This window comes from Terrapene carolina, unplaced genomic scaffold, assembly GCF_002925995.2.
Source record: "Terrapene carolina triunguis isolate 2854851 unplaced genomic scaffold, T_m_triunguis-2.0 Scaffold238, whole genome shotgun sequence".
In the NCBI taxonomy this organism is placed as follows: Eukaryota; Metazoa; Chordata; order Testudines; family Emydidae; genus Terrapene; species Terrapene triunguis.
In genome coordinates, this window is record NW_020664589.1 from 13,453,797 (window position 1) to 13,525,885 (window position 72,089).

The 72,089-nt window shown below is 43.0% G+C and overlaps 1 protein-coding gene across 1 annotated transcript; it reads left to right on the forward strand.

Annotated features, from left to right (window-relative positions):
- The first annotated feature begins 10,024 nt into the window (after positions 1-10,024).
- NACC2 (NACC family member 2) lies at positions 10,025-34,432 on the forward strand. The gene is made up of 6 exons (XM_024206653.3): positions 10,025-10,089; positions 11,551-12,477; positions 24,046-24,213; positions 28,542-28,647; positions 29,547-29,644; positions 33,048-34,432. Exons 2-6 carry the CDS (start codon positions 11,613-11,615, stop codon positions 33,545-33,547), a joined length of 1,737 nt encoding a protein of 578 aa, XP_024062421.1. The 5' UTR covers positions 10,025-10,089; positions 11,551-11,612; the 3' UTR covers positions 33,548-34,432.
- Positions 34,433-72,089: the final 37,657 nt, after the last annotated feature.

Below are 72,089 nucleotides of genomic sequence, written 5' to 3' on the forward strand. Positions count from 1 at the left end.
GTATCAGCTGCAGTAGGTAGGTACTATTTTCAAATGTGCCCGTGACAAACACTGCTGCAGCTACAAAAGAGTTTAGATAGATTATTTCATAGAGGCTGTTTCAGTTCTTGTATAGGTCAATCCGTTTCATCTACTGCAGGGTTGTAGATGGATCTCTGAGAATATAAAAGTGCTTGCTGACCTTTCAAGGTGCTTTGCAGTACTGGAAGGGAATCTTAAACATGTTTCAGCAAAAATGGAACTGCTTCGTACAAAAATCACACTTACCAGAAAAAAATAATTAGCTGTTTTTCGCCAATCTGACTCATCTACATAAAATTCTTATGGTCTCATACATACACTATAGTCATTTGAGAGAAAGTCTTGTCTAGTGGTTAGTGCGGGACTGGGAGCCAGGACTGATGGGGTTTAACTCTTGGTTTAACCATTTGCTCGCTAAATGGCCTTGGACAACTCAGTTAACATCTTTTTGTCTTGAAAATGGGTATCATAGTTACAGCAAAGGAGTTCTGTGAGGCTTCATTAATATCTACGGGCTTTGAGATCCTCAGATGAAACATGTTATGTAGATGAAAATTATTAACTGCAAACACAGGAAGTGCCCTTTGGAGAACAAATTTAGGAACATTTAAAGTGTAAACATTTTGGCCCTGATTCTGCAAGCTCTTTTACTTGGACAGTCTGCTCTGTGATGTGGTGTATCATTGATCCATGTGGACACAAGGGTCCAGCCACATACAGCAGTTTTCAGGATTGGGTCCTTAATAAGGAAGGGCTAGGAAAATACTGAGATACTCAGAAAAGCTTGATTTTTCATGAAGAATGGGAGGGGGGGAGTTAAGTATGCCACAGGGAGAGTGCTTTTCAAATTTAAGGTATTTAAATTACAAATTTGGGTGAGGAAGATTGTCAGCAGTATTCAAAACAGCACTTAAATTCTTTTGAAATATTGTCGAGCAGTACTGTAGTAGTTAAGAAGTTTGGCACACAAGGATTTGGCCCAGAGGCAATTTACATTTTAAAAAAATCAATTCATCTGTATTTGAATAATCGCACATGTTTTGAAAAAAAAAACCCCACTAGGATTATACTGTTTTAAGATACTTTTATGTTTAGGTAAAATTGGACCATAACATTTTTTTTGGTTGTTGACATTCAATTAATAGCTACTTAGCTTTTCCTACAAAAGTGTAATAGGAATGTATAGTGCTTTAACTTGCACCTGCTCTTAAAACAATAAAAACCTTTATTTAGAACCTTATGATGATCCGTTGGATTATTAATCCATGTTCAATCATCTATAAACCAAATATGATTTTTTTAATAGGAGGTAAAATTAGTGCGTGAAGGTAATCTTCTTACAATGTGAAATTGAAAGCCCAGAGATTTCCTTACTATTCTCCCTCCAATCTCCAGCTTTTCTCTGCTACTTAGGGATAAAAAATAAAAAGTGTACAAATCTGATTTCAAAAAAATTAGGAAAATGTATCTGGTGCTTTAAGTAAATCTGGGCAGTTGTAGGGATTGCTGTGTCATTGTGTAGATTTTCTCCTTCCCCCTTCATAATATTCACTGGCACTTTTCATGGTGACAGGGCTTGTGATCTTGGCATCTGTGGCACACCACGAAAAGTTCTCAGACTCTAGGATTACCTCCAAAATCCTGTAATTTCCCTGTGCCTCTTGGTAGTTACCCTGTGGACTGTAATTGTTGTTTCAAGGCTGCCTTATGGGGTGCATTGCAGGTATGTGTCTTGAAACTTAGTGCACTGAAATTCTGAAGGAGCCATTATGTTCTGTTGGGTCAGTAGAATGTAGATAACAAAGGCCAATGCATATTCAAAACCTGTAATTGTTGTATACTCAAAACACAGAGGGTTGTAACATGAACAGAAAAGTCAGAAATTGAAAGTTAAAGGTGACTCTCCCACCCTAGTCCTTGCCACTTTTACCTTGATCTTGCAGCTCACGTGATTCAAAACCACACTGTGGTGATCCTTACAGTAACTAGACACAGTAAATGGGAATATTAATCTTACTTCTCCTAGGTTTTGTGTGTGGCATATATAAATATGTACCTCTCTACCCGTCTTTAACAGAGGCAATGTTTGTTTGTTACCAGAGTATCAGGGCTCTTGGGTTCTGTTACTCATGTAACTGGCAAATGACCTAACTTCTCTTCACCTGTTTGCCATCTAGTGGATGTAGATCACGTGAATGGCGCAATAATGTACAAAGGCTTTTTAAAACTCTTTGAGATCATCTGGCTAAATGCAGTATATGATGTGTGAGGTTTTTGGTTGGATCTCCGCTCCCAAAAATCAGTACATAGGGATCCAGGAGAGCTGAACTTCTGTACTGTAGCACCAATATTTCATCCCACATTCAGTTAAAAATACAATTCTTGGAGGCAAACATTTGGATGTGTATAAAAAAGGTGTTGTAATTAACACTGTTCTAATAAGCTTTTCATGTGGTGGTTTGCCAACTTTGCTGTAATTTTGTACACAAGGTGTGTCCTAAAAAAGTTTTCATAACGTGGGTGGAAAGCACTGTATGTTAATCAGGTGCTTAGTACCTCACCTAAAATCTGGCACAGGTTTCACCATGTTTGCTATCAATTTAAATGCCTTTGATCAACAACCAGATGCACAAACAGTCTTTGAAATAGCTCTCATATGACCATGGATGCTAGATCTGCAGTTAAATTCCTGTAGAATTTAACTTCCCTTATGTGAACCTTTAAAGGCAAGCTTATATTTCCATTAATGATCAAGCTCATATGCAGTTGTAACTTCACTTTATAGAGCATATTAAAAGTTTAATGTATAAATGCCTTCATTGGCCAAAACTTTTTGGCAGTGTTGTCTGCTTACGCTGGGAATGGTACAAAAAGAGACAGTCTTAATAGCTTCAAAGAGATTTCTGCCCTTGAAGGGTTAATTATATTATGCATGTTGTTGTTGTTTTTTAGCCCAAGAAAATAAACTGTAGCCAGAAGTAAGAAGTGATTAATTTCAGACGCATATGTAAGCAAAGTTCCCTTCTTTTATGTAGTTTGGTAACAGTAGACTATGCAGTAATTGAAAAGTAAAGGCAATTGAATTACAGGCTCCTGTCCAAACGGAGTGCGCCTTTTTTTTTTTATACAACCTCCATTGCATCAGAACTAGGCAGTATTCCTGATGTTCTCATGTGTGTTAATGCTGACTCACAGACTAACTTGCACAAGAAAAAAAAACACACAGGCAGCTCCACCATACTAGGTAATGAGCTCAAGCAAGAAGCAGCGTCTGATGTTTTGTAAGCTCTCTTAATTGACCTTTTAAGACATGTACTTATTTTAAGGTTTTTTGTTCCGTATTGCCATGATGGTAGAACTGAGTCATGCAGGATATATACTGGTAGCAAATGCTGTTGTGTAGAAGGAGTGAGGGTAATAAAATTCAGCATGACACTTGTCTTTGATGTGTTATGGATATGAATTAATGTCTGTAATGGAATGCAGGAAAGGCACACTTTTGCAGAAAGCATGATAATAGTAGACCGTGTTCTCTCTGGAGATGCTTATGTTTGTGAGTTAGCCTGAGACTTCAGAAGCTTTTATTAGATTGTTAAAATTAAATTTTGCAAAATAATTGTATTTATTTTATATCTGTGCCTCACCCTCTCCCTTGTAGCAACCTGCAAAAATTAAATGTTTTGTTCTCCAGATTTGCTTGTCCTTGATTTGATAAGGTCTTAAAATCTGCGATGAATAAGAAAAAAAATAATTACAAAATAATTGAAATAGCATGCTTTGCCTTGATGAAATTACTGTACTTTTTGAGACAGAATCCAGTGTGACTGTATGACCTCAAGCGCTAGTGTTTCATTGAGGCTGTGTAAGTGACTCACCTTGCAGTATGACAGATCTCTTCGTAAATCTAATGCATGGGTGTCAGAGGCTGCTGTTGGAGTGCTGTGTAATTTCAGGAGGAAAGCTCCAAGTAACTCTTATGTTGGGCTTCTTTAATAAAGGATTTGTGCCCACTTTGTTAGGCTAGATTACCAGCATTAATTTAATTAACTTCATCTTTTCCCCTCTTCCCTTGAGGTATGTGAACATCTAATGCATTCCTTTCTGTGCTCATTTTTTAAAATCATAAACCAAGTATATCTGTCCTGTGTGTTGCATATCTGTTCTGGATGCGCTGTTTGTATGCTACTTATTAATATTTGCAAAATTAGTTTCCACTATCTTAATAAACCAGAATTAATCCTATTCACCAATTGTCACTTGCTGCTACACTAAAAATAGGGTGGATTATCACTGGTTACTGCTTCCAACTCAGCATTTCAAAATAAATCATTACTCCTTTTTAATGCTTTGAAGCTACAGAAACAAATGCAGCCAAAAAAAAAAAAAAAAAAAATTCTCAATATGACTGTCAGTTGATTACTGAAGATAACCTTGTTTTCCTTCTCCTGACAGGGACTGGCATTAAATTATACTGGCATTTGCACAATTTCATGTTTGTGATTGAGTTCCTCGCACCCTCTTGGCTGAAAAGACAGTGACCTGTAATTCATGTTCTTTGGGGGAGACAAACAAAAACATGCAATGCTGTTTTATTTCCTTATTGTGGAGAGTGGTATCCCTGACCCTTTTTTGTATCCCTACTGCCCCCGCCTACTCGATACTTTTGATATTGGTATTCCCTTTTTGGGGGAGTTACAATGATTAGGCACTTAGAGACTATAATTCAGCCACCAAGTGTTGTAGTGAACTGTTGCATATTTTTCCTTAGTCCTGTATGGAAGGTGTATTTCCTCAGAAACGGTGGGGAGAAGGGTCCATGCTTCTGTAAGTACCCCTCCAATTCCCTTGTGGATTTCCTAAGGAATTTAGGAGTAAGGGAACCTTACACAGTTAATTGGTTGAGGATGAGCCAAAGGAGAACCATGTATTTTGGTGACCAAGTTTTAAAAGGGAATTAGGCATCCTGCTCCACTCCTGCACCATTATGTTCTCAGCAGAGAAAGTTCTGTTCATTTTTTCCTTCTGAAGCTTGTTCTATTGTTCCTTTCAAATGTGCCTCTTCCATGCTAGAAATCCCCTAGCAGCCTTAAGTTGAAGGGTGTGATTTTCTTTCTCTCTCCTCATTTACAGAAGAAAGGGAAGTTTCTTTTGACCCATTGGGGCCTTCAAGGGCAGGACTTTTCAGCTATTTTCTTTTGATGAGAGTTTTGGCTGGGGATAGCTGTGAAAGCTTTTCTGTGGAGTTTTGTTTACAGCCCTCTGAGGGTCACTGAATCTTTTATTTTTCTGACGTCCAGCTGCTTTTCAGTACACCTCACTTTTAAGAAAGCAATTATGACAAGGACCTTTCTTTTAAAATAAATAAGTTGTGCTTTGGTTGTCTCTGAGCCTTATATGTTGTCTAAGGAAAAGACCATTTAAATACATTATTTCATTACTTCTGCTTCCTAAAGGAGCTGTGATGGTAGCATCTTGTTCTAGGTAGATAACTTTTTTCCCTCAGGGAAAGTTAGTGTGGTCCAGACCACTTGGGCATTTAAACAAACAAGTCATTTAGAAGAAGCAAACCTTCAGCATCCAAAGTGCGTGTGTAGCTGCAACAGAGCGGTATTGGGATATTCACAAAACTGTAACATGCCTTATGTCAAATAATGCCTAAACTTTTTAGGAATGTGTTAAGACTAGGGCTATGGCTTTCCTAAAAATATGTTTTAATGTAAACTTGTTTTGATAGATGCCTAAAAGTTCCCAACAAGGGGTTTTCAGCAAGAAAAGAAAATGATCTTTTTTTCAGTTGACTTTCAATGCAGCTTAATTCTTTATTTTTTTAAAAACTTCAAATTTAGTTACATTTTTTCCCATTTGAGCTAAAGTGTTGTGCAGAGGAGGTGGGGAGACTTTCTTGGTCTGATTGTCTTTTATTTAAAAAAAGTTGAATCTAAAAGAGAGAAAACTGACCACATGAAGAAGAAACTGTCTTGCCCTATACAGTGACTAGGACTTGGTTACACAGAAGTAGCTCTATTTGGTGCAGTTTTGTGAACCAGTAATTTACACCTTTCACTTCTAAGGGCATTTTCCTTCTATTTCAGCACAGGGAACTCACAAGTTTAATATAGTAAAAAACAAAGTTTAAACACTTCAAAGGACTTATTGGTCCTCTTTTTCTGAACAAAGAGTTTGGAGAAAGACTAGCATTACTTTGGAAACATTAGGTCAAGACCTGTCAGGTATAAGACAATGTTACCGTTATCAGAAACTCTCAGCAATTTCTTCAGGCGTGTACAGTGACAAATAGCGTTTGTGGTTTTTATTCAGTCTTCCAAGATTACTTTGTTAGCTCTCTGTCCACCAGTTGGATTCACCATGGTAGAACATGGGCCATAAAAGGGTGGAAGAAAGATAGCCAAGGACCAGAAAACATTTTTCTGAACACTGGGCCAGGACTAGTGCTTTGAAAAGCTTACTGGTCCTAGGGTGACCAGATAACAAGGGTGAGAAATCGGGTCGGGGGTAACTGGCACCTATATAAGACAAAACCCCAAATATCGGGACTGTCCCTATAAAATCGGGACATCTGGTCACCCTAACTGGTCCTGACAGTGTTTGCTTTAGTTTTCTCATAGTGTTTCTAGACCGGGCAGGTCGTGAAATATCAGAAATTAAAATTGTCATTTTAATTTGATTACTATCTTGCCTTTTTTCCACTTCAGTTTGAATTTGATTTCAGAAGCTTTTATCTCCTGAAAATCTAGAAGTAGAAACTATTATTTTATACTATATGAAAGACTGAGTCCTAACTCTAGTGGTTTCTGAGAGTTGTAGCTGCTACAATAGGTAGAAGTGGAGAAAAGGCAAGATGGTAATCGGAATGGTGCGATTTTTAAATTTGGATCCTTCGTGAAACATCATAGCAACAAATGAATACTGTATATGGAATGCCACTGGAAGTCCAGGTTCTTGTCTATATTGCCCCACAGTTTGGACAATGGAGGTGTGAATGTCCGTGCTCATCAAAGTGCTGTGCTGCAATTCCCTCTCGTGGACACTGCAGGTGCAAACAAAAACCGCCCACAGCATGTACACAAGAAAATTACAGCACAGCACTTTGGTGTGTACTGATTTCACAACCCCATAGTCTGAACTGCTGGGCAGTGTAGACATGCCTTAAAAACCGTTTCAAGCTCTGGCGATTCATGGTGGTTTAAGGTGAAGTCTTTTGTCTAGTTGTGTTCTTTTGGTACTTATTAAGGAGTGTATCCTGGACCATTGTGACCCTAATTTCCGGGGGTAACAATGTGGTGGTATCTTCTTGGCACGACTTCTTTCTTTTAAGGGAAAATACAAACGAAATCCTACTCCGTCATAGCTAAACCCACCCAGCATTTCTAAGAGGTAACAAATATATTTTGAATTAAAATGGGGAGCAGACAGTAGGTTGAAGACTTTAACAGGCTTGTCATAGAAGATGATATTCTAGAATTTCATTGGAAGAGTGCCAATTTTAACTTTTTATTTTGCACCACTAAAAGAAGTTACTTCTAGCTGATGTTATGGTAGATACAAAAGGTGGGGAGGCAACTGGGTGAGGTGGCAGATGAGGAAAGTTGCATGTAAACGTGAAGCTTTCAATGCTATACTCCAAATCTGACTTGATTTTTTTTTTTAAGGAAACTGCTGTACGTTTCCCCATAAGATGTTTTTGTGTGTTCATTCCATTTTCCATGCAAAATAATCTGTTTGTCTGATATCCCCATTGACTCCATTAATTGATTAATCTGTAGTGTTAAAGGAAAACAATGCTTATCTACTCTATAGTACCATTTCTTGACTACTTCTGTTTGTGAATATCAGCCATCTTTAGCTCTTTCCATTCATGTTACATTGTCTAATTTTCAGAAGCTGAAAAAAAAAAAAAAAAGATACCATCTGATACTTCCCTAACCTCTCATATATCTCTAAGGGAGCTCTTACTATAAGAAAAGAGAGCTCATTCTTGACCCAGGATTGGCTTTCCATATAGCCGTGGCTTCCTTCATAGAAGGTTGAGTGGTAAACTTTTTTGCTTTTCGTTTTCCATTGCATGAGGACCCTGGGTTTGATACCATCCACTGAGATGCAGTTCTGCTGAGGTTTCTTCTAGCAAGTGGGCAACAACATCAAGAGCAGCTGTGTTGCTTCCCTGGGTTAAGGTTGCTGTATAGTAATGAAATCTCTTATGAGACCATGATCCCAAACGTTTCCTTTTCTCTTTTAGTCCAAGTAGAGGTGATGACAAGTGAGAACCTGAAATACAATCAGAAATTTAGAGAGAATAACTGGTGTGGGGAAAATCTCCGTTTTTTCAAATAGGATTGTTTTACTTTTAAAGCGATGGGCAATTCTTGGAAGGGAAGATGGGGACAGTGTGGTTAGCGCATGAGACTAGGACCCAGGAGATGTGGTGTCTGCTCCCAGCTGTGCACAGAATTGTTGTGTGACCTTGGGCACCACTCTGTGCCTTAGTTTCCTGATCCGCAAAATAGGGAAAACTTGGCTCATGGTGTGTTTGGATTAAATTGTTAATGTCTTCTCCATGCGCTCTGAGATCCTTGGCTGGAAGGCTTAGAGGACTGCCAAGTCTTGTTATGAGGCCGCTAGTCCTGTAAATGTGTTAGTGTCTTTTGCTGGAAGGAAAAGAAAAGCCAGGCTTGCTTCCAACCTCTGTAATCTCAAAAGTGGCAGTGTTTTGCTTTGATTCTGCAGAGTTGAATTTAATGCACCAAGTATACATGTGAACAGTAAACACCAGGCCTGCACACACTAAATAAGTGACTGGGGAGAGCCCCCACGTATTTGCATTATCTATAGCTACTTTTGACTAAAGGTGGCCTGATTTAATCTTTATTTTTTTTAAGTTTTGAATTTTATCTGTGGCACCATATGAGCAGAGGAATTGGAACCAACCACAGAGCATTAATTGAAATAAAAAACGTTCCATGCAGGAAACAAGTAAGAAAAGCAAGACCCCACCCCCTTTCCCAGAAAAAGCACCAGCCTGCTCAATAAATGTTAAGGTAATTTAAAATTTGAATCTGGGAGACAATGTGACTAGGATTTCATTACTTAAGCAAATGGATTTGCTTTTAGTGGATGCAGCCACAGACTGAGAAGCTTTCCCAAGGGGTAAACGTTTTCCTGTGTTTGAAAAGCTTTCTTGTGTGTTAAGGAAGGGGGAGGGTGGCCATGAATGTTGCTCCAAATGCACTTAGGACTCTGGAGCATCTTTATTTAGTACTGATTTGGGCACCCCCCAATATACATTTTTAGATGCTTGTTGCAGGGAGATTCTTGTATAGGTTTTAAACCTTTCATCTGTTGTCGTGGGGCAGAGAGATTTGAGCCAGAGTGAAGGACTGAGCAGCCCCCTTCGTGGGATGGGCAGTTTTTTCTGGAGCAGATGTGCTTCCTTTGACTAATTTCTTCCTCACGCTGGAGGAGTTAAACAGCAGCAGTGCCAGCTCTGCAGACTGTTTGGAATAGTTTAAATGCTTTGACACTCTGGATGTACTAGATGGCAGAGGAGGCAGTTTACAGCGTAATTCATATGCAAAACTGCACTATAAATTTAAAACCTGTCTCAGTTGCCGTGGCACCACTAAGCATTTCATCAGCATACAGTACAGTATTTCTGCCATCTTTGTTTGCATTGCAGTGACTCATCAAAAGTCTGTCTTGTACCAACACTGAGAGCATTCCTCTGGCACTGATCTTTCTCTGTTTTTAAAGCTTCGGTTTGAAACTGGCATTTACTTCAGGTCCCTAATCAAAGGGCTCTATTCATTGCAGAGAGCAGCCTGAATGTTAATCTGCATCCGGCCTATTCATTTAGATGCTATGCACTGCCGTCGAGATTTGACTTGGTAAAAGCTTGAGCTACAGCAGATACAAACGGAGGTTTTGATACTATTTTTTTTTCCCCCTGAACGATCTTCGTTGCTGCAGTTAGTGTAGCAGACGGAGGCGATAAAAAGGGACTTAAGAGATCCTTCATTGAGCAGCAGTACCTTGGATCATTCGTTGTTTAAGGTATGTTCGCATGGTATCAGATGAGGGGGCATAGAAGTTCCTTGCTTTGAAGAATTCTCTTTTAAACCATGCAGATACAATTAAATTGGCTTTGAGCATGTTCTCTTTTCTTCCTGTTCCTCAGTGGCTTTCCAGATAGCACTTTTTTTCCAGCAGTGTGAACAGAGAAGTTCTTTGTAGGTTATTTTTCTTTTCAGAGGAGATTTAAAAAAAAAAATTACCAGGTAAACTTCTTTTTATGCCATTGTCATGAGGATTTGGTGCTAGTTAAACACAGTTTACTCAGTACCATCCAGTGCAAATAATTTGAGATCTTCTGTTCTCTTAAGGGGGGGCTGGGTGATGGTGGGCAGGAGATTCTTGGGGTGTAGCCTTTATTTGGGCTAATAAGCACTTACGGGCTTTTCTGGAATTTTATGCACTAAAATTACCTAATTTAATCTTACTGTTCCTATAGGGCTTGTTTCAGAGCTTGCCTCTTTCTGTACCGAAAAGGAGAAATTATTCTCATCCCCAAAAGGTGCTGATATCCTAAACCAGCACACTCTGTGCTGTTATTTGATGCAAAGTCGAAAGTCGGAGAGGCTGAAGATGTATTTTTTTTGGACTTGAGATTGTTCAGAGGCATTCTTGATAGTACTGTTTCTGATGTCAGAAGATGGGGTTGTTCCTAGTACGGGGTGCATGTCTTGCCTTGGATTAGACTTGCACTATGTCACCTACAGAATCCCTTTTTAATATGACCAGGAACTGAACATAGGGCACTTGCCGGAGGGGGACGTATGTGGAGACTCTCTTGCCCTAGTCTGTATTTAAAGAAAAAACAAATGACTTGATGTTAAGTTTGCTGCAGTACCTTGGTTTTGTTTGTTTGGGCTCAATTACCTGGCTTAATTTTCATATCCTTTAAATGAAATGGCGCTTATAATTCCACTTAGAAGTAGTTTAACTCTGAATATTTTCTTTTTTAAAACAAGTGTAGGGGAATCGTCTAGGATCGTTAAAATATGTTTTCGTTACAATAACTGCTTAGATAGAATGCTAGATTTATTTCAGACAAAATGGCACATTGTTTTGTAACTATTTCATCTCGAGTTTCAGCAGGTATTTTTATCCATTTCCAAAGGTCTGTTGAATATTAATAGGGCTACCTTACTATTCATTCTTACTCTGTTACCATCCATATTATCCTGTTTACTTTAAACTCCAGAGGAAAGAACCAATGATAAATTAAAAAAAAATCTTTGAGAATATTTGAATATTTAAATACATTGTTTTAAAAAGTTTGTTTAAAAACAGCAATAAGTAATTTTATAAACAGTTGGTGTTATACATCAACCCTTAGGTTTAGTTTTGAGTCTTCAGTTGTGTTAGGTTGTTTGTTTTTGTTTTTATTTGTTTGTTGCAGAGAACTGTCTAAAAATGCTGGGTTTTTTTCTCCCTGCCTTCTTCATTTTTCAGATGTGCCCTACTTTGGATACTTCTGCATTGCATGTCTAAGGAGCTCCAACTAATCCTGAGCCATGTCACAGATGTTGCACATAGAAATTCCCAACTTTGGGAACACCGTCTTGGGCTGCCTGAATGAGCAGAGGCTGCTGGGGCTTTACTGTGATGTCTCCATAGTTGTCAAAGGCCAAGCCTTCAAGGCACATCGTGCGGTGTTAGCTGCCAGCAGCCTGTACTTCAGAGACTTGTTTAGCGGGAACAGCAAAAGTGCATTTGAGCTCCCAGGTACCGTGCCACCAGCCTGCTTCCAGCAAATCCTTTCATTTTGTTACACTGGGAAACTCACAATGGCCGCAAGTGAACAGCTGGTAGTGATGTACACTGCAGGTTTCCTACAGATCCAACATATCGTAGAAAAAGGGACAGACTTGATGTTCAAAGTGAGTTCTCCCCACTGTGACTCTCAAACCACCATGATAGAAGATCCTAGTTCGGAACCTCAGAGCCCTTGTAACCAATTGCAGTCTGCTTCTGTGCCCTACGTCATGTCCCCTTCCATGCCCATCCCGCTCCTCACCCGGGTGAAACACGAAAATCTCGAGCTGCAACCCACAGCTGTGTCAGGCCTTCCTGCCAAGCGACCCTTGGAAGCCAGCACTCGGGATAGTACAGGAGGGAGCATTTCTAATGCTGCTCCGCTAAAGTTGTCTCGTGTTTCATACTATGGAATGCCCAGTTTAGCTACTCTCATCCCAAACATACAGCAAGTGCAGTACTCCCAAGGGGAGCGGACGAGCCCAGGAGCCAGCAGCATTCCAACTACTGATAGTCCCACTTCCTACCACAATGAGGAGGATGAAGAAGATGATGAGGCTTATGATACCATGGTCGAAGAACAGTATGGTCAGATGTACATCAAATCCTCAGGAGGATATTCAGGTAATAAACCAAAACGTTCCCTTTCCCTAACCCCTTTGTTTTCCTCTTCCTCTTTAAGTTGCCACTTGGTCCTTTTCTCCTTTGTCCAGAATATATTTTTTGGACTGTTCATCAGGTTTTTTTATATCCTGCTTGTTTACACATGAAGATTTGTGTTCGTGAATTTAATGCTGTTGAAAACTGCTGGCCTGACAGTCCAGGAAACTTGAATTCTCTATCCACAGAACAGGTACAACATGGGCAGAGGACAGTACAAACTCCACCACCACCACTCCACTAATGTGCCTCTTCTCGGAACTGGAGAGACCACATGTAGGGGTGAGAGTGTAGTGCAGTGACCGTAGTCTGTTTAATCCTTAGCCTCCTCCTGTTGGCAGTCTCAGCCAGGGACTCCATTTGTTTTGTGCTTTTGCAACATGGACACCTATCCATTAACTGCTGAACTGAGAGTGCCAACTAATTTCACATACAGTACGTCATCCAAGAGCTACCTCAGCCACTACACATCTTGGTTTGGATTAGAACCGGCAATCTGAAGGTGAAAGGCTTTGTACCCAATTGCAAATCACCTCATCCATTTATTTCCCCCCCACTCCCTCCCTTTTTTACAAAAATCAATTACAATGTATGTCTTGCTCTCTCCATCCAAATACCTCAAATAAATCAGATTTCTGGTATATCAGAAAGAATTTAAACAAACCTTTCTCCCCCTATCCCTAACACATATATCCTAGCCAAGATTTTTATCTTGTATGCTGTCAGTTAAGTTCCCTTTTTCCCTTCAGAAATAATTGATAGGACTAGTTAAAAGTCTTCATTAACCTAACTCAGGGGTCGGCAACGTTCGGCACGCGGCTCGCCAGGGTAAGCACCCTAGCAGGCCGGGCCAGTTTATTTACCTGCTGATGCGGCAGGTTCGGCCGATCGCAGCCCCCACTCGCTGCGGTTCGCCGTCCCGGTCCAATGGGGGCGGCGGGAAGCGGCGCGGGCCGAGGGATGTGCTGGCCGCGGCTTCCCGCCACCCCCATTGGCCCGGGATGGCGAACCGCAGCCAGTGGGGGCCGCGATCGCCCGAACCTGCCGTGTCAGCAGGTAAATAAACTGGCCCGGCCCGCTAGGGTGCTTACCCTGGCGAGCCGCGTGCCAAACGTTGCTGACCCCTGACCTAACTCATCACCTGGTAGTATTGCACTGTGAAAGCATTAGCTAAAGGACAACATTGTTTCAGCAATGAATTGCTAGACAAGGAACTACTAGGTTCTGCCACCAAGGACACACAGGTGTTTTGATTTTGCAGTATGAGTATATGAGGGGACATTCTCTTTTCTGCTTCCCTCACAAGCGATCAACTTTTCTGAAAAATAACCGTATTGGCCTTGTTCATCTTCAAGATCTTGAACTGACGTTTGGAAATGTCTCTGGTGCCTGTTTTGTTTTGGCTTTTTTGGAGGGCTAGAGAGGAGGATAGAGGCTATGTGGTAGCAAACACGTGGGGAATCTAATCTCCACAGCTAGCATTTCTCTCTGAGAAATTTCAAAAGAACATATTGGGAGATGTACATTCTTTCTGCATTCCAAAAAGAGGCTCCTGGATGAACACAGTGGACTCTTAATTGGTGCTGCAGGTGTTTGAGAATGCAGCTTTGATTTGTATTCAGTTCCTGGGTGGAAACATATTTCATGGTTTTCTTGAGATTTGTCAAGCTGGCAACGCAGAATTTTCTTTAGTCTGTGCTTAGTTTTCACTGTTACTATTTCCCGTTGTAATTGCTGAATCAAAAATGACTAATTTGAAAATATTAGCTCTCTCACATATGCTGAAAAGTTGGCTTTCTTTCCTTGGAACCATTTTATTTTTAGAGATGGATAGAAAATGTTGCATTGACAACCTCTGTTTGATCCAGTTATGTAATTCATGGTGGTGGTAATTCTCAGCACCAAGACACTCCCAAGTGTGGCTTTCCAACCCTCTCCATAAAAGCAGACCCCCAAAACAGTAATGTCCTTGCTGTACAAATCTGTAAATGGAAAGCTGAGAAGAAATCATTGCCATGTGTTTTACTGGAGGGGTAGGGGAAACTGTATCTTGTTTAAACTAGCCTTTCCACTCTCACAGCAAATACTGCTACTGGCAAATTTTGAGGGTTTTTTTTTTTAAATATTAGAACAGTCTCTAAAAAGCCAGTCTGCTTTTTCAGTTGCCGTTCCTGAGGAAAGAATCCAAATTCCTCGTACTGACAGTAAACTTTCAGAAAGGAGTAGACTAATGTATTCTAGGGAATGGTGTGTGCGCTGTATACTTGGTGGGATGGAGTGTGATGCATAGGATGTGTTTTAGAATTTCCGTCTAACTGGACAGAGCTGAGGCTGTTTGCATGGATGTTTGTTCCCCCCTGCAGAGCATTATGACTGAGTAGTGTTTTGTCTTCACCATGTTGAGCATTTCTAACATTGTTCTTTAGAGAAACAGGATTATACCCTTGTATACAATATTTTGTTTCTCAGTCATGGGGCCTATTTATATAATAGCAGAACAGAACAAATTCAATAGAAACACAGAAGACGATCATAGGAAAAACTATAGGATGGTACAGTATGCGACTCTAAGCCAGCAGGCTATTGCATATAACTCTTATTACTGTGTAACATTAAAACAGAGCTGCTCCACTCAGAAAATAGAAAACTTGAACAGCTGACTTGCTGGCTTTGATAATTTTTCAGTTGTCCAGCCTTTAGGTTGGATCTGATGGTCCAGAAGAGGAGTAATATTTTCTTTCTCCCTATGCAGATTGTGAGTAGGCTTCTGAATTGCTGGGTGAGGCATAGCCATGGGTAGTTTTGTCTGGGGAGGTACAGGGGAATGACAGAGGAGCTCACACCAAGTAGGCGCTCGCATTGTCACCATTCTGTCCAACTTGAAGGCCAGGCAATGCCCCCTCCCCCAGGGTTATAATCTATACAATTCTAGCTAAAACGTGTCTCTCCTGCACAAGCACATTGAAAAAGGGTTTTCTGTTTTAACCACCGCTGTAGTCCCAGGCTGCCCCGAAATCTGGGGATGAGAGAGGGAAAGATTTAAAAAAGGAAATGAAAATTGAGGCTGTTCCATCCGATTATGGACTTGTGTAACTCTCACTGTGTTTTAATGACTCTGAATAAAAACCTTCCTTCAAAAGACACACAACAAAAAACCCTACAACATGGAAGAGCGAGGAAGAGCTAATCCTGCTCCCGGCACGTAGATCTTGACAATCTCACAAAAGACAGGGGGAAACAGTGTAAAATAGTGATTGCCAAAGTTTCCAAGAGCCTTTTGAGTCTAAACAAAAACAAAGCCAAAAAAAGAGCACGCAGCCAGATCATGCATTGAATCTCATGGGAAGCTTCCCCCCGCACCCCCTCCCTTTTTTCTCTCTCCTTGCACAGCTTAGTGTCATTCCGAATGGTGCCAGGTATCCATTGTTAGGGACATTTGTCTGCTTCATTGTAAGGGGACATTTAAAGCTGAAACTCAAGTTTTTGTTCAGTGTCCTCTGTCGTCTTTCATCTCCATGTCGGGGCCTGGCTCTGCAAGGTGCTGAATGCCAGCGAAGAAGGCTCGTAGGATGGTCCCGGCCATTGTTCATTAGGTCTGTTCTGAAAGCAGTTGGGTATTGTAGAGTCTTGTTTATTTTCTCCTATATAAAAGCCTTTCTGAAAAAACAGACTGAATCTCTGAAACTCGGCACAAACCAAAGAAACAACATGCAAATTCATGACCTTGGCAAAGGGCTTTGATGGTAGAAAGTCAGAGTAAAGCTTAAGCGTCATTAAGTAGCTGACTTAGAAACCAGTGGCACAGTGTGGTGAACCATAAGGAATGCTGAAGTGCAAAAGAAACTGAAAATAAATCCAGGGGAAGGCTAACTCCCCTTCTAAAAAACATTGCAGATGTAAGAATTAAAGTTTAGCTGTCATGAAAGAAGTCCCTAATTTTCAGAGGGAAATATAGGAATTGCCATTCTGCATCAGACCAGACTTCAGAAACTGGCCATTCCTCACATCACATTCCAGTATAGAGTCAGAGGATGGTAGAATTGTGTGTGTGTGTGTGTGTGTGTGTGTGTGTTTGGCTTTGGCTATTATTATTATTTATTATTATCAGGATTTGCATAACTTTTGTGTGTGCATTAATAGCATTTCCATATGATGGCTTTTTATTCTGTAAATGGGTCTAGACTTGAAGAACATTTAGGCCTTAAAGAAACTAGTTAGTCTTCATATGGGCTCTAGCATTTGATTTGAGAAGTATGCAGCTAGGTAGGATATTAAACAAAAGCAAAGTACATATCGCTTTAACTATAGCACCATGGGCCTGATCCTGAAAGGATTTCAATGGAACTTCAGATGCTCAGCATCTTTCAGTGTCAAACCATATTCTTTTCAGTCACCTTACTGTTTAGCAGATGTATTTGATTTTATTCAGTTTCAACAGGCACAAGTGAAATTGCACCAAGTGTCTTTAAATCCTCACACAACGAATTGCTAGAGTATAAAGGATGGACCTGAAAGTTATGAAATACCAAACGGACACATGCATATTTCATTGAAAATTCATCTAAAATAGCTGTTATAGAATAAAATTGCAGTAATTAGCTAAGAGAATAGTTTTCTCTCCTGGCCCTCTGATTTCTTGACAGTAAGTAAAGAGGGCAAGAAACAATCCAAAATCTTTAGTGAGAGGATACATAGCATACTGTATGAAGATGATCCCAGACCAAGCTTAGAAAAGAAATGTTACAATTTAAACCACAGCCAGTAGCAATGATCCCGTGAACATCTTGAAACCAAATAATTGCAATCTTCATAAAACTGCTTGTTTTAACTGCAGTCATGGTTCTTTGACTCAATTGCCTCCGATACAGATCAATGAGTAGTCTGACCCTTAGGATCAGGCAGGAAGCAGTCAACAGAAGAATAGAATTAATCTATTTTCCGGGAAATATAAAAGAACACCAAACTAGGTACAAACATAGAGGAGATGGAGAAAAATGGGTCTCTGAAATGAACAGGGCATCACACTCATCGGACAGAGTTGGTCTTATCTGCTTCTTATTGTAAAAGTGGGAATACTCTAATGGCTGTGAGGGAAAAAGGGGGAAGGTGTAATGCCGACTAGAGGGTGTGGAAAATCTTTGGCTTCATTGGCTGCCTCCTGTCTAATCAATGTGAATTGTTCTGAACTTGTATCAACCAAATCACAGAAAACAACTTGCAGGCAAGAAATTCTCCCTCTTATTAAGGACTCGGCAGCCTGAGGAAACTTAAGATCCACATGGGTGTCATTCTGCATCAGACCTTTTTTGGCATTAAACTTCTAGTCCCTGTTTCTTCACAGTAAAACACAGATGTTTAATTTTAGACTGGCAGATGTTTCACTCCTGTCTGAGATCTGAAACAAAGGCAAGATATGGGCATTTATAAACCAGTAATATTGTTCCTGTTCTTCCAGATGAACTCTGTGTATAAATAGGACACACATCATATCTCTACAGTTGAGTATACTGTTGCAAAAGGCACTATTAGTAAAATATGTATAGTTCTATGGTGGACTATATTATCATTTTTTCTTCTTGTGTGCGTGTATTTATCTATAAACATACATACCGCTTGCCAGTAAATCTTCTAAGAATCTGTGAAAATAGCTGCAGATGTTGGCTACTGTTTTTGTGTCCGCTACCTAGCAAGTGTGACTTAGGGATTCTTGTAAACTCTTTATTTGAAAGGCAAATTCTGACTCTGTGGGGAAGGGAGGGCAACTAGGTGTGTTCTTCAAAATTCCAGTCATCCATGGTAGGTGAGAAGAGAATGGTTTTGTGGACAAGGCAGTGGACTAGGCCCCAAGACTTCTGGGTTCACACTTCCTGTGTGACAAGGATCAAGTAACTTCAGCCGCGCTCTCTGTTCTCTGTCTGTAAAATAGGAACAATAATACTTCCCTACCCTGAAGAAAAGTGAATGAGAAGAATAAGAAGAGAATCCAGACGAAAACCTCTGGAGTTGTGAACCTCCAAGGGGGAATTTGTATTTCTGCTCTTTGAGTTGGCAAGAGCCAAGAAGATATTAAAGTAACTGGTCTTTAGGGAGTACAGTCAACCATTTCAAATTTGGATGCCTGAAATTAGACATCAAAATCTCAGCACTGATATTCAGAGGTGCTGGGCACTTGCAATGCTCATTAAAGTCAGTGGGAGACACGGGTGCTGAGCATCTCTGAAAATGAGGTCACCTATTTAGGTACCCAAGTAGGCGTCTAACTGCATGATTTGGGCATCCCAGTGTGAAAATGTTGGACTCTAACATATTACTGTCATTCTTTCTGAACTGATGCATGTCCACTAGGCCCATTAACAGCCTGCCAAGAGAAATTTGAGGCCATGGTACATTATGTTTGCTGGGGCCGCAGCCCCTCCCATTTCACCCAGTTACAGATATGGGGAGGGGGCTGAGCTCGGGGTTCAGATACAGTTGTCCCCCTTTTACCTTTCTTGTCAGCCCTGCCAGTTAACCTATTCTTCATTGTCTAGGTCATCAGAATTTCATTTTTGCTTATAACGTCTACTTTTTTAAAGGTTTTTATATGTACAGTAATTAATTTGTATTAGTTTTTTTAACATCACACGAATAATATTTACAAATGTATAGCCAGTTGGATTATTGTTTCTTACAACTGTGTAATAAAAGGTAATAATAAAATACTTCTAAAGATCTAATGGTTTGTAACAGCCCATTGTCAACTAAAACAGTGATGCTTAGAAATGGAAGACCTTACGTAACAGACCTCTGCGAAGCAGAGTGCATCTTAAGGGCCTGTGGAACAAAGGCACTCAGCACCACCAAGGAGGTGCTGGAAGGGTCCAATGCCACAAGTTGTTGAGTGCCAGTAATTCCTATTAATTTCAGCACTTCCCGGGATTTGGCACAAAGTTTTCACCCAACCAAGTAGCTTTGAGGTAGTTTTCTATACTCAAATCCTGGATGTGTCCTCTTGTAGTTCAGTTGCCGCATGTTATCAAACCCTTCCACGTTTCAGACCCAAATATATATTTGTGTAAATAAAATATATTGGTGCTGCTTCATAGCTACCACTGCCTTTTTAATTGTTCTTGTTTTCCTCTGCATTAGCTGGTAAGCTGCTTTCTTAGTCTAGTACAAAACTATATTAGACAATACTTCACATTGTTTGCCATTTCATTCAGAGGAAGAGGAGCAGCTGCCCTCTGAAGATACAAATTAATTAGACACGAATACTATCCTGTTCTGTAGAGCATAAAGGCCAAACAGACTTGCTTTCTTTGAAAACATGGGACCAAAGTGATTTGTACCCTGCTTTTTTATGCTACCGTTCTGTGTGCAGTAATTAATATTCGTTGAATTGAAGTACAGTAGCATTAAAAAAGACCTAAATCTTTGGTAAAGTTTGTTTAATCTTGTTTGAGTTGTACTAATTCTTTAACCAAAACAAAATCCACAAATGAGGTAAGTGTCCATATAGAAATGAGATTTTTTTATAGACAGAGGCAATAAGCAAGAGAAACAGTATTGAATTATATTAGAATGGATTAATCTGGATTGCACTGTGTGGGGGTTTTTCTAGCACAAATTTTGGCTGAGGTCTCGTGACATTTAGCTTCAGAAAAGAGAATGTTAAGTCACCTATGGCCTTGTTGTTGGTTCTTATGTTTAAACACAGGGCACTTATAAATAAATCAGAAGAATATTTTTTTCTGCCAAAACGTCACTGACATTTCCCAATATTGTGTGTGCGTGTATCTCCAAAAACACAATTTGGGTAGGTCAGTGTTGTCTGTACTATTAGTTAAAGTTGTTTTTCAGAACAAGTAGCTGGATTTCAGGAAATGGGACTGACACCAGCTTCAGCTGGAATTAGTTACTCTAGGAAGTTAACTAATACCAGCACAGTACAGTCTCTTGACTGCGTTATATTGCTTTCTTTGCATTATTTATTATTGCAAAGACTGGCCGGCCCAAAAATTGATGTACCTTCAGAGTCACTATGTGACATGCACAGAAATTTACAATCCACTGTCTGTCATCTGGTGCAGTTTGTTTGCTGGTCTGAATGTTGTGTATATTGTTTAACTTCCTGCAATTACAACAGTTAGTTTGAAAAAGAAATGCATAAAGAGTTGGAGAAAGAGGGCCTGGGTTCTATTCCCGGACTTGTTGTATGACTTTAGGAAAGTCACTTAACCATCGTATTCCTCAGTTTTCCATGTTACCAACCTTTGTAAAGTGCTTTGAAATATATGGATTAAAAGCATTCTATACATGCAAATACTTATTGTTGTTTGTTACTTCATTCATGGGGGGGATCATCTTTTAGCTCTGCCTACTTTTAAAGCTGCTAACAAACTTTATCTAGCAAGATAAATTAAAATCACATCTATGTGATTATGGAAAATAGCAGTTAACCACAATCTCAGTCTAAATGTGTTTGTTTAGAATATATAAGTATGATAGAAACCAAAGGGTCTGCCTTCTGTTGTGAAATGTTTGTATTTTTGCTCTGTTGGCTGCAACTTTTCAAGGATACTTTCTCTGCAATTACACCAGCTCTTTAACCTGACTTCAATTTTATTTTTTATAAAGACACTAACATGGAACCATTTTAACAGCCCTTGTGAAAATTAATGTCACTATGTTCTTACCCTTTTAACAGCTTACGATCTGCCAGTTTTTAAAGTGGCAATAAATAGTTTTTGCATTTTTCACCCAAAGCCATTAATTAAAATAAAAATTGCAGCTTTAAATAAATAGTGCAGGGAGTTTTGTTTTTGTCTGTGTGGTACTTTATGCCTTTGCTCAGCAGTATAAACCATGACTGTGTAGAAAGAAATGACAAGCTGCTAGAACACTTCTCTGGCAAGCTTGCCCACAATTAACACAAGCAATATGAAATAATATGGCCTAATCTTTATCCCTTGCTGTGGCTCTTGCATTTCAAAAACATTGTGGCTTCACTAAAAAATAAAACTGCTGCCCGATTTTGATATCTGTTGACTCCTAAATGTATGCTATCCTTTTCCTGAACAGCAGCTGTTAAGGACATCAGACATCTAACCTAAATGACCCACGTATCCCCTAATGTTGTGTATGGTATTTGTGCTATACCTGAATACTTCCCTGTCATAGGGAGTCATGCAAAGGTGTACAGTATATAGTGTTCTCCCATGGGCTCTAAATGAGAGAGAAGAACTGGACCCTTCTGTCCCCAGGATATATTTTTGCAGTGGTGGTTGTGATATTGGCGTGTGCTTATCTGAGCAATTTTGGCAAAACCAAAGGGACTGTAAGGAGACTAGAGTAGCTTTTGTCTAAATATTAGTGCTGGATAAAATGCTCTCCAATCCTTGATTTATTTAAATTAAATACGTCTAATATTTTTCAGTTAATATCCTTCCCTTCTCAATGTCCAAAAGCCTCTTTTAGATACTTCCACCGCAAGAACCAGCAATTTCATTCTAAAATCGTACATCTGAATATTTGGAAATTCTCCTCATAAGAGCTTTGAAACAGAAAATTTATTTCTGTTGGTGAAAATTTCTTACGTAAGTGAACTGCACGTCAGCATTACAAAGTTCTTCTACTTTGCATAGATAATCAGGCCATAGTGGTAGGAGAAATTATGCTTTAAAATATCATCCCGATTGTTTTTCCACTTAGGGTGACCAGATGTCCCGATTTTATAGGGACAGTCCTGATTTTTGGGTCTTTTTCTTATATAGGCTCCTATTACCCCCCACCCCCTGTCCCGATTTTTCACATTTGCTTTCTGGTCACCCTACTTCCACTATTAGTTCCTCATCCATTCCTGGTAATGCCAGGCTGTTGTTCTGGATGCACTGGTACATTGAGATGATCTTTTTTAGGAGATACATGCTGATGCCATGATTCTTAAAACAAAACCACACACCTCATACAAACACAAACTTTCCATTTTAAACGGTTCTCACGTAAGAATAATATTGCAATACGTTGGTACTCAGTATAGCCTTACATTTTGTTGGCTTTTACAACTTTTTGTCCTATAATGTGCTGTCACATAATAGAACATTGCAGGATATGTCCTAGTTAGAACACTAATTTCTTTGTAAAAGAGACCTTTCTGTTGTGGTAACTGTAGCAACAACTACACAAAAGTCCCCAGATTTGCTATTCTACCTGAAGAATGGGAAACATCAAAATAATGAGAGTAAGATACATTTAAGAGGCTAAGTGATTGCATGTTTGATCCAATGCTTTTGTCTAACTTTTTTTTTTAAAAGAATCATAAATCTACAGCCAATTGTACTAAGGGTGTATTTATCCTTTCCAAGGAGCAGTCCTGATCATATGGATAGAGTTTGACATATGTTATCAAAACTTGTTGATCAAGGTGTAGACCATTATACAGTTAGATGTATTTTTATAATTTATAAATGCTTAAAATATATTGTAGATGATGCAGTTGGCACCTATGCACATCTGTATGAGTCCTGTTTTGCTGTGATAGGTAATTTTAAGCATGATAAGGGACTTCCATTATAAACACGTTTTAGAAAGCTAATCCTCTGTATGTTCACAGAACCTAGCATTGCGCACTGTTTGTTCGTAGTAAAACTCATTTGTTTGATCTTTTCAGTATTAACATCTGCTAAAAGGCAGTGGCAGGCCCCGTCAATTGTATGTAAAGAAATGTTTTAAAGGAAATCACAGCAATAGCCTAGTATTTCAGTGTAATTTTTTTTTTAAAGCCAAAGCTTAATAAAACTTTGGGTTTTTTGATGGTGATGAGATAAAATTTTAGACACTTAGAAGTGGGAATGGGAGAGGAAAGGAAACCTAGGAATCACGTTTTGATTTAGGAAAAGTGAGTGCTGACGGATAATATTGAGTTGCTAAGATTAACTTTTGTTGGTTCAGCGTGTATATAAAGTTTTTCAGCAGCAGAAGATTAAAGAAAAGTAGTTATAATAGGGAAGTAGCTACTAACCTGATTGGACAATTTATGGCCTATTTGGGAAACCTCTAATACATTTGCATAACATTTTATTTTTGGTTAGTTGCATACAATAGTTTGTGTCTTCTCTTTAGAAAGCTGATTCTGTATACTTGTCCACATTTAGAGAGTGATCTCAGATGTTCAGAAATAGCAATTTTTCTAAATGATTAAAAAAATAAATGAAAGCACAATTAGGTTACATTAATCCCTCTCTCAGAATCCATTCAAGGCAAGACTCCTGCAGGAGCTAGTCTTTCCGAAAGCGATCAGGAAAAAAGGAAGGCCTTGGGTTTAAACTTAAGGACAAGAGAAGCTTCATTCTGAAGATCACAGATATTAGCCCTGCTCCTGCATAACGGTGCCCATTGCCTCCACGTATAAAATGATCATTCTTGTTGAGTAGATGACTGTTTTCAAGAACAATGTTGTGAAAAAGATCTTGAATCATCAAAATCTAGCTGTGTTCATTTGGATCCTGCACCTTAAAAGCATTTAACGGTTCTCCCTGTTCATTCTTTTTCAAGTGGCTCAAGAGAAGCCAGAGCAGATCCCACTAGAGAGTCGTTCCTGTGTCCTCATTCGACGTGATTTAGTTGCTCTCCCAGCAAGTCTTATCAGTCAAATTGGATATCGGTGCCACCCAAAACTCTACTCAGAGGGAGATCCCGGAGAAAAACTTGAACTTGTTGCAGGTAATAACTTTTTTTTTTTTTTTTACATTAGAATGATTGAAGATTAGACATTTTTCTTTTTAGAATTTACCCCTCATCTCCCTTGAACCTTAGTTGCAATCAGACATATTGTATGCAAATTTTCCATTTTTGTGTATTACTATGAACAAATGTACCCATCACTAATCAGTAGGAAAAAAAAGAACATCTTAAATTTCCTTTAATTCACTGTCAGAAGAATGTGTCATTAGCAGGAGTTATTCAATTGAATTAATTTAGCATTTAATTGAATTCCCTAAGCTTGTATTCTTCCTGATTGGTATGGGCTGCATCACAACTGTATTTTAATTTCGCTTCACAGATGAAAAAAAATTACTTTTTTTACCTATCAAATGTTAAGATTTACAGAGCAGTGGAAGTAGGATTTATAGAAATGAACACACATTTAGACATTTTGGATTTTAATTAAAACAACAAAAACTTTAATAGTGGGTAAAAAAATTACACTGTTGGGCTTGTGGGTTTCTCCCTAGATATGAATTGCAAGGATCAATCCTAGGGACACATTTGGTGTATCTGTGACAAGGATGAGGCTGTAATCTTCTGGCTAGTCACAGATGGAATTGGTCACTTTTTGCAACCAGTAAGGCAATAGGACCCCAAGGCTGGAAACCAATTTAACATTCTAAGGACAGAAACCCTGGATAGTGGGAGATGCTCGAGAGGAGGCCAGGTTTTTTGAAGCATTTCCCTCTTTCCACCACATTCTTCTCAGTCTTCTCTCGGTTCAGCCAAATCGAGCTACTGTTTATCTGGATGCATATTTTGGCTAGGCGTTCAGAAAGCTGAGACATGGTACTGTTCAGGTTTGATATATTGGAGTTGTAGAGCTGGATGCAGATATAAAATATGCAAGACTTAAAACTGTAGTCCTGTCCTTTAGTGGCCATTAAACATCCCATGGCACTGTTATGTAAGAGGGATGTGTTGACCTTGATGTCCAGACCAAATTCCAATTTGGGTAATTACAGTCTACCTCCCTAAATGCCCATTGCAGTTTCAGTTGGATATGGTATTCTTTTCCACTTCCTGCCTCCACTGTTGTATAGTGTTATGAACTGCTGTCTTCTACCCCAGAAGTGACTCCATTCGGGTGATGTGATTCCTATGTAATAGCCCTTACTAACTTCACAGGTTGTTGTGAGGATTCATTAATACCTGTCAAGTGCATTGAGTTCCTCTGACGGAAAACGTCACAGAAGGGAAAAGTGAGTTAGTACTATCGATCCAAACCAGTTGTCCTTTCTTTCTGACCATTTTATATCTTGGATACAATACTATGAGAGCACACATTTATTTTCAGCCTGTTGTAGGAATGTTAATTTCAAAAATTAGCTAGACAGATTTCTCTCTGATCAAGGACATATATTTTCTTCAATGGAAGGCAGAAATAAAATGCACCCACTGTACAATAGCATAAAACCCCAAGTATTTATTTTGTAGCTGGAATATTCATTTTGTATCTGCTTGCATTTTATGTAAGACTTAAAGCCATCAAGTGATGCAGGTTATTTTCACAGTGAGAACTGCAAATTGGCTTGGGGCATCTTTGCTTGATTTACATTTTTCAATCTGGAAAAAAGTAGATTCATATCTTGGATAGCGGCTGCCTGGGTTATTTTTTATTTATTAAAGTGAAGTTACCCTTGGTAGCATCTGGCTTTCTCTCTGACGGCTTCTCTTTTAAAATACTGTAACGAATAAAGGCTCAGCGGCTAATTACGGTTTCAAACTTAGCAAAAACGGATGGGGGTGGTTCTGCCCAAAGTACATAAGAAAAATCTTTCAGTGAAAGTTTAGTAACCGCCATATACTAAATACTTTCTTTCATCTCAGATTTTTCTTGCCATAATTGATTCTGAAAACTTTGCCAGATTTCTCTAGAAATGATTATAGTAAAACTGATTGATAGAGAGAGTGCACTGAGCATGGTCAGAAGCTGCAAGGTTCAGAAATCCCACAGTACCACTTGCTCTTCTCCCCTCCTTACCCTTATATTCAAAAAACCGTGTGTAAGAGGAAAGGAGCTAACCATCACCTGGTGAAAGATCAAGCAGTCATCTTACCGCCTGCGCTAGGACAGCACAGATGTTGTTTAGTTCTCCATTTCACCACAGAGGAAAAGGGTCAAACGCTGATCTTCTACACTGTAAATCGAGAGTTACTCTATTGAGCTCAAGGCAGTTGCTCCAGGTTTACTCAGAGTCTGTCCCACTAGTTTTTTAAATATTCTTTTATTCTTAATTTTAAAGGTAAGTACAGAACTAATCATGCATAGGCTTTCCTGGAAATGCAAGAAGTAATTTTATTTCTCCTGTATATCTCGGCTTCTGCAAGAACTTAGTCTGTTCCAACTCTAGATGTGACCTATATTTAAGCTTTATTTTAAAAAAATAACTTTTATATTGTAACTGTGTGCGTGAAAAGAAAATATGCACTTCCCCATCTTTGTGTAACCAGGCAGATTCTGAGGCATACAGTAGGTTTGCTTTCGCAAGCTATGTGTTATATAAAAGTGTTTGATAATGAAAGGGTAAGAGACCTACTATAAAACACTGACAGGCTGTTTCCAAACCTCTAGCTATGTAAAGCTTCCTTAGCAAGGTTGATTTCTCACCTACAAACATACTTTAAGCCAATATATTTGAGACCCAGCAATTCCTAGGCACTAGAAACTAAATTCCCAGCTCACCAAAATTACCAGCGAGGGTTGTGCTGTGTTTCTTGGAAATAAATGGATTTGTAAAATAAATATATCTCTCTTCCATGCCAGCCTCCTTTTTTAGTCTAAATGTGTATTCTACAGCTCTTTCCTTGACAGAAGGAAAGGCCGAATGGATGGTTGCTCTGGAAGGATGGTAGTAGTCTGCTATGGATCATTTTTAAAATGAAATAAATCATAGCACTGTGTGTCTTTTATGTAACTAGATCCTTGCACCAGACTGCAGTGGATCTTCTTTCTGTTTGGATAAAATCAGGAGATTATTATTATGGGCTGTGATTCTCACTAGACCCCCAAAGGAGTGAGTGCCCAGATCCCATAGACCCCGAACTTACAGTAGTCCCTTGAGAATGCAACTGAGATCATGGCCCTGTTGTGCTAGGCGCTGTATAAGAATGACCCTACTGGGTCAGACCAAAGGCCTGTCTGCCGACATTGGCCAGTGCCAGGTGTCCCAGAGGGAATGAACAGAACAGGTAATCATCAAGTGATCCATCCCCTGTCGCCCATTCCCAGCTTCTGGCAAACAGAGGCTAGGGACACCATCCCTGCCCGTCCTGGTTAATAGCCACTGATGGACCTATCCTCCATGAATTTATCTAGTTGTCTTTTGAACCCTGTGATAGTCTTGGCCTTCACAACGTCCTCTGGTAAGGAGTTCCACAGGTTGACTGCGTTGTGTTAAAAAATACTTTCTCTTGTTTGTTTTAAACCTGCTGCCTATTCATTTCATTTGGTGAGCCGTAGTTCTTGTATTATGAGACGGAGTAAATAACACTTCCTTATTTACTTTCTCCACACCAATCATGATTTTATAGACCTCAATCATATCCCCCCTGAGTCGTCTCTTTTCCAAGCTGAAAAGTCCCAGTTTTATTAATCTCTTCTCATACAGAAGCCGTTCTATATCCCTAATAATTTTTGTTGGCCTTTTCTGAGCCTTTTCCAATTCCAATATATCTTTTTTGAGATGGGGCAACTATATCTGCAAGCAGTATTCAAGATGTGCATGTACCATGGATTTATATAGAGGCATTATGATATTTTCTGTCTTATTATTTATCCCTTTCTTAATGATGCCCAACATTGTTAGCTTTTTTTGACTGCCGCTGCACATTGAGTGGATGTTTTCAGAGACTATCCACAATGACACCAAGATCTCTTTCCTGAGTGGTAACAGCTAATTTAGACCCCATTATTGTATATGTATAACTGGGATTATGTTTTCCAATGTGCATTACTTTGCATTTATCAACATTGACTTTCATCTGCCATTTTGTTGCCCAGTCACGTAGTTGTGTGAGATCCTTTTGTAGCACTTCGCAGTCTGCCTGGGACTTAACTATCTGGAGTAGTTTTGTATCATCTGCAAATTTTGCCACCTCACTATTTACCCCTTTTCCCAGATCATTTATAAACACATACTAGGAGACCACCCCTCCCCTGAAGAGTTTGCAATCTAAATAGGAAAACAGAAATATTTTGTGTTGCATTCTGTAGTGGGATTTACACCTTTAGGGAAAATAAGGGTGTGGATTTTAAACTCTGTACACTTCAACTCTTGCAGGCTCAGGTGTTTATATCACCCGGGGGCAGCTCATGAACTGTCATCTATGCGCAGGTGTCAAACATAAGGTTCTTCTGAGACGTCTTCTAGCCACTTTCTTTGACCGGTATGTTCCTTTTTGACAAAAAAAATTAATTTGAGCCTTTTTTCCCCATACTTGTTTTTGCTTTTCTTCTTTACGATGGGTTAATCTGGAGCATGGGCGCTGACGTTTGTTTTTGCCAGTGGGTGCTTTTGAAGAGGTGTGTGTGTGTTGGGGGGGCTCTGCTAGTTTTGTGGGTAAGGTTATTTTCAGCATATTTATAACTTCTTTCATATTCCAGTTATTGAATATGTGTCTATCATTGGTATCTTAACAATGTAATCATTATTAAAATAGTAATGAACTACATAATTACATTATCATGAATTACAGTATATTAAAATCATTGCACTCACCTACGAGATGTCTTCACTAACGTCTCAGTTTAAAGACATTACGTCTCACTGTAGCTTTTTGGATGGGAAAGTGTCAACAACACTGTGGCTCATGGGTGCTCAGTACTGGGTTTACAATGGCGCTGTGGCACCAGACCCACACGGAGAAGGGGCCCCGGCGCCCGGATTGTGTCCCCCACCACCCACATTCCCCCCAAGGCCCCGTCCGCCGCTTACTCCTCTCCACCCCTTCCTCCCCCTCGCATGCGGGGGCCTCAAGGGGAAGAGGCTGAGCAGGGGTTGGGCGAAGCCAGGAGTGGTGCCAACAAAACATTAATCTGGCTCTGCGCATGCTAAGCACCCCCTGGTTTTTTTTGGTGGGTCCTTGAGTCTCAGAGCAACCAAGGTGTCAGCGCCTATGATCTGAAGTGCCAGCTTTTCTGATTCCGCAACTGAAAAATATACCGTTTGGTTGCTATCTGAAAGAGAATAAACTCAATAGGACAGTATCTCTCTGCATCACTTTAAGCTCTCACTCTTCCCTGAAATCCTGGGGATAAGATCTGCATTTCTCTCCCTTTCTTGCAGGAACACACTTGCCAATAGCTGTGGAACTGGAATTCGGTCCTCCACGAGTGATCCCAGCAGGAAGCCTCTGGACAGCAGGGTTCTTAATGCAGTGAAATGTAAGGGAGAGAGATTTACTGCTGCCGGGTTAGAACCGTCTGGCAAAAACAAAAGGCTAGGAAAGAGCTGCAGTTTAAACAGGGGAAGGCCATCAAGAGTGTATAATAATTGTGACGATATACATTGAAATTGGTAATGTGAACATTCAAATCTTTTCACTGTTTTTAAAAAAAATACTTTACATTATTTGTCCAAAGTTAGTATTTTGTGTTTGACAATATCACCGTGTGAAACTGAACATTATTGTTCACATGATCTTGAATTGTGTTTGGTATTTTTTTAAATCACTAATTTTGCAGTACAGTACTTTTATTAATAGATGAGATTTTTTTAAAACGGGGGCTATTTTTTCATTGGCTTACATGCTTGATAACTGAAACTGTCCGTTTCACAAAGCGCGAAATAACTTTACTAAACTAGGGCTCTGAGCCTGCAGCCAGATTCATGTAGGTGCAGGGATCCACCCGTGCGGATCAGAGCCAAACCAGGAGAGATTTTCCATATGCGCCCTCGGTGCTTCTCTGTCTGCTCCTCCTTGATCCTGGCCATAGCTCTGCCTGAAAGTTGCAGTGCTTTATGGCAGTGGTTCTCAACCTTTCCAGACAACTGTCCCCCTTTCAGGAGTCTGATTTGTCTTGAGTACCCCCAGTTCCACCTCGCTTAAAAACTACTTGTTTACAAAATCAGACAGAGAAATAGAAAAGTGTCCCAGCTCCGTTACTGACAAATGGCTGACGTTCTCATTTTTACCATAGAATTGTAAAATAAATCCATTGGCTAGAAGTATCATTTCAGTGTGAGACTGAGGCTGTTTTTCACTTGTGAGCCTTGTTTGAAGCCCAAGACCTGCCGCCAGGGCTGAAGCATGTAACTTAGGTTTGCAGGGGCCCCATATGGCGTGGGGCCTGGGGCAGTTGCCCTACTTGCCACCTCTTAATGCCAGCCCTGCATTTGTGAGCTGTCCCAGAGGACCTCTGAGTACCCCCAGGGATACACGTACCCCTGCTTCAGAACCACTGCTTTATGGCACACCATTTTTTGTTCTGAATGAGTAAATTGGCCACTGAGAATTAGAAATTCTGCAGTCTGCATCAGAACTTGTTAATGTGGATTAATCTATTTCATCATCTGGGTATAAGCATTTGTGTTTCACAGCCTATTTCCCTGAAAATGCTTGTTTATAAATCTTTTTTTTTATTTTGTAAGTAAAAGGCAGTCTTTCTGCAAATAATTACATTTTAAAAGGGATATATGTAAACAATAATAGCTTCTTTTTTTTTTTTTAAATCATTTTTTGAGCTTGGAAACTGACCAAGGTTCTGTATAATATCAAGCCGTTTATCCAGTCTGTACATAGAGGATCTAAAATCCATTTTAGAGCTGATAATGTAATAGGATTTAACTGTTTTAAAAACTGAAACTGTCCCAAAAGGCCATAAGGTAAGACTCTATACATTTTAACTAATAAATAATGCTCTTTAACTTCAGTGATTCAATGTCTGAGATGCTAAGAACTAATTCCTGTATTTGTGATATCTAAATGCGGAGCGCCAGCCAGTGGAGCTATGCTGATTGATACTAGCTGAGGATCTGGCCCATTTTCTATGCTCTGAATATGGGAAAACTGATGATCACAATATAGAAATCCTAATAGTCATCCTAAAAAAAAGAAGTTTTATACTTAAAAATATGTGCCTACAAGGCACAAAACAAGTGGTTAAAAAATTGCCTATTACAGTAATTCTTTTGAATACAAGAAGCACATTAGTAGAGCAAATGGTGCTTGATGTCGACTGCAAGTGAGGAACTCTGTGGTTTAGAAAAAGCTGGTCTTTTAGTACAGTGAAGCTCATTTAATATATGCTTGATGTACAGCGCAAGCCAGTGTCCTCTCATCCTTTCCCCTCAATGGATTCTGTCTGGGTAGTAAATCTTTATGTAAATATCTCACTACAAAATGGAAGTGGAGTGAATTTTTTTTTTTTTTAGATTTGTTAAATAAATCTTTCCTTGCCCTAATTGTTGTTCTGCTGCAGAACTCTGAGGGCCTTCGAGCCCCAACTGCAGATCTGTAGGGTGTGGAGGGAGGCGAAGAAGTAGCAAAAGACATTGATTGATATGTAAAAGTCAGAAATATTGGACTGCATTAATTATTTCCTGAGCCACAGATTGTTTGAGGGGCTTTACAAAGCAAAGCCCGAGTCCCTGAGAAGGAAGAACTTTCCAACTAAAGGCTCAGTCTTGCAAAGTGCTGAGCACTTCCCAAGAAGCACTGGGCACCCTCCACTACTGCTGTAGGAGATGACAGCACTTTCCAGGGGAATTTTGATAAATAGCCATGGATGCCCTGAAATCACAGTACAGGCCCAAATGGATTCTGGACAATAGGGCAAGACCCTATGTCCAGAAAAATCCTGGGGTTTTGAATTTGTATGTTACCCATTTAATTACTGATAGTTAAATGAAGGAATGAGTTGAATACTCCAAATATACAGTGAGATCTGATTGAAGTGATCACCAAGAAGTACAGGAGTACTTGTGGCACCTTAGAGACTAACACATCTATTTGAGCATAAGCTTTCGTGGGCTACAGCCCACTTCATCAGATGCATAGAATGGAACATACAGAAAGAAGATGTATATACATACAGAGAACATGAAAAGGTGGGAGTTGCCATACCAACTCTAAGAGGCTAATTAATTAAGATGAGCTATTATCAGCAGGAGAAAAAAACCTTTTGTAGTGATAATCAAGATGGCCCATTTCAGACAAAAAGGTGTGAGGATACTTAGCATGAGGAAATAGATTCAATTTTTGTAATGACCCAGCCACTCCCAGTCCTGATACAGATACTGATGGTGTACTTTTACTGTCCTGATAACATCCCATTCAGCACTGCTGCAGAACTTTCTCCTTCTCCCCACAACAGGTTTAGTGATGATTTACCTCTAAATAAACGTCTAGTAAAATCCTACTAGAAAATTTGGGAGCAATTTAAGGCATGGACTTGCCTATTGGTAGTAGTGATACCATCTGGAATACAAACTCCCATGTTTCAGTGTCTAAGCCAGCTGGTAACTGCCTGGGTTTTAGCAATAAACTTCCCCTATGGATAAGTTGTCCCATAATTGTCCATAAAGGGATTTCTTGTACCTTCCTCCATAGCATCTGGTACAAGTACTGGAAACAGGCTATTGGATTAGATGAACCAGTGGTCTCATCTAGTATAACAATTATGTTCTTGTGATAAAACCGTATGTTTTCTGTCAGATATAACCATAGCTGCATGTTATTAATGTCTTGTGGTACAGTGCTGAGATGGGACAAAGGCTCTGATCACACAAACTTCTTTGTGTTGCTTATGTAGTAGTCCTCAGTGAAATGTATCCCTGTCTTTGCAGTGTATTGTCAGAATTTTGCCCCAAGCTTTAAGGAAAGCGAGATGAATGTTATTGCAGCCGATATGTGCACCAACGCCCGACGAGTCCGCAAGCGCTGGCTTCCGAAGATTAAGTCCATGTTGCCAGAAGGGATGGAGATGTACCGTACGGTCATGGGCTCCACAACAAACAGTGTCCCCCTGGATCCGGAATTCCAACCCAGCACCGCTCAAGTCTTTGAGCAGCGAATCTATGCAGAAAGGAGGAGTGATTCGGGAACTATAGTAGCTTTGAGAACTAACACAGTAAATGTCGATCTAAGCAATGGATCCAACCAATCATTTGAACAGAGTGAGGATGCCGAAGGGGCTGGCTCTGTTATACAGGAGGCAGCTGGAACAGATGCCGTGGCGTCAGATACCCAAAGCACTCCACAACCTTTCGAACAAGGTGCTGGCTCCACTAGCCGGCCAGAAACTCCAGTGAGAAGACAAGATGGTACTTATGGAGGGACTTTATAAAAGAGAGAAAACATTTTGTGACCTATAAGGGATCCGTAATACTAAAGCTGCTTGCATGCATTACTAATACAAAAAAATGTGATCAAGCCACTTACCTACTGAACTGCTACTGTTGCCTGAAAAAAATGTGATTTTTATTCTGCTTGTATTTAAAATTTATGAAGGAAATAATTGCATTCGTTACACTGTAAATGACTAGGTCTATGGCGACCTACTGAAAACAAATATTGGGCTCCTTTTTGATATTCCTGAGATTAGCCTATAAGATTGTAGCTTTTTTTTTTTTAAAGAAGGGGAGGAAAAAAGCTTGACACTCCCCGCTGCTGCGCCGCATCATCACCACCCCATGCATTATTCAGCTCCGAAGTAAAGCCATCATTAACTTCTTCCTCTAGAGAAAGTTTTACCGTCACTTAACAGGAAAGAAAGATGTGTTAAGGTAGAAGTCATGTGACTTAGTCATTTTTGTCTGTACAATTGGCTCTAACAAGGCGGGGTGGGGTGGGGAATTGCTAAAAAAAACTTCTGTTGTTAAATGATCAGAGAACAGATCCTTAACATTGGTGTTACTAAGTGTGAGGCTGTAACCAAGGTCAGAGGGCTCTTCAGTGTCTGTCCGCTGATTTGTTGTTGTTTTTAGTTGCTATAGGATAGGGGTGGCCACACCTTTTATTTTATATTTGTATGAGTCGGGAGGACTGCGTGGTAATTGCAGACTGAGACCCTGGGTGTGATATTCTCCTGCAGTATGACTCCTGTCTGTCTCTCCGGGAGCTACTCCTTCTTTCCCCCCCTTGCCAGCATGTGGTATAGCTTTATACCACTGACCTTCTTGATTTAATCAGCTTCTACAACCTCACCTCCTCCTCTTTTACCTTGTGGCAGTGACGAACTCGACTGGCCCACTTGCCGGGCAACCCCTTGGCCACCTCTTTACTAGGCTAATACTCCTTAATAATTAATTTCAGTCCAATCGCTGAGACAGGTTGTAATAGTTTCAGAGAGAAACTGAACTGCAGAAATGGGAAAACAGATCTAGATATAGATAGATACGTTGTTTTTTTCCTTTAAAAAGGTATAGACAAAGATTGTAGGGGAATGATACTTGGAAGTAAATGTAGCAGGCAGATGGAGTGAGCCTCAGTGAGAATTCAGCTATACCTGGTAATGGTTTGAATGAACTTCGTTTCAGTGCTTGTTACATGGCTTGGAGTGAGGGAGCGGTCTGATTTAACTTGTAGGCATGCACTAATAACCGCTATCCACTGCTTGGAATGCACCATTGATCACACCCTCCCTCGCATTGAGGTGCACATGATAGGGTAGAAGAAAATTAAGATTCCCCACCCACCCATCACCCCTTTTAAAATTTAACTGGGCCCTGCAGGAGACAAAAGTCCTAGCTTTCAGGAACTAGTTTTCCCCAAGCCACACAGCAGAATGTAGTTGTCAGCTTGTGAGGATGCATTCAGCCCCTCCAAACGCAGTATTACTGGCAACTGGAACAGAAAGCCACCTCGCTCTTTTTACTCTAAACAACAGAAAACTTTGCTCCAAAGAGACCATGCTTGCTTGAAATAGCAACTCTTCCTCCAAAGATGCCTGGCAAAGTCAGACTGGCCTGGGTTGAAACACTCGGTTTCCTTGACAGCTGCCGCAGTCTGTAAGCTCCTGAAGAGGCCTATAGCCTGCCCTGTGTTTTTAACATGTAAAGTATATTAAATACAAAGGGAAAAATCTGATTTGTTTTCATGATTTTTGGTTCTGTCCTTCCATGAAGTACTTTTTCCTTCTACCCTCTCACTCCAAATACCTCTTCATGGAAAGAGAATCCAGGGGAAATATTTGATCACTTATAAAAAGAAATCCTTTCGATGCCCTTCTGGGTACATTTTATGGCACTTTGCCTTCTTGGCCCTGTGTCTAACAAGACACTTCGGCATGCATTATTATGCAATAACACACACTGTGTTACATCTGACTGTTAGAAGCGTGTGCTAAGTGAAGGGGCAGCTGGTATGTATACAGGTATATGCGCAAGTCGTAATGGAAGTTTGTCCTCCAGAGCTATGGGTGGACATGTGCTCTCTCTATGTTGACTTCTTCTGAGTGCTTTCATTTTTGAAACCGAAGGTCAGACTAGATGAGAAAATCCCCAAAGTGACAGTAAACCTTTCCGGAAAGTAACGACATCCCCAGAACTTCTGAAAACATACAGAGTGCAAAGCATGGCACGCAGTTCCCGGATTGCGCTTCTCATTACCGTGCTTCTTACGTGAGTTCCGTTATTAAGTTTGTACTACTTGCAGAGGCGAGAGAGGATTGCAAGGTTACCTGGATGGGAGGCAGGGAGGCTGTGAGTATGTGCTGAGAGCCAGCATGGAGACAGTGGTGTATGTAGAAAAGGGAAATACCAGGTGCTCATCGGCATGAAGCTGGTGCTTGATAATGCCGTGTTTGGAATGCTTTTAAGATTCAGGGGGAGGGGGAGTGATATGAAAGCCAAATACGGCTTGTTTTTGTTTGTTTTCATTTGTTTTTACTGTGACTAAAATGCCTGCTTTAAAGTTATTTACAATTCCTTGTAAAAACAAAGTTTGAAACTATGAACAAGTGCTAAGTGCACAAATAGTCATCTGCGAAGGCTATTGATGGCTATTTAGAGTTGGTTTTGGTAACTGAATTCACAGACAGCGCTTTGCTCAGGGGTTTACTCCTCTCTCTATGTAAAAGCGGGGAAAGGGGGTGACCCAGCCTTCGGCCATTTTTTTCTTCAATACTTGAAGCTGTGTTTGCATCTTACTAGCAAAGTTCTCCAACACTTAAGGTGTTCCAACCTCCTCCTCGATTTGCCCTGAATAAAATACACAGCGGGGTCTATTCTACCTTACGTCTTGTGTAGCTCTAAATTTTGTATGATTTGAATCTGGCTCTCTTGAGATGTAACTGAGCTGGTATTCTGCCCTCCCCAGTCACATGGATTGGTGCCCTTAAGACCTATGCAAAGTTGTGTGGCTGAGTGGGTATTGTTTGTGTGTATTAAAGAGTAGGGCATTTGTGGATCATATTTTCACTTTGCCCACCTCTGCAAATGAAAATTTTCCTCTTGCTACGTTTGAAATGCCCATTCTTTCCTACATGCGGTGCCCAGAGCTCGCCCCATGCTCTGTTTGCATGGTTTATCCACGTGGCTGGCAGAATATCACACAGAGTATGCACCTTCTGAGCTGCATAGTAGATTGGTGCTTATGTGCCACTTGTCAAGATATGGCCCTAGGAACAAATCTTATTAGGGACCATAGAACTCGACTTGCTTGGGGCTGCTTTTTTCAGGGAATTGACTGGTCCAGTTCTTTAGCCATTTCACTGTCACCCCAGATAAATGCTGGGAATCTGCCTCGAATAGACTGACTCAAACCTCATGGTAGCACGTCCCATATGAAATGAGGCTTGGTGGGGCAGCAGTGTTCGCAGTGAGCCTCCGTTCTCACTGCAAATCCTTCAGCTACTTGGCAGAGTTCATTACAAGTCAGCAACTTTCCTAAGTCTGAGATTAAATGAGCTGGGAAATAGAGATGCAAGATTTAAGTCTCTGCTTTACATACCTGCCCCGAGGAGTTCAGTCCTATCATCAGAATGACAGTTTAAGTACTGACTGTCCCTTTATGTATTTTTTCAAAATGATACTAAAAATCCCACCCTCTTTTGTGTGGCACTTTTAGTGTTTGGTAAATTTACTGAACCCTCCAACTGAGATTCACAGTTGGCTAAAGCTTCTCTGGACCAACCTAACTGCAAAATAAATGCACCTAATGCCCTGAATGGGGAGACCCTAGACTGAATTAGCAGCAGAAGTACTTGAATGATATAGAATGGCTTAGGACAGAGAATCTGAAGAGAGTCAAGTTGCACAGTGAAAAAAATATATATTTTTATATCTAGCACAACTTCCTGTAATTTCTTTTATTTTTTATTTTTATTTTTTTTTTAAATTAGAAAGGCAAACTTTTAAAATGTGAAGGGTGGAGGTTTTTTTCCTTGTCTGGTAGATGAGGGCAAGCATTTTGCACTAATGTTTCCTGTGTGTGGAGGATTAATGATATGTTTGAAAATGTATATGGATGATGATTGTATTCTTTGGGGGGGAAATAATCCCTTTAAAATACTGAATGTAAAGTGATAACAGAGCAGTCCATTGATTGTATGGGGCTTTCCTGAGTGCCTTAGAATTTTTTGATCATTTTTTCCCAGGAAAACAGATTAAGAAAATCAGATCATAACCAAATCCTCCCTCCTCTTTGTTTACGACACCCTTTTAAATCATAGAATTTGGGGCTGCTTTATAATGTGAATATGAAACTGCATTCATCTAGATCTGGTAGTACAAATCGAAGCATCAGTATTTATGGTATGTCTGCACCTTTATTCATATGCTTGACTATTAGCAATATTACATGTATATTATATATCTAAAGTTATATCAAGCACCTTTTGAAAAAACTGAATGGCATTTAAGCTTACAAGTTATATGCAGTTGCCATATGGTGTAGAACCCGGACTCTCTCCTCCTCGCTAGCTCAAATTAAAGAACAGTGTCCTGATTACAGTTGCTGTGTAGAAGGGTAGCATGACCTTCTGCTGTATCTCTATCCATCCTGTGTTAATACTGTGCGATTCCAGTTTGAGCTCAGATTCGTAACGAAAATGTTACCAGCATATGATGGGGTTTCACGAACTGATAGGCAGTCACACCATGCACCTTCTTACTGCAGGGTTGAATCAATGCCAAGCCTTCAATTTATTGGAGGTTGCCCAGTCTTTCTGGACCTGATCTCCTCACATATGCCGGTGTAAATCAGTAGTAACTCCACTAAGGTCAATGGAGTTACACTGGTGGAAGTCCAATGAAATTGAGAAGAAAATCACGCCCACTGTGTTTTCCTAAGAATGCTGCTCTTTACCTCCGGGAGGAGAGGGGGAGACTAGGTGACTAGGAAAAACTCGTGAAGAAATTCACCTTAGATTCTCAAAAACCGAAAAATGGGTCCATTTTGCCATGTGTTGTGGACGGTTTGCTTTGACACTTCCTTAGCGAGTGTAACCTTTTTGCAGTCTGTTCAGACTGAAGACTCTCCTAAGGGGGCTAGAATTATTGCTGTCTAAATTCCCAATGGATTCGCGCTCAATTGCATACACTTTAATCTTTCTCTTGCATAGTGCAGTGCTTTAATATGGAAAGAGAAACAAAGGGTTAAGCTCATCTTATTACAGTCTTTTTTTAACAGCGACACAAAACTGGAATTGTTCCCTATTTAACACATGTTTGAAGGACCATAGCATTCTAGACATGGTATTCTGCAAAGGACTGATGCATTTCCTCAGTCATTTTACTGCTAAGGTTTTGTTCAGATTGCTTATTTTTATGGAAATCTCTTGCTGCAAGTGGAGAAGGGTGTATGGCCCATTAACCAACTGAAAACTTATAGACAACCCCTGTTTGCTTCTACTGGCAGTAAATTCTAAACAGAAAATTGAGAGTTCATAGCTGTCTTGGGCTTCAACTACTGTTTCAAAGTGTTCCTGCTGTATAAATTCGTCATTATGTCAACAAGCAAGCTCCAGACATGATTATTACCATGCCCAAGATATTCAGGGCTTGCTAGGAGATGGTTATAAAAATGAGGGTTTAAAAAAAAAGTAAATATAAAAAAACGTTGAAGTCTAAAGCACTCAAATTGGAAAACCTTCAAGTGTTCTGATCAGTTTCTTCCATTCTAAGCATTTTGCACAGGATTGTGATTTTTATGTCAAAATAAAAGCCAAAACTTGCAATACTATTTTTAGCAGACAAAAAAACAAAACAAAAAAAACCTAAGTATAAATGTATAAATATTTTTGACTTGAACATTTGGATGGCACTTGATTCAAATAGAACATTAATCCTTTGGACAGAATGTTTGGAAAAAAGACTTAAAGTACAAGGTTGTTTTTAAAGAGTCTGTATAGGGTATTAAGTAGTACTGTAATTCATGACTGTTAAAAAAAAAAACAAAAAAAAACCTTTCTGTGCTGTAAGAAAAATTTCACAGTACCACTGAGTTATGTTTCTCAGCTGTCTCAGCCACGAAAGACGCTCGCTTTTTTAAATTGTGCATTATTCACTAGTATTTATGTGCTGTTACTCCGTAGAGTTAAGACTGTTATTTTGTAGCCATGGCTGACACAATATATCAGTAACTAAAAAAATAAATAAACCCCAAGAGTTCGGAGTGTGCTCATAGCTGTTTTCATATGATGAGAAATCCATTTAAAAAAAAAGAACCAGATGTGATCATTAATTGTAAAATTCACATTTACAAAATAATAAAGTAAATTAAATTAAAAGCTCTTGTGTGCCTCATTTCCCCCGCCCCTTTTGGAATGTGGACACCGAGGACGGTTCGTAATCATGAGTGGGTAGCTTGGCGGTAGAGAGATGAGAAGTCTCTGGTGACTGGACGAGGCTGCACGATGGTCTTTTGTGAATTTTGGCTTTGAAAAAAATGACTGAGATCTTGCGCTGAGAGTCAGGGAGGGGGGTTAGAGCTCATCAAGTACAAACAAACCTAGCGGAAGAGCAGCAAAATGACTGCCGGTTTTCTATGCCTGGGTATAAGTGTCTGGTGCAAATCCATTGAAGTCAATGGAAAGATTCCCATTGACTTTGTATCCATCCCATTAAAACCTGCACTAAGAAAAACAGTTCTACAGCCTAACCTCTGCCCGGTTCTTGTAATAGGCCTAATACTCGTCTAAATGGTCCGTTCTTAGAATTAAAAAAAAAAAAAAAAACTGTATGTCGCCTTCACAAAGGCAATGACAGCTAATGGCATGAAGTTACAAAAATCCCAAATGTATACAATCTAGCATTACTGTGGGCCCACAGGAATTTGATAGAGTTGTACATTTGAGTGGGTGTCTGAGACCTGCTTTGCATTATACAGGCCTATGTGGATGGGTGTATGTAGGCTTGTTTAACTGTTTGTTTGCCAAGAGGCAACTGGCCAACAAGAAGGGTGTCAGAAGTTTCGAGTAGAGATGCCTAACGTTGCTCCGTAAAGGCCTGCGACAGTGGTGTATAGTGTTGACTGTGTGTTTTATTTTTTAAAATGGACATTACGATATCGAATTCAGCACAGCTGGTATGTAAATAGGTTGTATTGGGATAGTACTAATAGAAAAAAAATGTGCAAAAAAGTTCCATAAAGAGTATTTATTACATGAATACTCTGAAATCCTAGCTAGACATTTCCAAAAGTAGCATGGTGTGAATCACATTTCTGGATACACTCCTGTGTTGTTAGTATTTATTATTTGTATTGTACAGTCTGGGAGCCCCAGTCATGTAGCAGGACCCCATTGTGCTCAGCGCTGTACACACTCCATTTAAAAGGGCAGTTCATGCCCCAAAGAGATTACAAAGTATAGGACCAGATACAACAAATGGACACATGCAGGTGGGGGCGGAGGGGCGTACAAGAAAACAATGAGAAAATATTGGTCAGCACAATCGAGCGTGCACGCAAACAATCTACATGTCACGTTTGAAGTAGGCAACACAGCAAAGGGGAGTTTTAAGGTGTGATTTGAAGGTGAATGTAGAGGGAGCTCCTCCCGAACATGAGGGGCATCGTGGGAGAAAGCACAAGGGAGCTTGTTTGTAACAAGTGGGCGATGGAGGCTAGGATCATGGGCTGATCTGCATTCCCAGTCAGTTTATATGGAGAGATTATCAATAAAGGGTCAATCTTTCCTTGCATACGCACAAAGGAGTCAGACAATTCAGGTACTTTTGCTTCATAGAGCCTCTGAGGCTTGTTTTTGTACTGCACAGACAGGTAAATGGATAACGTTAGCTGACCGCAAACCGTGCCCAGATCTTTCACCACTTCAGCAGCAGCTGAAGCTTCCATTGCCCCATAGGGTACAGGGCTCACAAGATGTCTAGAGCAGTGTACACACACCCTGCTTCCTCGTACCAGTAAGTTGAACTCCATTGCACTTGTCCGACGTGTTGCTGGCTCTATCACAGATTTGTCTCCTCTCTCGTTCCGATGGCAAATTCAGATGAATATGCACGTTGCATACCATCTCTGCCATTCCTTGTCCTGTAACGCTAATGAGTTATTAGAATAACGTATTAATGGTACCATTCATCTTCATTTGCCAAAGAATGAGCCAAAAGAAATCCCCAGCGTACACAGAACTGAGAGTGTGCACAATGCAGTCCCCCAACCAACCCAAAATGAATACATTAAATTAAGGAAATTTAATATAATCTAAAAAATCAAAAAGAGAAGTGCTACAGGCTTTGATATTGCTATTGGCTTTCCGTGGAAGATACCCAGATACCATGGTGATGGGCAGTAGTATAAAACTAAGATAAATGGATAGGAGATAGCAATATGGGAAAGCTGAACAAAACAAATTAAAGCTTTTCCCCCATGCAGCTGAGCTTACGTTGAAAGCAAAAAAGGTTTCATTTATTAAGGTACTGGGCAGGTAGTAGCACTCCAGGAGTGTCTCTTATCCATAAGGGCCCAAGATTTGGCCTTTGATATGAGTAACAGAGCCTGGCAAAAGTTAGAAGGGGGCGTGTCTACCCCCTCTCCATGTGGCTGGGCTTATGGAGAGATTCAAAGAGAGAAAATAACCAGCTGGGACTGTGATCATGGGAGTAAATAGTTTGGCAAGGAGGGTGGCGGAACTGGAGGAGGAGAGAACAACTTTGTCTTGGAGGAAGTCTGCATGGTCATGGGGCTTTTAGACATTGACTGCCCTGCCCTCTGCCTCCCGCTGTAGGAGAAGGCGGTAAATCCCATCTCAGGAGCTGCATTCCGCGGGGGCATGCGCGATCTGCCTCCTAGAACACACACTTTGGTCTGGTTTCTTTCGGGACAGTGTGTAGCTTGGTAAGATCATCTTTACTCCCGTCTGCTTTCAAAACCTGTTCGGGAAGAGGGGGCAGAGCCTGCCATGCACCTCACATTCTGGATGAAACTCACTTTTGCACAGAGCCCCAATATAAGGTATATGCACCACATCAGCCCTCAAAATAGGGCTTACATGGGTGAATTTCACCCACAGTGCACAAAACAAGAACACAGGAGAGGTCATTTTCCTAGTCTGTCGCTTTGACCATGTCACCCCCTCTTTGAGTCCCTCCACTGGCTCCCCCTTCTATGGATCACGATCAAGCTGTTGATACTCTCCTCCGATCTCTTCTGAAAGTGAATGGGTTCCACCTTCAGTCCCCATAGAAGAGGGTATTTTCCAGTGAATCAAATGTGCTAGTGAGATGTTCCATTCCGCCTCTGAAAGTGAAGCATTCATGCTGTGTAACCTGTCAGCTGTCTCCCTTTGCCCACCATAGCAAACCCAAATTCTATGTCTTACCCAACCAGCATCCAGGACAGACATGATGATGGGCAGTTTACTACCCGACTCACATTGGAGCAAATCTTATTGGTCCTGATATGGCAGAGCCTTTGCAGGGTGCATCTCGCATCATACCGCCGGCCTGTTTGGGAGTGATGTACTGTCCAGTGGGAGGTGCCTGAAAGGGTTGCCATAGAGATGCATAGCTGTGAGGAGGGGCTTGGAAGGAGACGGAGAGCCATATCATTGGGCATTCGAACAGCTTAGACCAACACCACGGAGGGCAGCTGACGAATTCTGTCTCCTGGGGAAGAGTTTTCAGGACATTCTGGGGTCTCGCTAACTTCATTTTTCTTTCATGTTGCTCCCTGTGTCCTGCTCTCTGCTGCTTTCCCTAGATTTCTTCCCAGCGCTACTGGAGAAAAAGTTAGTATCTTTCCTTATAGCTGCTCTCTGCCTCCCTCCTGAATCTGCCCCTGATTCAGTGTGTGCCTCAGTTTACCCATCTGTAAGTGATGCTTCCTTTTCAAACAGGGTGTTTGAGGTTTGTTTCTAAAGTACCTCTGATGGAAAGGGGTAGAAATGCAATATTGCTATAACTCACAACAGAAAGAGTGGCTTCTGGGTAACACATCCTTCCCGAATTTGGTCAGTCTCTTTGCTGTCTTCTCCTGGAGTTGTTTACTATGATTATCTGCACCACAAATGCCTTCTCTGTGGCACCACAATGCAGCGTTGATTACAATATTGAACTTTAAATTGTACCACTGCTAAGATTTTGTATTTTCCAGGGGGGGCTTTTAGGATCCAGTATGTACATGTGCTCGCCTCCGGGAAATAGGTTTATAGATTCATTTACAGGAGTTACAAAGGTGAGTGTACTACATGGTGGGAACCGATAAATGTGTCGTGTTTGGTGGTTTTATATAGATTCCAGCCATGAGAAACATCACCACAAAAATTAGCATTTGTCAGGTCAATGTTCCTGCAGACTTGGTTTTACTGAAGATTATCTCGAGCTGCCCTCCACATCACCATCTTTTTTTTTATTTGCTGCAGCAGTTTCTATGGAAATAACTTAAGCATCAGAGTCTTTTCTTGTTTAAAAAAAATTGAAGTCACCACCCCCCAAACCCGCTCTCTGGTTCTTTGTCAGATTCAAGTGCTGAGGTCAAAAAAGCTGCAGCATCAACCAAAAAAATGTGGCTTCTTTGCTTCACTGAGCCCTTCATGCAGATTCATAAAGGGAAATGGGAAACATTTTCCCAAAATCCAGGCACCTCAATTACTTTTGTTGGGGCAGGAGCAGCTTTTGGAGGCCCTGGATACATGTGCAGGGGAGGCTCTTACAGGATCAGCTACACGGGGTGGAGAACACAACAGAGTCAAATTCAGAAAATCTGGAAACAGAGGGTTCCCTCCTAGGTCCTTGCCTTGAATTCTGGCCCAGGTTGGTAGTGTCAGAAAGCCTTTACTTGGCCGATAGCTCAGTTTGCCCTGTGTGACATGAATTTGCTGAGTCTCAGTCCAGTTGCCTAGTGCGTGTACCCGAGAGGGTACAGCAACTCATCTAAATATTTGCCTAGTTTTACAACAGGCTACATAAAAAGCACTAGCAAAGTCAGTACAAACTAAAATTTCATACAATGACTTGTTTATATTGCTCTATACACTGAAATGTAAGTACAATATTTATATTCCAATCTATTTTATAATTATATGGTAAAAATGAGAGTCAGCCATTTGTCAGTAACAGTGCACTGTGACACTTTTGTATTTTTATGTCTGGTTTTGTAAGGAAGTCGCTTTTAAGTGAGGTGAAACTTGGGGGTACGCAAGACAAATCGGACTCCTGAAAGGGGTACAGTCTGGACAGGTTGAGAATCACTGGCATAGTGTATAGGTAGTAACAATCACCCATTCATATCATGCCAGATTAAAATGCAGCAGGCTGTAGCAACCGTTTATTAGCAATGGGTGGCACAATGGGAATTCCTGCTATTGATTGCACCTATGAATGCAACTCCGTCCCTCTTGTACTGCCTTGGACATGGGACCCAGAGGGCTAGGTACCCGATGCTGACACAAAGTATGTTCTTGCTGTGAAAGATTAGGAGTTGGGAGATCTAGGATATGTCTCCAGCTTTGCCATGGCCCATGTGTTTTCCTTAAGGTTTTCTACAGCACCTAGCTCCATGCCTCAGTTTCCCCATCTGTAAAATGGGGATAATAATAATCTGCTTCATGGATGTGGGTGCAACTTAACTCTTTATTCATAGAGTCAAAGACTTTAAGGCCAGAAGGGACCACCAGATCATCTAGTATATCACTGGCCACCAGCCCCACCCAATGCGCTAATGCTTGTAGAGCTCTCGGTGAACCTTGCAGGTAGGGTGACCAGATGTCCTGATTTTTGGGTCTTTTTCTTATATAGGCTCCTATTTCCCTCCTCTCTCTCCCCCTCGTCCCGTCCCAATTTTTCACACTTGCTGTCTGGTCACCCTACTTGCAGGAGGGTAAAGCATCACAGGGCTGCTTGGGGGAAACAGGAGGAGAATGTGTGAGGGTTTCACACTGTTACTATAAAAATGTTCTCCCGTTGCTCTTTCCATGTCGCTAAAGCAACAACAGCCTCTAATGTGGAATCCTCTGGATTGTCTCCCCATTTCTCAGGGAGGAGGGTTAAAAGTGGATTCCTATAATGACAGGGAATCAACCCAATCTGTCTGCGGCAGATCCCGTTAAGAAAACCGCTAAGCACTATTTATCACTGCTCATTTCCCATCAGTGGTAGATGTAGTCAGCATTTACAGTTCTACTGCTACAGTAACAGCATGTGGAAGTGCTTCCTTGGCAAGGCATTCTGGTCACCTCCCTGGGCTCTGGGACTGGCCCGCCTAAGGATGCACCAAGTGCAAGGTTTGCTCAGGTGCCTGGCTGTCCACAGTCATCCTGAATGAACCAAACATCCCAGTGTCACAGTTTGTTGAGTAAATGGGAAGAGGTCAAAGGAGGCCTTATTCCACTTGAGGCCAAAGAGAATTAAACCTTGTGTCACCGTGCCTCAGTGGGTCACAACTGAGGATGCCAAATTCAGGACGAACTGCTGAGAAATAGGGCAGATACACCCCAAGACTGGTGGGTCACCCCCCACAGGATATTCCAAACCAGCCACAAAAGTAAACTTCTGTTTCACCACACTGGCTAACAAGGAGTCAGGAAAGCAGTTTCCTCCAACATTCCAGTCCTTGTATTACCACTGAAAACACTGGATTTAAAGGTGAGTGGTTCTTTACAACCAGTCTCGTGACCTAAAAAGTTCTTCTGATCCCAAAGGACCAGCCACACACCCAGGTCAATATGTAACTTAGATCTTACCCCAAAATCACGCTGCTGCCAATCCTTTAGTATCTAAAATCTAAAGGTTTAATCATAAAAAGAAGAAAAGAGAGGTGAGAGTTAAAATTGGTTAAAGGAATCAAATACATACAGTAATTGCAAAGTTCTTGGTTCAGGCTTGTAGCCGTGATGGAGTAAACTGCTGGCTTACGTTACTGCTTCCAAATCGTTGGAAGGACCTCAGTCTATTGGTTAGAATGCTCCCATTAGTATAGTCCAGAGGTTTGGGCAAGAACGAGGCAAAATGGAGGTGTTTCCAGGGGCTTTTATAATTTCTGCCATGTTGAGGGGATCCCAGTGTTCTTACTGTGGAAAATTACAGCAACAAGATGGAGTATGGAGTCACATGGGCAAGTCCCCTGTCCATGCATTTCACCTAGTCACAGCAGGAAATTCCATTAAGTGTAGATGGGCGTCTCCCATGGTCCATTGTCAGTTGAATGTTCTTTTGATGGGCCACTCAATTTGAATAGTCCCTCCAAGATGTGTTGGCTGGCTACCTTCTGGGTGTTATCCCAGGAGCAAACATTTGAAATCCAAGTCTAGAGCCAATACTTATAACTTCAAATACGATACATGCATACAGATAGCACAATCATAACCAGCAAATCATAACCTTTTCATAGACACCTCACTTGACAGCCTTTGTACAAGATTTGCTGCAAACATATTACAGTGGTTGCAACAATGATCTATAGGGTCCTGTTTGAATCAGATGATGTCACGCCTTGTATGGAATTTTTTGGAGTGGGACTGGCTGGCTGAGGGGATTGACGGGAACTGAGACCATCACCTCTGCTCATGGCTTTCAGGCTGGTGCTGCTCAGCAGTGGCATCTATTGGGTGGCCTTTGTGCAATGAGTTGGCTCTCAGTCCTCTTCCTAATGGACATCTACCCACATTGCTCATCCTACCTTGACACTTGCGGGCAGCCTCAGTAAAGAAGCAGAGACTAGAATGGGTCACGTGGAACGAACTCCTACAGGAACTGAGGGCCTCAAAACCTCACTGCCTTCCACTCCAAGTGCAAGGAGCACATCCTCTTATCTGCCTTCTCCGCTACAGACACAGAGCAGCATCCCCAAATTACCAGAACAAAACCCTGCACTGCACACACAATTCTCCGCCTGGGGAGAAGACAAGAGAAAGAACAAACCACATGTGTCAAATGTTAGTCACATTGCTTAATGCACTGCTGGAATGTGCTCGGACATTACAGCGATCATGGTGGTGGGAGAAAGAATAGAATGGAGACTGAACAAACCGAAAATCTTAATCATTGCATTTGCTTTCATGGTTTCATTTGTTTGTTTACTTTTTGCATTTCTCTCAGCTATGACAATGAAAATCAAGGAAGTCGGTGTCACTTTTGTTTATAGTCAGTTGCATTTCCTGGTTCTGACTGTTGCAGACAATGCAGGAGGAAATATTCATTTGTTTACAAAAACATCTGTTGATGCTGGAATTGTGAAAAGCCATTCCAAAGTTTCCATTGATCTTAAGGTTTTTTTAAAAACAAAATATAAATTGAGAGCTAAATTTAGCAGTCTCTTTATGGATGGAGTTCTTATCAGACTAATACTTTGGTAGCCTCCTAGGAAGTTATTTTAATTCTGCTTTAATTAAATTTACCGTAGCAGTGAAGCGCACAGGTACAGCAGTGCATACAGTGCCCGGGTGATGTTTTACCTTGAAGGTCATGCAGTAAATATGTGTGAATTATGACAATCAGACTAAAAGAACAGGAGTACTTGTGGCACCTTAGAGACTAACACATTTATTTGAGCATAAGCTTTCGTGGGCTACAGGCCACTTCTTCGGATGCTGTAGCCCACGAAAGCTTATGCTCTAATAAATGTGTTAGTCTCTAAGGTGCCACAAATCCTCCTGTTCTTTTTGCGGATACAGACTAACACGGCTGCTACTCTGAAACCTGACAATCAGACTGTATCACAAGTGTCTACAGAAATACTTTGGCCGCCGCTTTTGTCTAAGCCCCTAATTCTGCAAATGTTCCGAGGCCTGAGAGCTGGAGAGACTGAGGCTAAGCTGGCCCAGGACCAGCCACACCTGGGTGAATCAAGTGATTTCCCCATATAAAAAGAGCAGGAAATTGCCGTTAAAAAGGCGAAGCCCAGGAGCCTGAGCTATGTCACCTCTTTCAGGGGGGAAGGAAGCTGAAGGAGGAGGAGGGAGTGGGAGAAAGCTCTCCAGGTAGGTGAGAGAGATGGTAAGGGTCAGATGGGCTGAAAAATGTGTGTTTGATTAGCTCAAAACAACATACAGCACAGAGAGAGAGAGAGAGAGAGACTAAACTGAGTTTGGGACCTAGAGGGCTTGTAAGCACCAGAGGACTCAATACCTTGGACCCCAACAGGGACCTGTTTGAACTATTGTTGACATGAGTGAATTCTTAAAGGGCCCTGAAGAGGGGGGAATCTAGGGTTGCCAACTTTCTAATTGTACAAAACCAAACACCCTTGCCCCGCCCCTTCTCCAAGGTCCCACCCCCACTCACTCCATCCCCCCTCCCACTGTCTCTTGCTCTCCCTCATCCTCACTCACTTTCACTGGGCTGGGGCAGGGGTTGGGGTGCAGGCTCTGGGGTGGGGCCATAAATGAGTGGTTCAGGGTATGGGAGGGGGCTCTGGTCTGGGGCAGGCAGTTGGAGTGTGGGAGGGGGTGAGGGCTCTGGCTGGGGGGGCTCTGGGGTGGGTCCAGGGATGAGGGGTTTGAGGTGGATGAGGGGGCTCAGGGCTGGGGCAGAGGTTTGGGTTGTGGGGTGTGGGCTCTGGGAGGGAATGTGGGTGTGGGAGGGGGCTCAGGGCTGGAGCAGGGGATTTGGGGGTAGGAGGGGATGTGGGCTCTGGGGTGGGGCAGAGGATGAGGGGCTTGGGGTGGAAGAGGGGGCTCAGGGCTGGGGCAGGGGGTTGGGATGCGGGAAGGGTTGTGGGGTGTGGGCTCTGGGAAGGAGTTTGCATGCGGGAGGGGGTTCCAACCTGGGGTCGGGGTTGGGGTGCAGGAGAGGAATCGGGGTGGGCTTCAGCTGGGCAGCGCTTACCTCAGGCAGCTCCCGGTTGGTGGCGCAGTGGGGTTAAGGCAGGCTCCCTGCCCGCCCTGGCTCCACAGGGCTACTGGAACCAGCTGGCATGTCCGGCTCCTAGGCGCAGGGGCGGCCAGGCGGCTCCATGCCCGCAGGCATCATCCATGCAGCTCCCATTGGCCGTGATTCCTGGCCAATGGGAGCTGTGGAGCCGGCACTCAGGGCTGGGTAGCACGCGGCACTTCCCTGATCATCCCTGCGCCTAGGGGCCGAAGGGACATGCCGGCCTCTTCCAGGAGCCACCCAGAGCCAGGACAAGTGGTGCTGACTGCAGCCGCCAGGGTCCCTTTTCAACCAGGCATTCCGGTCCAAAACCGAATGCCTGGCAACCCTAGAAAAACAGAGGCAGGGTGCTGCAGACCAATCTCCAGCCATGAGGGGGCACTTGGAAGAAAGTTGCCTGTGCTACATAACGGTATAGTACTACCCACAGTGTGCAAAGTTACACAAAGGAGTAAGTCTTTGCAGGATTTGGGCCTAAGAGTGCAAACTAGTAATGGTGTGTAAAATACCATTTATCGGGGCGGGGGATAATATGGCATTAAAATCATAAGCAAGAGCAGGAAAAAATTCGCTCAAATGTCGGTCTAGCTCTTGAAAAAAGATTCCTAAATCAAGAAAAGAGTGAGCATGAGAGGCTGTGAGACCTAGAATTCTGTTCTCTGTAAATTTTGTCTTATTTTCTCCTCCCTAGCCCAACTGGTCACAAAATTGTTGAAATGCTGCATTTCCTCTAGTTATAAAAATATATATATTAAAATTAAAACCCACCCAAACCTGCTAGCATTTGGGATTTCATTTAATCTCATCTCTGCGAAGGGAGAACACAAACTTGGATTCTTATGTACAACACATCCCGCTGAGTTATATAAACCATTTCAAACTGATTTATTCTAAATGAGTTGTTATAATCAGAATTTTCCTTATGAGCAGCTTTCTTGCAAACGTCAGTATTTCAGAAAAACCATCATATGGCTGCTCCAGTATTTCAAACTGATTACTTATAAACACCATTTCTAAAATTAGGTCTTTGGTGTGCGCTTTTGTCAGAGTGGGTGTATTATGATCTGCAGAGTATAAAAAGATAAATGAGTTATTTAACAAAGTAAACGATGTCACTGGAGAAATGCGGAGAGGGAAAGGGGGGGATGGCCTTTTTTAAACAGCGATATAATGGTTGTTTCATTACACTGTAGAAATTCTATAAGCTTGAAATGGGCTAGGCCAGCAATCCCTGGCCCACCCCAGACAAACTGGTGGAACCAACCCACTGCAAATAGGAAAAAGGTTTCATCCGTTTAGTAGTGGTATTATGAAATGTCTGCCCTTCCTCTGCCTGTCCCAGGGAGACTGAAGAGCTGTGATTTATGTAGACTGCATAAGATTGTCAATCCCGTACCTAGTACCAGGGACGTAAAGTGAAAGGAGCAGATGGCAGGACTACAGGCAAATGGCCTCTTTTTTTTTTTTTATTTGCATTTCAGCAGCACCTGAAGGGTCCAGCTTAGATCAGAGCCCCATGGAACTAGGCCCTGTGCAGATACAGGCCCTGCCTTGAGGCGCTTACAGTCTACGTAGACAAAGACACAGTGGGAAGGCAACTTGTCCCAGGGCACACAGCAGGGCAGTGGCAGAGCTGGGATTAGAACTCGGGTCTCTTGAGTGCCAGGCTAGGGCCTTGTCTCCTGGACTTTGATCTCAACAGAGCACCGGGAGCCGTATGAAACTCTTCCCATACATAGCGTTGCCAACTTTGTAATATTTAAAAACTGGACACTCCAGCAGGCATGCCAGAACCTCCCCTTCCACACCCCTTCCCCCTGAGGACCTGCCACTGCCCCGCCCCTTCCCTCCAGGCCTCACCCATGCCCCACCTCTTCCCCCAAGGTCCTGCCCCGGCCCTTTCCCCTGAGGCCCCACCCCTGTTCGCTTTTCTTTCACCCTCCCCCCATCGCTCGCTGCTCTTCCCCACTCCTCCCCTCCCTGCATGGGTCAGGAGGGACTCACCTGCAAAGCCAGGGCTGGGACCTGCAGCCACCTGATGCAGGTAGGAGGTGGCCCTGGCTGAGTAGGGGCTGGCGTGGATGATGCCTCGGTGCCTCCCCTCCTCCCCCGCCCGCAGTAACTGGACTTTGGGTGTCTGGTCAGTAGATCTGACCCCACACCATCAGGTCCCCTTTTTCAACCAGACTTTCCAGTCAAAAACCGGACACCTGGCCACCCAGTTCATAGGACTTGGGGCAAACTTTTTCCGTTTCCTTTTCCCCTGACTTGCCATCCCCTGAGTATTGGGAGGAACATGCCACCCACGCTCCCAATGTAAATTAAACTGAGCCTCCATCCATGTTAATTTAGCCCTATGGGGCTGAGTGGAAGGATGATGCCAAAGGGAATATCTGCTGCCAAATCCCCTCCCCATCTGAAGACTTGATCCTTGCAGATCACCCACAGCAGGATGTCCTGGAGTTGGAGGGGCTGAGGCTCTGCATTTGGGCTTGAAGGATTTTCCCAGGAAATGTGAGCTCCTGGCCTCAGAATTCTGCAGAAGACTGCAAATATTTTCTTCTATCCCAATCAATATCTGCATGAATATGTATGATGTCACATTAAAATGATTCCCATGAATAAATTAAGCACAGGCAGATGAGTTACGAGGGAGCCCGTCTTAAGGCTGTTTACTTGCAAATACTGTATTTCAGTCATTAGATGTTTTTGGCACGGATGCTAGAAAGAGCGGATAGTTTATAACTTGGCCTGTCCAAAAAATTTATCTCTGTGTCCATGCGGCCACAAGTTCATAATGTTCCATCCAGGGGGTTGGGTTTTCCATTTTCCTCATCAGAAGTTATTGCTCAGCGTTAAGACTCTATGATCCACTTGTTTTTCATGTTAAAAGTCACTACAGACAACCAAACGTCCTCCCCACGGGCTGAATCATGTTTTCATGTGGACACTTTCAAGTGCTAGTGCGGGCAGAAAAGGTCATGTAAAAGTGGCTGCCTCTTACTCAGCCAGTGTGCTCATTCTGTGCAGTCGGAGCCGTGTTCACTGACGTCAATGACCAAAATTAGTTTTTATTCCTATTAACCCTGCAGAGGCAAAATAGCTACTGGAGGGGGAGCTGGGTTCTAGTCCGGCTCCGGCAACATCATGACGAAACTGACTAAGTTCCAGATGCAGAACCTTTACCTTCAGACAGGGCCGGCTCCAGCTTTTCTGCCGCCCCAAGCGGCAAAAAAAAAATGAGCGGCGGCACTTCCGCAGTTCAATCGCGCCGCTTCTTCTGCGGCAGGCCCCCCCCCCTTCCTCTTCGGCGGCTATTCGGCGGCAGCTCAAAGAGGAAGAGAGGGAATGAGGGACCCGCCGCCGAAGACCTGATACCGTGCCGCCCCGACACTGGACGGAGTGCCGCCCCTTTGTATTGGCCGCCCCAAGCACCTGCGTCCTTAGCTGGTGCCTGGAGCCGGCCCTGCCTTCAGATATGCAGCCACATGCCCCCACTGCGCACTAACTCCCCCTGTAATATACTTACACTCTTCCTTGCTGAATCGGTGAGAAGTCTTGTGTGTCATGCAGATGGACCACCTGTGTTTCACGGGACTCCTCGCTACCTTATCCCATTGACATCTTCTCTAAACTTTTCTTGGTGACTTGATCAACTCTACTTCTGTTGCATGGCTCACTGGCTGTCACTGATGGAACTCTCTCCTAATACTTCACTTTAAAACACCGCCTCCCTTAGCACCCGGCCACTGCTGCTTTTCCTATCGACCAGTGAAAAACAGCTTTTCAACCAAGATGAAAATGTTCATGGGTAACTCTGGTTTTGGTCCAAACACTTCTGATTTTTGAGGGGAAAAAAACAACCTTTTTGAGTAAACATTTTTGCCCTTTGACATTTGAAACTTCTTACTTGAAAACTGCTTTTTTTTCTTATTGAAAAGGTTGTTGAAAAACATTATTTATCAGGCTTGGGTCTCATTTTTTGTGTCAACACACATATATTTTTTCGGGAAATTAAAAAATATAGTTTTCAAAATGTCCCAAGCAGAATCCTTGGTGTTTTTCAGCCTGCTCTAAGCCCAGCTTGGCAGGGGCCGGTTTGCGGGTGATGCCGCATGACACTGAAAGGCAGACCTCCGTTTGCAATGCTCAGGCTGCTCACGGGGCTGGCCGGCAGAGAAAACATTGTCACGTGTAAGCTGAACACATGTGATCACGACTCATTGACAGAGCCTCACAGTGCTCCAAGTGGCCAAGCGCTTTTCGGGTACTGCAGTTGATGGGCCTGATCCTGGGCAATATCAGGGCTGGATCCTCCACCCTGTGAGGGCTTGTCTATACAGGGAAATTCACCAGCATAACTGTTCTGGTATCATTATACCTCTGTCTTATACCGGTGTCATCCCCTCTTATTGCTTTTTCCAGTTGAGCTTATATCGCTACCAAAGAGACACGTGTCATGTTCAGTCCTGTCCGAGATCACCAGTTACAATGGAGCTTGTGGTCTGGGCTTTAGTTCCTAGTGGACATCAATCAACGATTGCCCACTGTGGTACAGTTCAGTAGGATGGGCCATTTGCAGTGTCAGCTCCCCAGAAAGCTCGGACTACCGTAATAGACAGTCGTGCAGGTGAGCAGTGAAGCGCATTGGCAGAGCTGGGGTAGCTTAGCAGAACAGTGCTGCAGGTCAGGACTGAGGGGTAGAATGGCAGAAGGGTAGGTTACTGCGTGCATTCGGAGAGGTGTGTGGGGACGTTTGTGCAGTACCTGGCTCATGGCTATGCTAATATTACCCCTCACTTTCTGTAGCGCCAAATTCTGCTATAGAGTTGCAGGAGGGGATTCTTTTTTTTTTTTTTAAAGTGCTTTGCTGCAATCACAGTTGATTTACAGAAGGAAGGATCTGAAGGTGAAAGGGCCGACTTCAGCAAGTCTTCAGTTTCTTGAGAATCTTTCCTGAAGGAAACATGGTAGAGGAACTTTATTCACTAAAACTTTACACCGCCAGTTAACTTAGTTCTTCCACCACATCACTTTAGGCTTTTAATCACTGGAATCGTTACAGATCTATTCCTGATGCTGTTCGGTGTCCCTCTTTTAATACATTCAATAATGATAATGTAGTATTACAGCCATGTCTGAAATTACCATGCGCTGTGCTCCCAAGAGAACCCTGTAATTGACTAACAACTTGAGATGAAAGATGAGGAGAGATAGACCTGACATTCTGGAGATAAATTAGAGAGCTAAAGATTCTTGAATTTCCAGGAAAAAAAAATCATATTCTTAAGGCTTGGCAATGACCAGTCATTTCCCCCCACCCCCAAAAGCAAAACTGATTGGCAATTGTTCCATCCATTACAGCCTCTGCTGAATGCAAAGATTCTGGCGGCCTCTTGTTTCTTTATTGATGGGTGCTCATCTTTTTGCCCAGCAAGGTGCAAGTTTTGGTTTTGCAGAAGTGTTGGCTTTGCAAAAGCCCAGGGCTGTCTCAGACCCAGGTCCTTCTATGTCCTGAACGTCCGGCATTGGGGATAGTTCCGATAAATGGACCTATCCTAACTCTCTTGATGGTTCAATCATCCAAAATATGTATCCACCTGCTGAGTAGACAGTTTCTTAAAGAAGCTGATTGGTTGAGTTCACACTGGGAAAAATTGTTCCAGATCAGTTAATCCACCTGAAAATATGATCCCTTTTTACACTGCCCAGATCTGTGATATCTAGGGTGATGTGTAAATGTATAGACATCCCTTGCAATCCCTCTTTGGGAGATGACGTGATGTAAAATGTAGGAAAGTTAGGCTGGGGAACTTCTAGCTGTTATAAGGATGCTGGCCAGTGAAGAAACTGCAATGGCTGCCTTGCGTTAGATGTCGTCTTCACTGCACCAACCTGCTCCCTTGCACACCACGGCGTACCTCGTGCAGCTGCCACCCACCAGATTTCACATGCACACTCCAGTTACCCCAAAGTTCCAAAAAATCTTAGCTGAGAGGATGTCTGGTACCTTCATTTGTTTCTTTCTCCCACTTGTCTCAGGCTGTGACATCTCCATTTGACCCCGTTGTCTCTAAGTCTCCCCTCCATTACACAAACTCCTCTGCCTTTTTTTTCCACTCTGAATTTTGCCAGTCACTCCCCTCCCCCAATACATTCAGATCCCACTTTGTGTCACCTGTGAGTGATGGAGTCCGCATAGCTCATGAATATCAAACAGAAACTTCTGCTGGAAGTGGCTGTGAATTCTCAGAGAGGCACCAGCAGGTCCTTTGTTACATTGTTATAGATACATTATTTATTTAAATGTGACTTATAGGCCTTACTTTTTTTTAATGCCCAACTGATATTTTATTAACATACTATAAATGTGTCATTTAATCTAAATTAAATCCTTGTTTGAGACACTTCCTAGAAAGTGTGAATACATTTGATTATATTTCAGTTAATGTTTACTTTGCCCCATCTCCTTCTTGAGAACCAGGTTTAAAATATAGGAGTGGCTAAACGAGCTGTAACAGCCCTGTCTGTTATATGCCCAGAGAGAAAATGGCCAAGCAGCCAGTCTGAAAAGAGACCAAAAAACCAGATCTTTCTTCTGATCACTGCCTGGCATCTTCCTGCAGATTAGACCTTTTGCAAAACACGGAGACTCTTTGCAGTTTATTCTATGATATAAGCTCTGTTGTAATTATCTGGGGTTCCTGGTAGGGCTCAGGACCCCAGCTGTGGCCTCACTGTGCTAAGCACTGTACAGACCAGTACAAAACAGACCGTCCCTGCCCCAGGGAGCTCACGATCTAGGTATCGCACAGGATCCGACAGGTGAATGAAACAGACAAACAGGATGAGGATGGGTAGAAGATAAGGTAATAAAACGGGTGGGCAAACTTCAGCCTGGGGGCCGCATCCGGCCTTTCAGACGTTTTAATCTGGCCCTTGAGCTCCTGCTGGGGAGCAAGGTCCGGGGCTCGCCCTGCTCCGGCACTCCAGCCAGGGAGCGGGGTCGGGGGCTCGCCCCGCTCTGCGTGTGGCTCCTGGAAGCAGCAGCATGTCCCCCCTCCGGCTGCTACATGTAGGGGCAGCCAGGGGGCTCCACACGCTGCCCCTGCCCCAAGCGCCGGCCCCGCAGCTCCCATTGGCTGGGAACCGAGGCCAATGGAGGCTGCAGGGGCGGCGCCTGCGGATGGGGCAGTGAGCAGAGCCGCCTGGCCATGCCTCCGCATAGGAGCCAGAGCAGGGGACATGCCACTGCTTCCAGGAGCTGCTTGAGGTAAGCGCCGCACAGAGCCTGTACCCCTGAGCCCCTCCCACACCCCAAACCTCTGCCCCAGCCCTGATACCCCTCCCACCCTCCAAACCCCTCGGTCCCAGCCTGGAACACCCTCCTGCACCCCAAATCCCTCATCCCCAGCCCCACCCCAGGGCCCGCACCCTAGCCTGGAGCCCCCTCCCGCACCCTGAACTCCTCATTTCTGGCCCCACTCCAGAGCCCGCACCCCCAGCCAGAGCCCTCCCCCCCCTCCAGCACCCCAACCCAATTTCGTGAGCATTCATGGCCTGCTATATAATTTCCATACCCAGATGTGGCCCTCGGGCCAGAAAGTTTGCCCACGCCTGTAATAAAACAAACAGCAGAAAAACAGGAGCCTCCGCCATTCGCTTGCTTAATCAATGGCAAGTGGGAGTGATTAGGAGGTATCACGGTTACAGGCCTGTTTTAAGGGCGGCTTTAGAAAAGGACAGGGCGATTTCTAGAGTTGCAGAAACGCTGGTTTCTGTCACTCTCCTTCTTAAGGGTCTGATCCTAGTCCCATTTAAGTCGATGGGGAAATCGGAATGGGACTAGGGTCAGGCCTCTTAGTAGCAATTAAAACTTTATTTTTAAAAAATGGCTTTTTGGTCCTTGGCAGATAGGATATGATAAGAACGTTGCAGAAAAGGAAAAGCTACAAATAGCAACAGGTTAGACATACTCTGAGCTCTGGCTCCTGTCACGTGCTGAGTGTTTGTAAAAATATATAAATAAAGGCAGTTCTTCTAGTGTTACCTACGTCTTTGTGGCATAAAAGATGCAGACTGTTTGAATGGCAAAAAGGGATCAGGGGGACCCGGGTGGCTTGGAGAAGCGACATAGGCAGCACCAGAACTGACTCTTTGTCTTTAGAAACCACTTGGTGGAAGGGGAGACACAGGACGAGAGTACATCCCAGGAGGTCCACTAATGCTACAGTGCTGGGAGGTCACATGGGTAGTGTGCAGTTGCACCTTCCGGCAATGCCCTACAGAGGGCAGGCTTTGCTAGCCCAAGTAATTGCTGTTGGCGTCTATTGTTTGGGGTTGGTTATTTTTTCCTCTCCTAATATTGTGATTGTTGGCTGTCTGTAGCTTTACTTAACACAATCCTGGTTATAGATCTTGGCTCTAGTTAGGGGAGGTAAAAAAAAAAAAAAAAAGATGGCTAGTTAGTCAGACCAGTGGATGAATTTTGTTTATCAGATTGAGGAAAGAATGCGTTTGTTCTAAGAATCACGGAATCAGAGACATTTTGCAAGGTCCTATCTGGCAGTTGAAAGGGCAGTTACCAATACAGAACAGAGTATTTGGTCCATATCCGCGGCTGGTGTAAACCAGGTTAGCCATTGGAGCTGCAGTAACCTACACCAGCGGAAGCTCTGTCTCTTTAAAAACACAGCTGTACTAGCTGTTCCCAAGCCAGGCTGAGCGGCCCATCCCCTGCCAAGTGTGCGCGACCCCTGGAACAGTAGCTCTTTGTGGGGAAGATTGCAAGGTTGAGACTGATTCTTCTCACTTTGATCCTTGATGTACAGTCTGCAGCATAAACCATAAACCTGCAGCACAGGACTTTATCTGCCCATAAAAGGGGAGCCGTTCAGCGCTCAAGGCGAGTTCCTTTTCTTTTTTACAATGCTGTGCATATTGATGAGAGACTAAATAGCTCTGGGCGGAGCCGAGCATGGTGCAGGCAGATATATGGGTCAGCTCTGCCAGGACGCTTCAATCCTGACCAGCAACTCCCTGCTATCGGAATCCCAGACTTTCTCCCAGCTCTGCTGATGCCCCTCAGTCCTGAACCGCAGACCCCCAGCTGCTCCCATCCTTGGTATTCACGCTGCTCTGCCAGTGCATCTCATGCTCCACCTCTCCCCCAATACTCCCAGTCCCTGGCCTCTCCTACGTAAATGCTAACGATTGTGCTCCATCATACATGTGATGTGTTTTGTTCCACAGAGGGGCACCCGTTACTGCCTCAGGTGAGATACCAGCACACTTTCCCTTGGTCCTCCTTGAACTAGGATGTGAAGGCAGGTCCCTGCAGGTAAAGGGGTCATACACCAAACTATCTCCAGCCCTAAAACTCCATTCGTGAGCAGGACAGAGAGCAGCTCGGCCTCTTTGAGAACCTTTGTGAGACAGGGCTGGAAAGTGCATTTGCAAATTGCAAATCTGCTGCCCTCTGTTCAGTATTGATGGAAAGCAATATCAGCTTCTCATTTCCTCCTTTGTGCTGGAGCTCATGAAAACATCCTAGCTCCTGTCGAAACCAGGTCTGAGCTTTGAATGTTGCCCTATATAAGATGGTGGCTCTTTTTAACACTTCCCCAAACAGTCTTTTTTGTAGACGGGTTGGTTTCTTAATGTAGAATCCACATTATGAGGAGCCAGAGAAGCTAAGTGTCTCCTCAAATTCAATGACTCTATTTGGGCTTCGACATGCAAATCCTGATGCTTTCCCCGGCATCATTAACAGAAACGAAAGTGGCTGTGTCTAGTGACACATGGGGTGGAGAGAGAGTGAGATTTCACAACCATCATGGCCTTGCCAGAGGCAATCCTCAACCACTGTACAAAATTGAGGGCAAGTTCATTTGACACGTTTGATCCCGTGTGGGGGCCCTTTTATGTGATACTCTGCATGTGCGTGTAGCTGGATTTGCCAGCCCAGGAGACTGATTTGGAACGAGAGCTCCCAGTGCTAGGGGTTTCCATTCTCTTCTCACAAAATGGCTGTTTTCTTGGGTTACAGTTTACAGCATGAGCTGGCCCGGGCAGGAGAGAACCATTCCTAGCTTTAGCATGGGAAATCCTTGGAGTTGTTGCCAGCACATTGTTATTAATAATTCAAATAGCACATTCTGATTCCTATGCTGGCACAGACCAGCAATCAATCCTCTCTGGTATCCAGGCTCCAACTTGAGAAGAGCACGACCCTTCTCCCCCACAATAATGTCTGTCATTGTTCAGCGCTGTGCTGGGCGGAAGAATTCTTCCTCGCCTTCTTGATTAGTTTTAGAGAGATGGTTGGAATTTTTTATTTGAAACTTTTTTTTTTGTAACAAAAAATGGCTTTTTGGGGTCTAAAATGGAAATTGCCACTGGAGATGTCTTTGTTCAAACAAGTTTTTTTGGGGCGGGCGGGGGCGGGCGGGGGCGTTCATTGAAAAAATGAAAACCAAAACAATTTGGCTGAAAAGTAAAAATATTTCCATGTTTGGTTTTCTGCCACCATTTTTAAGTCACTGAAAACAGATTATTTGGGGTTTGCATTTTTTCAACAAAAATATGAAAACTTTTTTTTTTTTAACCCAAACAAAAAGTTGTAATTTTCATTACATTTTTTCAAAGGAACAAAAGACGTTTCCCAAACAACCCTACCTGGCTTATGCCCTCATTGGCCCTTTTCATTTTTCTGATCCTACGGGCCAGAACCTCAGATGGTATAAATGAGCATAGTTCCATTGGCTTCAATGAAGCTACATTGATTTGCATCAGCTGAGGATATGGCCCTAAAATTAAAGGTTATTCTCTTTTCATATGAATGTCTTTTCCTTTTCAAACATGGAATAAGCTGTTTGCCTTCAGAATATCTTACAGCTGTGAGTTCCACAAGGTGATTTTACACAGACCAAAATAGTGTTTACTCTCAGCCATTTAAAATACTTTGCCTTTCATCTCTTGACCCTTTGGCAAAGAGCAAATAGTGGCACGGAAAAGGATTTTCCATTTAGTTTTTATTAGACCTCCTTAATGTCTTGTCACTGTTCCGTGGTTCATAAGCCGCTGTGACTTAAAACATAAAGCATAAAACAGCTGCAACCAGTGGTGCTGGAAGTCGGGGTACTGGGGGTGCTGCCTCTCCCCCTGGCCTGAAGCAGTAATAACAAACACCAAATACATGGTTTCCATCATCAGCACCCCCACTATAAAAATTGATCCAGCCCCCCCGGGCTGCAACTAGAGTAATACATTCCAAATAAAATAAATTAAAACACTGAAAACCTGATGAAGATTTGGGGTTAAAAGGATATATTGGGGGGAAAAGGAAAATCCGTCTCTTTAAACCTCTTTGTGAACCTCATCACTTTCCAAGTTAACAATTAGTTAACGGGGCAGATCGGCCCTGGACCTGCAAAGACATATCCATGTGTTTAACTTCAGTCAATGGAGCTACTTGTGTGTGTAAAGTTAAGCACATGTCCAAGTCGCTGCAGGATTGGGGCCCGGCTTTGGAACCTGGGCTGACTATAGAGGCATGTTCTGGTGTCTGAGAGTCTCTGTTTTCTGAGAGCTCGAATTGTGCCAACCTGTTGGTGATGAGCTCAGTAGCTTCACAGCTCCTGGCCTGAGCAAAACGCAAAAAGAGAGGCGATGACAGATTTGGAGTCTGATGTCCCCAGAGATGGCCGAAGCGGCAATAAACCTGAGGGAGAGGGAACATTAATATTTGTATTGATATTTATAATACAATATAATCCCAGTACTGTACTATAAAAGTCTGACTGCAACAATTAGTCAAAGGTAAACCACTAGATCAGTAAGACAAGCCCAGCAAACATTCTGTCTGAAAGCTGGCGCTGGCAATGGGCATGAGATCATTGGAGAGTCTGGATCTTGGATGAGATCAGGCTTCTTATCACTATTGGTATCACAATAGCACCTAGATGCCTCAACCAAGAGTTGGTGCCCACTGTGCAAGGTGCTGTACAGATCCTGCCCCAAAGAGCTCAAAGTCTAATTAGGCAAACCAAGGGGGAGGAGCCGTGTTAGCCGCGTGTTACAGCTGGGGACCTGAGGCTAAGCGACTTGCCCCAGGCATGTTTTTGCCCCTATGGCTATGTGAGCCTCCAGTAGCAATGAGGAGTCCAAAAGAACCTCAGTGCTGCTGACCAACTTCGCAGAGGCCAGATGCCCTTGAGAATGGGACATGCCATAGACCAGCCAGTGCTTTAAAGTGCTTCCTGGGGACAATAATACTTAGCCACCTTTGTAAAGTGCTTCGAGATCCATGAAAGAAAAGCATCGTGTAAGTGCTAAGCGTTGTGGGCCAGCCCCTCAGATGGTGTAAATCACACTGAGCGACACCAGCCATGCAGCTGTTCCTAGAATTATTCAGGGTTCGAGATTTCCGAGCTCTTTCTTTCTTCGGTTTCCTCCCGCAGAACTTGTTTTCTTGAGTATCCTTGTCAAACGAGGCCCAGTCCTCCCTTGCTATCTCAGCTAATGGTGAACCCGGGACCAACACACACAAATATGATCCAGAGGCAGAAGCACGTGTACCTTTGACACTAAACACCCCCTAAGGGAGGATGCTCAACTGCAAATCATAGCCTCAGGATCTGGATGTGTCTGCTTCTTGCTTTCCTTATTTCTTTACATATGAATGAATTGTGAGATTTATGTCAGAAAGGAACATTGCGCAGATGCCATAAATCACTGCAGAAGAACGTTCACTGTATCAAAGGCTGGGGAACACTTCATGGAGTTCCTTATTTATATGCATCTTTTGCACCCGGCCATTTTATAATAGACTGTGGAGCGGCACTCCAGCACTAGGGATGGCTGATATATACCGCTCGTGACAGAAAATACAAATAAAGGGTGATGGGTAGGAGCCACAGCATTTCCTAACACACACAGTTATGCCAATATTGTTCTAAGGCTGTGACTTGGACCCGTCAAAGCATTGAATTAGGATCGCCACGGCTCCTTGTGCAGACCACACCTCTCCGACGCTATTGTAGGGCAGTTTGTAACAATAATGCCATGACTTTGGGTCACAAACAGGCATGCACATCTCAGTGACCATGAAATGTGCAAACCTACAGTCACAAGCCAGCAGTACTCATCAGGAGTAACCCTACAATAACAAATGGGATCTGCTGCTAATTATGAATCTGTCTGAGCAACCCTACAAAAACAAACCAGTGAATGCACACACCACACAGACATTCTGGGAAGGGGAACAGATATCAGCATCAGTGGAATAATTGCAAAGAGCAAGCAAAACTGATTATTTGATAAATTATAGAACGTTTCTTTACAATGTCTTTCTAAACCTTTTTGTTTTTAACAGCTGTCGGACAAGTAGTTAATAAGCAACTTTGCCCTTTCTTCCTAGCAACTCTTTGAGATGCTGAATCTCACCATGTGAAGTTGCAGTGAGCATTGTCTTATTTCTACCTCTAGGTCCAGAGCCCACTGCAACTGTTATAATCGAATAGAATCTCTAGACCCCCCCCAAGGCAGCCAAGCAACCCTGCCATCCTGACTTGTCTGATCCCACACTGGGAGCAAGATGTTCAGATCTGGCACACTGTTAGATTAAGGGAAATCTGGAGAATGTGACTATCTGAGCAAGGTATGTGTTGTAATTGTAGGGTGACCACAATAGGCAAAAGGAGGACACATGCAAGAGCCTTGCCCCCCTCTGTGGCCCTGCCCCTACGCATCCTCTTTCCGCCAAGGCCTCACACCCTGGCTAGCCTGGAAGCCAGAGCCGGGTCGTGGTAAGAGCTGCCCAGGGAGCCCCAAACCCTCCACCTGCCCCGGGTGGTGCATGTAAAATAAACCTTAATCGTTCATTCCCTCCCAAGCAGAGCGCAGCCTGCAGCGTCAGTGCATGGGCTTTGGAAACAAAAAGAAGGCAAGCAGGAAGCATGGGCATATACTAGGTCCTAGCGGCACTAGGCCTGCCAGCCACCCCCGTGCTAAGACTGCCAGCTCTGTGCGGGGAGGACCTCTCTTGGTTATGCATGTGTACAGCCTTGACCCCTGATGAGGGCCTCTAGCTGCTTCCGCCTTACAAATAATGAATGCCGGTAATTAACTATTGTCCTGCCCAGAATTCTGCAGACAGTTCGTAGCACCCCCACGGTGCATGGCTTTGCTGGGAAAGGGAAGTAAATTGACATGCTGAAACCAAGACGCTCTTCATTAGAAATTCAAACACATTCGTTTTCAAAAGGAAACTAACCAGCAATTTCAGCAGCTTGATTTAGAGGAGAGGTTTGAGTGGGAGTAGTAAGGTGCAAATACCATGAGGCTATAGACGGTCCCGTGTCCTCACCGGAGGGGGCAGGTTGTGGGTGCGAGGCAGGGTGTTCATGCCACTCAAGCTTAATTAAACAAAGCAAAACAGGGGATGGGAACGATTAAACCAGCATTGTTTGTTTGAAATTTCAGGTGCACATTTTTATGTTCGCTTTAAGTCATCAGAATGGGGAGAACAAAACAACTTTACTAGGATCCCCTTTGGCTATTCCAGTACTGCCACTCAGTGCTGGTAAGAGAGGCGGCTTCTGGGATCTAGTAAAAAAAATCAGTCTGTGGTTTGCTCCTGCCTTTCTCCAGCCAGGGATATTGATCCCCACCAGGAAGACAAAGCCAATAATGAGGGAGAGTTCCTCAGGAGAAGCCCCGGTAATGGCCATGTCTTCAGGTAGATGCAAGAGCCGGTGAAGCAGGCAGTGGCGTGACAACAACTAACAAATTTATGAAGCAGATCTGCAACCGGAATCAAGGTAATTAACTTGCGGTCTTTCTCTAAGTGTCTCACACGGAAGGACGCTTCACGGATGGGATTTTAAAAGACTGAGCCATGTAATTTCTGGCTGCACATGACCTTTTCTCCTCTCAGGGCTTGATGGCAGCTTCCACCAGTGCTAGTGGGGAGGGGTTCGGTGGGTGGAGAGTGAACACATGGACAGCTGCGCGCTCCCCCGGATCCTGAACCCACCAAAGCCCCTCAGCTCTGTTGTGCTCTGAGGTCAGACAGGTGGGGAGAGTGGCTAGGTGGGGGCAGATGGGTGCTACTGTCCTACCTCCATCTGCAAAGTTTCTGAGCCTGTGTTACCCTAGGAAGCTTTCACCTCTGCACCATGAACCCTCCCTAAAGGTGGGACTTTGAGGGCAGTAGGTGGTTAGGAAGCCATGGCACCTGGTTCTCGAGGGAAGTAGGCATGGCAAACATTGTGGGGGCACCGGGGCTTCTGTCCCAGCCCTGCACAGCTGTTAGAAAAGTGCATGACATTTCCCCTGGCTCTGAAGATGTCTTCTGGCTTGAAGGGTCTAGCTCCCCAGGTGTGGAGGATGGGAAAGGAGACTCTGCAAGGAGGAGCTCAGTTTCCTGACATGGTGCATTTGCAGCAATTTCCACCATCAGAACAACAGTGGATGGCAATCAAGGAAAGCACATGGATATTGTGGAAACCTGGCTCTGCTCAGCCAGGCCTGAAAGGGGTCAGACGTCAGCTGACCCACTGTTGGTTCGCTTGCTGAGATGCAGCCGCTGCATTTTGTAGCCTTGTCTGCAATATGGCTCCCCAGACCAAGGTAAATGAAACCCATGTGCTGATTAAGGAGATACAAAGGCACCTTTGAAATGTGGGGAAGGGTTCTTTCTTTGCACTGTTACCAAGTCTTGCTCGGCTTTCCCAGCCCAGCAGCTCTCGGTGAGTTGGCGTCAGGTGCGAGACATCATCTCTACCTTTCTGCTGGTTTATAGACCGAGTTACTGAAGGCCAAATCCCCCTTCCTCTTTCAGCCTTCTTCCTCTTCTTGCCTCTTGCCTTCTAACTACTTAACAGTCTCCACCACCAGAGTATCTGAGAGCCTTTCAATCCTTACAGGATATTATCCTCACAAGACTCCTGTGTGAGAAGGACGTATACTCCCCAATTTACAGGTGGGGAATTGTAGCACGGGGTAGATTGAATGACTTGCTCAAGGTCACCCAGGAAATCGGTGGCAGATCCTAGGTCTCCCAAATCCCACTCTGGACCATCCTTCCTACACCCCTTTTCTTTCAACCTAACAAAGTCTGTGCTGCTGGTTTCTCCCTAAATTCTGGCCTGGCCTCTGCATTCAGGGAAGGGATTGCTGGTTGCCTTGCACAACCCAGCCAGTGAAAATAAGACATTCTCCATAGAGGAAATAAAATGAGTCAATATACAGAAGCAATTCAATTCTGCAATAGAAAAGTGGCAATTCTGCAAAAGGAAAGAGTGTTTTTGTGTCAAGGATAAGACTTCAACTGTGGATAAGGAAAGGGGTTCTTCTGACCTGATTATGTCTAACTTCTCTGTGCTAGCTGCCTACATCAGGCTTTCTCTCGCACATTTAGCATTCCAAACCCCAAATGAAGTTTGCTTCCGTTTTGAAAAGAAATTAGATCAGTCTAATTCAATGCAATGGGGGAAAAAATGCCGAGCCGCAAATTAAGAAGACAGCTAAATCCGGGAGGGGATGTGATCTTTTGGACCGATACAGAAGTTACAATACATAAATTATTGCGCCTAAAAGCTTCTATAATTTAACTTCTATTTGATTCACCATAAAGTACCACAATGCCCTCTGCATCTCATCGTTTGATTATACATTTGTGCCAAGACACAGCCTATGCTTAAAATAACATTACTGGAATAGAGATGGACAAGAGAATTCATCTGAATGGAAATCAATCTGATTAGAAAAGTAAATTATCTAGAGTAGATGAGCAGCATGTTGCAGCTCTGAACTTTAAGAAACTTTGCTGCCCTTTTTGTTTTTTAACATTTTTTTAAAAGACGTGTCACTTCCGGCAATGAATGATGGGTAATTGTCTCAAAATAAATGACCGGGTCTGATCTTCCACTCCTAGTCACCTACACCTGTGCAACATGCCATCAGCTCAGAACGTATTCACATTGATGGGAGTGTTACACATCCACTTTGCAGAGGTGTCAGTGTTTCTACAAGGTGCCAGGCAATGGAGCAGCAGGCTCTAGATATGCCAAATGGCCTGATGCCTTCTACAGACATGCACCGAAATGAAGATTTTTGTTGACAGTGCTGTTCTAGTCCCCAAAATGACCCCTTGCTCACTGAGCAGATCTGCTCCCAGTGGGTACCAGAGTCAGAGCCGCGGACCTTACTGACTGAAATACGCTTTTAGGGCTAGTTTCCCGGGGCGGGAGGGTTGCAGCAGCTCATTTTAAGGTTGCTACATGGAATTCACAGCCCCGAGTTAGGCACCCAGGCGCCCGGTACGATGCATGGAGGGTGTCAGGCGCCTTAAAAAGGAATTCATGGAAGCCAGCACACTGAATGGGGAGCCGCCCAAGCTAGCCAGTAGGAAATGCTGGGGCCTAAGCCCCACCCCTCCAACATAGGTGACTAACTCTGCGCTAGGCGCTGTACACATGCATACTGAGACACACCCCTTGTGCCCCAAAAAGCCTGTAATCCAAAATACACAAGGTAAAGAACGGGTGGGGAAACAGAAACCCAGAGATCGTCATCTTCCATCTGATGAAACACCTGCCTATCTCCAGTGATCTTAATGGAGCCTAACCCACTAGGGACTGTACCGTTCACTGTGCTTTGCAGGCACCTGCTCCATCAGTAAGATTGGCCTAGCTCTTGGAGTACTCTTTGCTAGTCAGCTAGCTAAGGTAGTGTCAGACCAGGCACATTGTTTCAAGTAGGTCCTGCTAATACGGTAGCTAATATTTTTACATTTTTTAATGAGCAGTTGTGGGTATTTTTTAAAGGGGCGGTTTAATGCAGAGAACATTTTATAGTTATTGTTATAGCCAATGTAAAATGGGATTCATTTAGGATTCTTAACTAGCTGATCCTGTCTCCATAGCTAAGAGACCTGTGATATGAAAGCCTCTTCTGTCACAGTGCTAATGATGTTATACATTAACATGAAGGGGGTCCCTTCCTGCTTTCCAAGCAGGTGTTGGGCATGACGAGTGATGTATGACTGACATAATCGCCGAGGGCAACAGAACTGACACTTATTTGTGGTACAGGCAACGAGGGAAAGTTTAACTGCAGAAGTGGCACAAGAACAAAGACTCACGCGGAAGATCAAAATGAAATTCCCCGACAGGTCCAAACTCTGCCCTCTGCTTCACCCAGGCAGCCAAATGGCTGAATATCAGATTAATCAATGATTGTACAATGTAAGGGGCTTTGTCTACAGGCACCAGTATATACTTCTAGGCAAATAAATAAATAAACAAGGAATCTTCCTTTCAATGTGGCGCAGTCTCTCTAAGGCAGTGGCCAAACTTTTTTGATCGTGCACCCCTATCAGTAAAAAAAATTTTGAGCACACATCCCCTGGCGCGCCGGCTCTACCATTTTTGCCAAAGGGGAAAAAAAAAGCTGCTCGGACTCCCGTCTGAACTGACGAAGCAAAAACAAAAACAAAAAAAAGCAAGCGCTCCTCCTGCCGTGCACCCCCAAGGATCCTGTTGCGCACCCCACATTGGAGACCACTGCTCTAAGGATTCCCTGCTGGGAAGACACCCTGGGATGAGAATCAAGGTTCTCTTCAGCAGATGAAACCCTGCCGGCCTCTTCAAACCCCTCTGTGCTAGGTTAGACGCCTGCTGTCTCCCTTGAAGTCAATGGAGCTTGTCTGTCTACATCAGCTGAGGTTCTGGTGTGTGTGTCCCTGATATTGCTCAGGGCGAGAGGAGGAGAGAAGCAGTAATGCATTGTCAGGATGAAATCGCTGGGAAGCAAACTGTAAAATGCAAGATAATCCAACGCACTAAAGGAATAAGCCTGGAGTGGAGTTTGTCCTGTGCAGCAAAGCGAATTGTGCATGCCATGCAGGGAAATTGATGACTCTCTTAGAAGAAGTGACACTGCCATTTCACGGGCATCTCTGGGGCAGAGGAAATCCCCTTAAGCCAGTGGAAATACATGGGTGCAGAACGGCTGCTTTATCTGGCGGGGCAGCAGGACCAGGCTGAGCAGGCCTCATTGGAGGCCAGGTCAGGTCACGCGTGGTTCTGTGTTGTACTGATTAGCTGTGGGATTGGAGAACTACCCTCCCTTGCCTGTCCGGCCTCTTTCTTCTGAGCGTCCAGGGCTATCTCAAGCACTGCCTGAGAATGTATGGATCCCCTCGCAGCTTCTGCCAGCTTTTTGGCTGGCAAGGCACTTAACACGTAAGGCTAATCACAGGAATTACTGGTGTCTCTCTGTGAATCATGCTGCCAGTTTCCCTCAGCCCCCGAGTGTCATTGAGCTTCATTCCCATGCTGGAAATCTGGGTTCGAATCCTGGTTCCAGATTTCTCTCGCTGCCTGAGCTGAGCGGGCTGAGGAAGGCAGCTTGTGAGGAGAGGGAGGCGGTGTCATCCCCTGCTCAATAGCGGCCCCTCTGGGCAGCCGAGACGCAGCATCCTCAGCTAGGAAGATGGCAGTGGTGTGTGGCAAGGTGGCCCAGTGGGGAGTGGTGGTTAGTCCATGGGGCACTGATGCGCTCAGCTGGGCCTGCTGTCACTTTCACTGGCTCATCTGGCCAGTGACTCCTTCAGGTCTGCTAAGCACCAGTCTGGGATGTTGGGCTGGGCCCTGAAATCAGGGTAATTCCCCCTTTTCAGTCACAACATGGTTAACCCCAGTTGTAGGCGGAGTAGGCAAAGAGGGATAAATCAGACTTTGACGAGGATGCAGAAGATGCCCCAGTGAGAAATGAGCTCACACAGGCTTGAGAAACCAAGTCATCTGGCTGCATGGTTGATGTATGTGCTTGAGCAGAAGGAGAACAGGGCTGAGACATCATGTGGAAGTGGGTGAGTTGAGAGGCCTGGGGCTGAACTTCCAGCATACGCCGCTATCCTATGAAAATTAACCTTGGGCTTGAATACAGGCTGCGGGTTACATCGATAGCAGCTGATTATTAAAAGTATGTTTATTCCATGTCAGTTATCATGTAATAAGATGGTTGAGTTGCACGGTTTGCTGAGCTGCAATATATTTTATAAATGATCAATTGGTGTTTAAATCCCATGTGATAACTGTCTTATTAAATCTAAATTTAATGTGTATTTGGGAAACCCTAATTTAAAGTGTTTCTGCTGGCACCAGCTGGTGTGCTTTCTAAATACAAATGCAATAACATAATTCAGAATTACATCATAAAAGTAAGTTATAAGAGATTAAAATGCACAACTATGTTCTTCAGTCAAGGCAGCTTTTATGTTTTTTCTCCTTATCCAGACACAAATCAGAGCAGAAGCATCTCGTCCCTGATTAAGTGATTTTCCTGATACACGGGGGATTTTTTTAATGGCAAACAGGCATTCACTACAAGGGAGTTATAACAGATCAAAAATAGGCAGTTGTTCCTTCTTTGATGTGCTGTGAGAGACAAGTTAAAGCCTTAAAATATCCCTGGAATTATTTTTGCAGCCATTGAACTTTGATTGCATAATGGTACTGTAAGTACTTTAATGAACTAGTTAGTGTATGTATGTGCTCATCACTGCTCCACCATGTGCCATAGGCACTATACTGCTAACAGTCGGTGCAGATTCTCCTTAGCTCAGGTGGGAGGGGGCCTTGGCTTTTGGAGTAGGAGGAACTGCAGAATATAATAATATTATATAAGCCACAAATAAGAAGTTCCGGGATGGCAATGGAATTGTTATAATGCTGTTCCAACCTTACGTCAGTTTGACTTTGTACTCACACTGGAATCCTCTTTTCTAAATTTGCCTGCAGAAAAACAGTCCTGCGCTTAGGTCCCCTCCTTTCCTCGCCGCGGGATGCACAGTATTTCGGGACAACTATGGGAGTTGGCTGCATTTCAGTGAGGGGTGAAGAGTGCCCAATAATATGACACGTTCGATCATCTTCCATCCCAAAGCATTTTGAAACTACCAGTGTAAGTGTAGATATTGCGATTGCATCCGCCTAGACGATCCAGTTAAGCATGTCAGTCTAAACGTCTTACTCATTCGATAGCCGAGGGAAGGGCATTGTGCAGGTCCGTGAGGGAGCCAGGCTGCGCTCGCAGATGGGTGCAGCCAGCAAATATGCCGCCTACATCTTCCTACAGGCCACAGCAGCAACGGGGAGTCAGGAAAGCCCCATTTACAGTCATTAGCCACACATCTGAACACTCCGCAGCTGAAGCGATTGAGCTTTCCCCACAGATGGCGCGGAAGGTCAAATCCAGGGGGCTAGACTGTTGGATCTGTCACAAGACAGGCACTGGTTATGTTTGAAGCTTGTTCTTGCCACCTGGAGCGTAAGTGATTCTTTGTTAAGGAAAATCTTCAACACTAGCCAAAATGTTAGTTCCACAGTCACTTACCCAGGGAGCCTACAGACAAGCCGCCGTCCCATTATGGCCAGCTCAAAGCTGGGGAATTAGAGGAATAGGTGTGACAATGGTACGCACCAGACCAACTTTTCTTTAAAACCCACTCAAATATAAAATATACTTAAGTGCATCAATGGTCTTTTATAGCTGCAATAAATCTAATATCTTTACAAAGACCAGTATTTTCTCTCTACATTGAATGAAACATGAGATTCCTTAATAGAGAGGGAAATTAAAATCTAGTTTTATTGCAGTTCCTGTAACTGGTATCTAAGCTATTAATAATCAATCCATTCTTGCTTAAAAGCTAGCATTTATCATGCCAGCTAAGGCGAGCTGACGGGCACTGGGGGGGAAGCACAATTGTCTGCAATTACACTTTGAAAAATGTGATCTGTGCTACTGACCACCCGGGATAAATGATGAGAGTGAGTTTGTTTTTTCAAGGGGGAGGTTTGGATTTGTTTCTTTTCCTATAGATCGTTTCGATGCCAAGCTAATCAACACAAACATTTGCCATGAAGGTGCTACCAAACAATGGGTCTGTCCCCAGGAAAAAGATGGATGCCCATTTGAGCTGCGCTGCTGACGGAGTTTTATCTTCGGTAAACAGAAGTTAGGGTGGTTAGTTTTTTAAGGAAAGAGCTGTAGCTCTTGGAAGCTGCCTCAGCTGGAGGTTACAATGAGTCCCTTCTCCTGAAAGGGTATCCACAGAAAGCATGCGCAGAAGCCAGCATTTCCTACGCTTTAGATTCTATTCACAACAGCAGATAAAAGCTCTCCAAGCAACCTGTCCAGCTCAGGAGATTCTGAGCGCTGAGTTTATAGATTGTGTTAACTTGGCTGGTAAGCTATGTGCCTGGAGCGGGGGGGCTTTAACCACTTGGCATAGTGCAGCAGGAGTCTACCCAGATGGGCTGCATTAGGGATTTTCCTTTTCTGTTCCCACGTGGACACTTGTGGATGTGGGGAACTAAGCTAGAGCCAGATGTTTCACAGCCAGATGCTCTGAAACTTTCCCCATGCAACTCTACCAAAGAGTTTCACTCCTGGCTCCTGCTATTCCAGTCCTTGGCCCCCAGGCAGCTCTGCCAATGCATTGCCCCAGGCCCGGCCTGCAGCACATCCTCCGTCCTATTCCTATTTGGGAAACCATGCAGCTCTGCCAAAACACCTCTAGCCTGACCCACAGCACTCTAGGGTGTT

Excerpts from the sequence above, each read along its gene's own strand:
- NACC2 (XM_024206653.3), top strand. The coding sequence starts at position 11,613 with ATGTCACAGATGTTGCACATAGAAATTCCCAACTTTGGGAACACCGTC. Across the intron at positions 12,478-24,045 it reads ATCCTCAGGAGGATATTCAG|TGGCTCAAGAGAAGCCAGAG; the intron begins GTAATAAACCAA and ends TTCTTTTTCAAG. Across the intron at positions 29,645-33,047 it reads GGTTCTTAATGCAGTGAAAT|TGTATTGTCAGAATTTTGCC; the intron begins GTAAGGGAGAGA and ends CTGTCTTTGCAG.